The 61280-nt window shown below is 39.6% G+C and overlaps 7 protein-coding genes across 10 annotated transcripts in view; 3 read left to right on the plus strand and 4 right to left on the minus strand.

The window, feature by feature from the left end:
* smarcal1 (SWI/SNF related, matrix associated, actin dependent regulator of chromatin, subfamily a-like 1) overlaps positions 1–1728 on the minus strand; it is a 12582-nt gene extending 10854 nt beyond the window's left edge. Inside the window, exons 1-2 of the mRNA XM_023401196.2 lie at positions 965–1728; positions 526–880 (exon numbers count right to left, since the gene is read on the minus strand). Of these exons, the coding sequence (XP_023256964.1) occupies positions 526–880; positions 965–1327 (718 nt within the window). The 5' untranslated portion in view covers positions 1328–1728. The remainder of the gene's footprint in view (positions 1–525; positions 881–964) is intronic.
* Positions 1729–2749: 1021 nt separating this feature from the next.
* marchf4b (membrane associated ring-CH-type finger 4b) lies at positions 2750–17694 on the plus strand. The gene is made up of 6 exons (XM_023401210.2): positions 2750–3491; positions 5616–5974; positions 6363–7090; positions 13702–13857; positions 15164–15356; positions 17097–17694. Exons 3-6 carry the CDS (start codon positions 6659–6661, stop codon positions 17516–17518), a joined length of 1203 nt encoding a protein of 400 aa, XP_023256978.1. The 5' UTR covers positions 2750–3491; positions 5616–5974; positions 6363–6658; the 3' UTR covers positions 17519–17694.
* Positions 17695–25428: 7734 nt separating this feature from the next.
* Positions 25429–37288, plus strand: LOC111651243 (collagen alpha-2(VI) chain-like). The gene is made up of 28 exons (XM_023401213.2): positions 25429–25588; positions 26767–26946; positions 28163–28773; positions 28885–28905; positions 29029–29094; positions 29200–29253; positions 29385–29429; positions 29524–29550; positions 29645–29671; positions 29787–29831; positions 29926–29979; positions 30275–30337; positions 32469–32531; positions 32626–32679; positions 32774–32809; positions 32893–32955; positions 33386–33448; positions 33749–33811; positions 33957–34019; positions 34106–34156; positions 34236–34334; positions 34866–34928; positions 35039–35074; positions 35162–35207; positions 35318–35470; positions 35803–36252; positions 36346–36384; positions 36466–37288. Exons 2-28 carry the CDS (start codon positions 26781–26783, stop codon positions 37065–37067), a joined length of 3123 nt encoding a protein of 1040 aa, XP_023256981.1. The 5' UTR covers positions 25429–25588; positions 26767–26780; the 3' UTR covers positions 37068–37288.
* LOC111651244 (X-ray repair complementing 5) lies at positions 37098–46172 on the minus strand. Its single transcript, XM_023401214.2, has 21 exons — positions 46012–46172; positions 45616–45729; positions 45319–45502; positions 44211–44259; positions 43999–44121; positions 43447–43626; positions 43185–43299; positions 42767–42905; positions 42554–42666; positions 42397–42459; positions 42180–42317; positions 41991–42081; positions 41036–41166; positions 40640–40836; positions 39295–39388; positions 39109–39178; positions 38845–38954; positions 38484–38580; positions 38200–38267; positions 38013–38087; positions 37098–37731 (listed from the first exon to the last, which is right to left on the minus strand). Exons 1-21 carry the CDS (start codon positions 46024–46026, stop codon positions 37717–37719), a joined length of 2181 nt encoding a protein of 726 aa, XP_023256982.1. The 5' UTR covers positions 46027–46172; the 3' UTR covers positions 37098–37716.
* Positions 46173–48488: 2316 nt separating this feature from the next.
* Positions 48489–52966, minus strand: tmem169b (transmembrane protein 169b). Of its 2 annotated transcripts, none has more exons than XM_023401191.2 (3): positions 52839–52966; positions 51808–52211; positions 48489–51360 (listed from the first exon to the last, which is right to left on the minus strand). In XM_023401191.2, exons 2-3 carry the CDS (start codon positions 52073–52075, stop codon positions 50726–50728), a joined length of 903 nt encoding a protein of 300 aa, XP_023256959.1. In that variant the 5' UTR covers positions 52076–52211; positions 52839–52966; the 3' UTR covers positions 48489–50725. The 2 variants fall into 2 exon arrangements, with proteins under 2 accessions (XP_023256959.1, XP_023256958.1); XM_023401190.2 differs by having other exon boundaries at positions 51802–52211.
* Positions 52967–53833: 867 nt separating this feature from the next.
* Positions 53834–57187, plus strand: LOC147819429 (uncharacterized). 3 transcript variants are annotated; one of them, XM_087172644.1, is made up of 14 exons: positions 53834–53885; positions 54093–54149; positions 54346–54472; positions 54599–54688; positions 54786–54973; positions 55051–55090; positions 55187–55292; positions 55448–55580; positions 55702–55772; positions 56323–56522; positions 56606–56741; positions 56814–56867; positions 56956–56983; positions 57060–57187. In XM_087172644.1, exons 1-14 carry the CDS (start codon positions 53834–53836, stop codon positions 57185–57187), a joined length of 1410 nt encoding a protein of 469 aa, XP_087028770.1. The 3 variants fall into 3 exon arrangements, with proteins under 3 accessions (XP_087028770.1, XP_087028771.1, XP_087028772.1); XM_087172645.1 differs by having other exon boundaries at positions 55187–55290; positions 55437–55580; positions 56826–56867; XM_087172646.1 differs by having other exon boundaries at positions 55187–55286; positions 56826–56867.
* Positions 57188–57473: 286 nt separating this feature from the next.
* Positions 57474–60665, minus strand: LOC111651233 (ATP-dependent 6-phosphofructokinase, liver type-like). Its single transcript, XM_023401197.2, has 8 exons — positions 60548–60665; positions 60311–60463; positions 59622–59786; positions 59472–59533; positions 58774–58885; positions 58530–58629; positions 58324–58429; positions 57474–58232 (listed from the first exon to the last, which is right to left on the minus strand). The coding sequence occupies exons 1-8, from the start codon at positions 60647–60649 to the stop codon at positions 58085–58087; spliced, it is 948 nt and encodes a 315-aa protein (XP_023256965.1). The 5' UTR covers positions 60650–60665; the 3' UTR covers positions 57474–58084.
* Between the last annotated feature and the right edge of the window lie 615 nt (positions 60666–61280).

Raw genomic sequence — 61280 nt, forward strand, 5'->3', positions numbered from 1 at the left:
GAGTCTGGTATTCAGGCTTAGAAAACTAACACTGCCAAGGCCAAAGATTTGTGTACCTATCATATTCAACAAAGGATCATTCTGAAGCTTTAGTCAGTAGATAGGAGTTTATATTGCTTTTACAGTATCTATTTAGCCTTGCAGGTTATCCTGATTATCTGCATAGATGCACTGTGGCAGTAAGGCTTGGTATTATTTGAAAATTACAATACCAGGTGCTTCAGAACACAATACAGTAAGTTAATATTCAATGATTGAGGTTTGATACTATTTTACACATTCGCAGAAGAACCTACTTAAGCCACTGAGCTTTTTGTTCATGTGGTTTGAGTTGGAATTGTGAATGCAAAAGAGCTATTTTTTGTATTTATGATTATGCTTTCATATAATATGTTGTCACATTAATATGTCATATATATATCAGTTTCCCACAGGTTGAAAATGTAGAGCAATCTGATACTGCAAAAAGCACTGAGCATCAAGAGTTTGATGCAAAACAACATAGTTACAATGGCAGATACTTACCATAGTTCTTGGAGGGGATGGATTTGAAAACAGCAATAAGCTCTGCATGGTAGCCCACCTCTACTCTGAAGCGGTCCTCTGCATGAGGCACACATTTTCCTCTCACAGAGATGGCAGGCTTTTTTGCAGGTACAGCATTCAAAGTCGAGGAGTTTGAGGGAAGCTGTGCGACAGAACTTTGGGCAGGTTTACTAGTTGCTTGCTTGTAGAATGAGCCAACTGCACCACCAGAGCTGCTGGAGGTCAGGTTAGGTTTGGGCTGAGCTGGTTTCACACCTGTGCTTCCTCCACTATACAAGATAGGGCTGCTCACATGTTGACTTCTTGACTGGGGAAGTGGGTCAATAACTTGTATCTATGAAGAAGAACAGTAAATGGCATTAGTAAAAACAATGAGCTGTATTTCATCCAAATAATGAATAAGAAAACTAAAGCCCACCTGTCTAGAAGAAGCAGAGTTACACAGGGTACTCTTGTTGATTTGGGTGCCACTACCAGATAAGTGCTGGTGCTTTGATCCTTGCCTTTGATTGTCAAAGCTCTGTGAATGTTTTTGGGGCGGTGAAACAAACCGTTTAGGTGCAGAAACTGAGCTAGATGCGTCTCTGTGATGGGCGCAGGCAGCAGGATGCGGAGCAACACTCTGTTTAGGGGGAGGTATTTGTAATGAAGTAGTGTTGAATCCTGCCGAGGTCTGATTGGTGCTGACAGCCTGTCCAAGTCTTTGAGCTCGTCTCTCTAAAGCCCTCTGCCTGTTCTCCTCAATCTTTCGCTGCTGCTCTGCAGTCAGCTGATTAGACATGCTGCTGTGTAACAGCTAAAGATAACTAGTTGAAATTCAGATGACTGCCAGTCACAGCTAGCCAATACGTCTAGTTACCTGCAAACAAGTGATCCATGGTGACCCACGTCAAAACAACTACGACGCTGAAACTTTGGAAACGCAGCAACTTACTGCACTGCTGCCTCCACTGCTAATGGCATCAGCTAACTAGGCTAGCCTGGGCGTCAACAGTCAAACTTATCAACTAAATATATCGGTAGCGTCGCAGTGGTGGTAAACACGTGAGTATTCATTCGTGGACGGACTGAAAACCGACGCTGTGTTCTACAGACGGCAAAATGTAAAGCCCGTACGAAGTGTAGATTTAGTTATACGTTGGTTGTAAGCTTACTGGCGGATTCGGTTTCTACCGCGCAGGAAGTGACGTAGGAAAACAAGCAGGCACATGGAGGTGGCGGTCGTTTGGTGATGTCGACAGACAGTTGAAAAAGATAACCGTCAATATTAACAATAAACAACATTTAATGACATTTAATTTAAAACTTTAAATTCTACTTTGTTGTATAAGGGAAACCTTTGGCAGGTATATTTGATTTGTCGGCTTGAAAAAAAAGAAGGCAAGTTAAATGAAGGTAAGGTAAACATGTAGTTAGCTGGATTTAACCTAATTTCAAACCTTTCTGTTTAAAGTTTAGCCCACTGTAAAGTCTGTTTATTTTTATTCAATGAGATACACCAGTGGTGGGATGTAATGAATCTACATATAACCCTTCCCAGGTAGGTAAAGTACATTGTTAAGTTAATGTTTTAGGAAACCTAATTGTACTCTTCGTGTCTCTCTCTTCCTCAATTCATAAGCAAATTACTCCACTACATTATTGAACAAACTATAGCCTGCAGCTGTATGCATGATTTACATGAGTTGTATGATATTTGAATTGAAAAAAGGTAAATAAAACCCCTGCAGCAAACAGACATAAATATATATATATATATATATATATATGTACAGTAAAAAAAAAAAAAGAAAAGAAGCAGTCATTGTGTCAGTCGGTACATTTTTTATTTCTTTACCCCTGCAGGGATTGTATTTACTAGAAAAAACAACAACAAACACAAAGAATTTAACAAAATATGTAATTTACCCATATCTTTGCATACAAAAGTTACTAGTTACCTTGAAGATTTGCAAAATTTGACATACTAACTAAAGTTAATGATTAACAAATAGAAAATGTTGTGTGGTTATTATAAACTATCTAGCTTAAAGTAGAAAGTGAGCTCCATGTCAACCAAAAAAATGCAAGGAAAATGTGAGGGAGACATTTTTCTGCTGAACAAGTGCTTCACTTTGATACCTTTAGTACATTCTGCTTATAATACTTACTTTCACTTAGAGAGTAAGGTTTGAATCAAGGATTGGAATACTTCTGCCACCACTGCTATCAGCCTACAATTCTAGTTTGTGTGAATGTTTTTATGTGAACTAATGATCAGCTGTCTTGGTTGGCTTATTAGGGTCCAAACCCCAAAAGGGTAGAACAAAAAACCTTGCCATGGGCAGGGCTTAACAGGAAATTGGCCATAACTTATTAAGGATTTGTTCAATCATCATCATAAATCAGGGTTTATGTTTTCAGGCTGTGCTTGGGAATAGGCCTCCCAAAACATGTTGAGCCCAACCCATAGGGGGTGCCAAAAATACCAAAAAAGTGTGCCATCTAGTCTTACTCACTGCATGTAGACTGTAGGTATAGGCCTGCCATTGGACACCCATTCTAGGCAGCATTCTCCTCTCTTTCTGTTTACCGTGACTGTTGCCATTTTAAAATCCCCTTCACTACAGAAAACAACAACAACCTCCATGCTAGCAACCTACATGCTGAAAATGGCAAATTGTGATGAAGATTTGGATTTATGCAATCACACAGTCGTCATATGTCTTTGTTGTTTTGTGAGGCATGTTCTTTGTGTGGAATTAGCCAATGTTCCCCAGAAACAAGTTCCCCTCCAACACTATTTTGCAGGTGCACTGTCGCTGCATCCTGGGTTCAGTGCCATCCAAGATGATTGTGATAATGGTCACAGCCAGACTATCTGCTATGCAAGACTATCTGCCATCATATGCCATTGCTCAATTTGCCATGAGCTTGAATGAGATACACAATTCTATTATAAATGGGTAAGGTCAGTCATGACATATTGGTTCATAACTCAAGTTGTGCTTATTGTACTTACTTATTGATGAAAATAGGCCCAAAAAGTTTTGTAATGTTGCACCATTTTATCACGAGTTTAATCAGTGCCATTGAGGTATATTTCAGGTCAAATCTGTCAAGGTTTTAATGACTTCATACCTCAGAGTTCCAGTTGACCTTCTGTTTCATTACAACTTATTGGTTAACATTTGTCAACTCCACATTTCTCAGCCCATCTCATAGCAGCCACTTCAAAGCGAGCTCATATTGTACACAATTTACACCATTTTCAAAGGCTAACTAGATCCATGTTGCTATACCAAACAATTGAAGCATGAGTCTCATAAAGGTGAACTGCTGCCTACAATAGCTTAGCTTCAAAATAGCACCTTCCATTACATTACACCTTTTCTCTTTTCATAAGCCATTAAGCCATAAGTCATATACTCCAGTCAAGGTATTTACATGCTTGCTTTTCTTGCTAATTATTTTTGGAGGAAAATATTAATGAACAGCACTGAAATATATTTTTATATCGATGAGCTCTCCGATGCATTTACGATTGGTAAGATAAGATGTTATTTAGTCCATGGACACTGTTGAATTTAACATTTTTTGAATACTCTGGTTTCACTCCTTTTGTCAAACAGAATTAAACTATGTGAATTTGCTCAGCTTTGTCGAGCCTGAAACCCGTTTGTTTCTGCTTCCAGCTTTAATTTTGGGCGATTGAGGTGCCTTGTTCTGTTGAACCCGCAAATTGCCACTTAAGGCTAGCTGTTTACTCAGGCACTACTTTACACCTGAGATGGCATAAGCAATCACTGGTAATTGCCTGCCAGAAAAGAAAACCAGCAGGAGTGAAAGATACAAGTTTAATCTCTCAGTTCACTGTTGGCAATCCATTAAATGCACATCCTGTGGCCACTAGACTGACCACAGTCTTATATAAATTCTGACAAAAAAACAAACATGTTTCTGCCGGCAGAGTGAGTCCAGCCACAGGTGTGTTCATTTCAATTATTCAATCAAGCTACACAGAGCTGCCCTGACTAGCCAGTAAATTGCTCTCCCCTGTATCTGTGTTTTCTTTCCAGCTTTGCCAAATTGTTCATCCTTACCCTTTTCTATTTATGAAATGTCTCCAAAGCCAGCATCATTCATCAGTGGTGGAAATGAACTACTACTCAATAACTTTACTTAAGTACTGATACTTTACTGGAGAATGTGCTACTACATTTCAGAGGGAAATATTATAATTTTTGCTTCATTGCATTCATCTGACAACTATAGTCACTAATTACTTTTCTCCAGATTCAAATGAATGAATAATTGAAACATATTATCATGTTATATAATATGATACATTGTTATCAGATATTTGATATAGTCTATAATAGTTAGAATTGGGTCTATACCGATACTAAAACACTGCTCACATGTTAATGCATTAATAATAAAGATAATACAACAAATTATATAGTACTAAGAAAATTTCAAGTACATTTTAGATGATAATCACTTTTACTGAAGTAAAATTTTGATTGCATGGCTTTTACTTTTACATTTTGGCATTGCTCGATTTTTGGTGCCGAAATTGACTAAGATTAGAAAAATAATAAAAACAACAATGTAATTTATCCATTTGTTGTTTGTCATGTTTTATGCAAAGCTGTCAGAAAATCTCTGCATGCTTTCTGTTGCTCAAATGTATTTCTGGATTTCATAGTCTTTTATGTTAGTAAACTGAGTATCAAAAAAAGCAATCTGAATAAGCCAATATGGGCTTTGAGAAGTTCTGATAGTGACCGCTACTTTTACTTCTCTCATTGGGTTTGAACACTGCTTAATTTCATGTTCTTTTTTTATGTTGACAAAAATTTTTGGTGGCTATCTAAATTGAATCTAGCCTGCGTTTTACTCCTTTAGACATGAATATTTTCAAGCTTTCAGCCACTTTAATGGTGAAAGGCTAACATCTCATCCTTTGGAAAAAAAGAGCGGGGAAAAAAACATTAATGACACCTTAAACTAAACGTGTCCCTCTATAATGATGGACGTCTGACCTACAACAGGCAATCAACCAATTCTTTGTGTATTTGTCTCAGTCCACAGTTGTAGTAATGAGTTGGCTGCTTGCATCACTGTGCGGTGGTGACGTGTGGCGTCTGGGAGCTGTCCCAGGAATCATGGTGCTGAAGCTGCAGCACCGATTCAGCAGCCAATGATCGCAGGAGGATCCGGGGCTACGGATGCTTTCACCCAGAGCAGGACAGTCCGACAATCGTGTTGGATTTTTAACCGAGGGATGTAAACCCATCGGCTTTGTTCCTCGGACATGGGAATTCCATAATTGGGGGATGTAAGCTTCGCTCAGACTTGCCAGGGACCTGCAGTCTGTCTGGAATTCTGCGAAGAAAAAAAATCCTGAAACTGTGAGTCGTTAGAAAACGGTGTAGTTCGCCAGGTAAGACAGATTTCGCTTCCTAACATGGCACGCCATCGACTGACTTGATTTGCCTTGAAAGCCTTACAAGACGTCGACAGTAATCTGAGCTCTGCTAATTTAAAAATTTGGCTTTGATTGTTGTTGGAATATTTGAATTTTAAGATTGAACGCTGACATTTCGTTATATAGTCTATTTCAGTCAATTGTACCAAAAGGCAGATTTGATTCTTGGTTTCTGCACTCGTCGTGAATCTGGAGGGAGAAGCTTGTCTAGATAGTTTATATTGTACAGAGCAGGCAGACTATTAAGGCCATGAAATGACAGTGGACACTGAGTGAACGGGCCATAGCCTTATTACTTGGATGCATATTCCTATCAATCTAACATTTGACTTTCCTCTTTTAGCTGTTCCATTTATTGAACTTAATGGCTTCAGACACTTGTTTGCATCGATGGGATTTATTTGCCTTTTGGATTTACATCCTCGTGGGAAGACAATAAAAGACATTCAGTTAAAACATAAGAAAACTAAAAGGGTTCTTTAAACCCCAACACACGCTGGAAAACGCACCCCTGCACACGCTATCCCATCCCACCACATATGTAGAAGTGTTTGCTTATGACGGGGACACATACTGTAAAAGCTGTTTTCTTCCAGCACCTTTGCATGGTGCTGTGAGTTTCTGGCCGGAGACAGCTTGATGCTGCGCAGCCAGGGCATGCTGAAGAGCCGCTGTTGCGTCTTGCTCGGTGACCTGAGGGTGCTCCTTCTCGGGCCACCGGCACCGCCGACACCGCTGCCTCCGCTGACCCCCATGAGCGGCCAAACTACGGAAAGCCATGAGACAGGCGTCACCGTCCCCGACAACAACAACACGTTAACGCGGAGCCACCAGCAAGCAGAGGACCGGACTGCCTTACCTGCGGCAGGAGCCACCGGGCCACCGGGCGGAGAGCGACCGGTGGCGGGCTGGGTTGATGCTGCAGAGCTGTCGGCGGCCCTGCGCGGCTGCAGCAGCTCCTCTGATGATTGCTCAAAGGGCAAACTGGAGGAGAGGTTCTCCCTCACCAGCTACACGGAAAGTGGCTTCAGGACGCCCGTGTGCAGGATCTGCTTCCAGGGACCAGAACATGTAAGTCAATGAAAAATGGTCCTCAAAATGTTACAATAAAATATTTATGTCATAGGAAGTATTCATCCAACCCATTAATCATTTAGTCTACTCTCCCATGCATTTCTCTAGGTTAATCTGAAAATCTGTTGGTGTTGAGTTTGGTTTGAATGAACTCTCCAACTACCCTCACCCCCACCCCACCCCCCTCAAAAAAGACCATAGGGTAACTAATTACCAGCTGATGGTAATGTTGTACATTTAGATCTAGGACCCCCCCCCCCCCCCCCCCCCCCCTTTATATGCAGGCTTTACTGGTCAAGCTTCTTTCCAGTGAGAGCATCCACTCCATGTTTCTTGTTAAGGCGGCCACACAGCTGGAGAACCCTCTGAGCAAGGATCCCACTGCATCCTGCTCTCATCCCCTTGCGTGGCTTGAAAAGACAGCCATAGCTAGCAGTGGGAGGATAATGAAAGACCTTGTCTCCGTGGTTGACAAGTGTGGAGGATACACAGCGATGTAGTAACAACTCATTATATCCAAACACTGTGAATTCATATTGATTCATTACATGCATGAAAAAATCAAATAATACCTCTCACTCTGCTGCACTACCTGGAAAAAGCAAAAAATAATAATTATGTGCACAGAACAGAAGGGAAGCACCTTAAAGTTAATCACACTGCATGCCTTCGCTTTTTGGGCCATATTGATGATAATGTCACACTACATCAATCAGGAGAGGAGAAATGTGAACAAAGATGACTAGGGTGTGCAGCAATAAATAACATTAAATTATAACACAGAAGCAGGCACTTAACGATTTGCAGACATTAGTTACACTGACAGAGCCTTTGAGACCACATTGACAAATATGTCACACCTCGCCAATTGCAATGGAGGAAGGGAGGTTATAAAAGAAAATGTGAGGCAAGACAACTGAGGTGTAGAACATAACTTTATATCCGGCACTCTGCACTCACAGTTGCCTTTGCTTTACCCAAGCAGCAGATTCAGTGTATCATTTCATGGTCATTGCACTGTGTATGGCCTATAATCTCTCTATGTTTCATCAACTAATTACTCCAAAAGCAATTCTGTGCATCTTTCCACCTCTGCTCTCAGACTTTGTAATTATTACTGACATGGGGTCTAGTTATGAGATTGGAAGACAAGGCTTCATCCTTGTTTTTTTTTTGTTTTTTTTTTTAAAACTCCACAGATAGTCAGCACACTCTGCAGTGCATACAAAGTACCGCTCTCAGAATTCACAGTATTTCCCATGGTCTCCTCCAGCTCATCTCATCAATGCTTCCTGGAGACATTGCAGCTAGTCAATAGCATTTGATTTCATGCCATCCTATCATTATGCAAGTTCTTATCTATCACCGGCCTTCCTTTCCCTGTCGTCTCTTGCTGTTGGTTTGGGTGAAGTCCAGATATGGATCTGCTGAGGTGTAAATGGGTACAAGGAGAATGAGGCTCCATTTGAAAAGAGCGATGAGTGGACTGTGTCACTGTGTGATACAGGCAGTGGGGACATTAGTTATCCTCTATTCTCCCTTAGCCTCCAGCATGTCACATAGACCAAGGTAGCCAGTATCTGATCTGACAATCTACCCTCAAAACACTTCCATCCCCAAGGCTGAGATACTCAAGACAGAGTAAAGAAGGGAGAGAGAGACATAGCTCTCCTCAAGCATACTACTAGAAAAGGGCCTTGTGTCTGACAAAGTCAACAATTTCAAAAAATGATTGTATTTTGATGTAATATGACACCAGACAATGTAATAAGTCTGTGTAATCAAATTCATGTCAGTGTTTTTGGTGCCATTTTCTTTGACGTTCATGATTCATAAACAAAGTCCCACTCTTTTTAAGGATAGGTTCCCATCTTTATTTCCAAATCTGTCTCAATGTGATACTCATATTCCCAAATGTACATTTAAAGAATTATTGGTTGTCTTAACTATTCCTCTTCTCTTTCCTTGCCATGACACAATCCCTTCAGCGGTCTCTAAGCCAAATCAGGTGCATATTTTCTATACTATTTATACTCATGTATATATACAGTAGGCATATGGCTTTTTTTTTTGATTAAGATAGACTTGAAAAATAAAATCATAACCAACTCTTTAACCCAGACTACTGTTGGAGTTAATTTACATCTCCAGACAGACACAAACAATGTGTAGTAAAATGAACAGCTAAGCCAATGTCAGATGAAATAACATAAATTCATGTCTTTTACCTCAATACCTCAGGTTATTCATCAGATTTTTTATATATATAGCTAACTTGAGACATATTTCAATCAAGTTACCAGTTCTGTTTCGGTAAAGGTCAGTGATAAGCTTTACAGGGAACTGCAGCTTGCGTGCATGGAGCTTTATTATACAAGCTTGAATCGAGACTTTATTTCAACCTCTGCGCTCAAAGAATAAGCAATTTCTCTATATTTTTTATCTTCAGATCATTTTCAGGATGTAGTCATGTAGTGCACAAACGGGATAAAGGGGATATTTAAAAAGTAATATACAAAAAAAGTCACAGAATATTTCTGTGAGTGAGTGATCTTTTCCTGAAGTGTCATGCACTATTACATTGAAGTGGCCTTTGGGGCTAATGCTGCTACTGCCCTATCCTCACTCAACAGCTGCATGTTGAGAATATGGGAGTCCCTGCTGCTTAGAAAAAATGTCAGCTTTCCCTCCTAAATCATAACACAGATAATGCACTTGCAGAGTGTGTTTGTCTGTGGCACAATGAGAAGCCTTGAGGGGTCAAGTTAGCATCATTCCTTCTATATGGCCCCACAGTGGCGAGGCACTGTGCTTTCTGTACTCCATCACATGTAGGATGGCTCCTCTGCCATTTGTTGGGAATGAGATATAAACAAGTTATATAAGCCCATGAATTTTTTTTGTCTTTTCCTAAGTCTATAGAAAGGAGCAGTGAATTCATAAACTTAAATTATAAACCCTGGTTGGTCTTTTATGCAGTTACTTTATAAGGTCCATTAACTGTCACTGGAGGCCTAATGGTTCCTGTAAAATAAGCAATGTGGAACGTCCCCCAGTATATGTTTTATGATCAGTCATTATAGGTAAATAAATTTGAAATTATATGACCTTCAAATTGATATTTCAGCAATTGATCTTTTTTTCCCTCTAACTTGTTGAATATAGTTAAAATGCGCATATGAAGCTGTTTTTCAGATGACTGCAGTATTGCAGGTACTTATTAAAGAAAGGCTTGTGGCCTGAATGTCATTGGCTATTGTAAAAATAGCTTTCATTCAGTTTCTGTGGGAGCTAGTTTATTATACCACAATTTCCCTTTGCCTAGAGTTAATAGAGTTCACTTGCATTGATTTCAGACCCTTAAGAAATGTGAATAGCCATCTCTAATGTAGCTTCATGTCATTATATACATTGGGAGTGGATCCAATTTTATAAGGAGAAAATTGGGTGCCCTGAGGTGGTTTTGGGATAATTTAACACAGAAAAATGGATTAACATGACCAAAGCTATCACATTTATCATCTTTTTAATACATCGTGTGCTGTTTTTTCTCAATAATTATAGCTGTTTTATCAACAAAAGGATATATTTCTTTATCACTTTCTGAATGCGTGGGCTGTAATGCCACATTGGTTATCAGTTTCTCTTGCTCCCTCTCCAGCCTCAGTTGTACTGGAGTGATCTAGGTTTCAGCTCTTGGCTGTGATCAGGCCACTCACAGTGAGCGGTCTGAGTCCCACTGGACACGGCAGAAGTGTTCTGGTGCTCCTGCCAATACACTCCCACCCTGGCCATCTGTAGATGGGCCTTTTCTCCTCTATCTCCCTGCTCTTCCCTCCCTTTTCCTCAACCAGGGTACTGCTCCGTCTGTCAGAGATGTCAGCACAATGACACCGTGGAGAAATAATTTGGAAACTCACTGCACTTTGCGTTTCTTGCTACAATCTCTGTGCCATTTTCATGGTAGACAGGGAATACTAAATACTAAATGCCTAAGCTTAGAGAGTTTGAGAGCTGTCTTGCAGCAGAAGGGGTTGGCTAATTTAATTTTCTGTTCACGAAATGTTTTTTGTTTAGTCCCATTAAGATAAAAACATCTATACATGAAGGTCCTGTTTTGAATTTTATAGATCCAAGTAAGTAAACTGCAGGTCACGATCTAAAAAGGATGTAAAGCCTACACCTTTTGGGTCATCATCTATATTCAGTATGACAAGACTTATAATGTATTTTAATGAGCTTGGAGCCCAGGGTGAGAGATTATAAATCTCTCATTTGTTCTTCAGGCAGAATGCAGTTTAAGAATAATGGCCGGTTAAGAAAATGAGCACATATCACTGTTTTGTATTTGCACTGTAGCTGATTTCAGAGTCCTCTGAAGGCTGAAAAAATGCATTGATAAGTTGAAAACACATGTTGGTCAAGTTATACATAAGGATGCCTAATCTCAGCTGGTTCACGACATAGCAGTGATAAGCTTCTTTTCATTAATGCTATGCTACATAGTCACATGGTTCAAGATTCCACAAGTCTATTACTGTTGTTGACCACTGAGCGTACTGAGCAAATTGATGTTATGTCCTTTTCAAATGCTTCTCAAAAATAGACTCTTACTCCAATAACCTTGAGGTGCTGAAGCTAAGGTCTGGTTTTCTTTCAGCTACTTCAACTACCTCTTCAAGTCCCCTTCAAATGACTTTTATTCTGAGGAAGGTTCCTAACTGAGTGAAATGACCTGGAAGTATCTAAGTGTCAGCCATGATAAGAGCGAATTCTCTAAAATCTGAGCTTGCCTCAATGCTTCCTATCTGATCTCCTTTACAATGGGGTACAGGGGAAGTAGTGCTGTCCCACAACACTTAAAGCGACGCACCATTGTAGTTTCACCATAGCAGACCCACATAAATGTAAAGACAACAAAGCATCTATTTTATACTGACATGATCCAAAACTTATAGAAATCCTTGTATGACTGGCTGAGCTGAAGAACAGGCATATTGAAATTCTAGTCAACAATATCATCGTTATAAGAAAATTACATATTCTATTTCTATATATCTATTTTGTTGTTACCACCTATGAGTAATTGATGGATAAATGAACCATATGTATAAACTGAAAACATCCTTTCTTAGGAGGTGTGATTGTGTTTTGGGCAGGAAACCTTACTTGAATTGTAGGCCTACACCATTGAGTTTGTCACTGTATTTATTTTGGATGTGTTATAAAAAAAGAAAAAGCCTAGTGTAGGCTAAATGCAGTTGCATACAACATTGTGTTTTTTTTTCCCTAAGCCCTTATGAATTTCCTTCACATCTTTCTTTGACATTTTCCATTGAGGTCAAGGAAAAGTGATTACAAAAGGAGATTTTTTTTTTTTTTTTCAACCGCAGCCTTGAGCTACTGCCTCCTAGAGATTAAACACACAATAAAACCAACACTATTTTTTTTTTCAGTGAAATCAACCATTCATAGCTCTTCACCAGGGAGAAAGAAGGGTTTTGAAATGCCCTCAGTTATTCTAACACCCTGACTGACTGACTGACTGACTGACTGACTGACTGACTGACTGACTGACTGACTGACTGACTGATAGTTAGTGTCTTTATAAGATAACAAGTCATGTCAACCAACCATATCTTCTACAATAACTGTATCAAATGTTGGCTCTTGTTTGAAATTGACTGATGAATGCTAGAAAACACCCAGACACAAGATTTTAAGTTTTATATATCAGGCGCAAGTGGAGAAGGAAGGGTTTCTTTGACATTTGAAATTGGTCTGAAGTTGACACAATCTGTATGCAGCTACAAAAGAATATGTATATGATATTCGTGACATTCAGTGTAAAGGCTGCAGTAACAGTGTTCTTATAGTGCAGTACCTTCTCAGCTTTGGTGGGGTTTGCTCTTTGACAGAAGATTCAGTGAATAATCCTCAACTTTTCAATAGTTCTAGTAATCAAGAATTTTGTCTGTTAACAAGGTGTAAGGCAAAGCTTTCATTTCACTGTGTGTACGTGCATGAATGTGCATGCAAAGCTCAGAAAATCAAGAATCAATAAGCCAGCACAAAGAACTGCAAAGAAATATGAGTGTGTGTATAGTGTAACCTGTAGTATATTGCATGTGAAAAGTTTATCTGCAGGGGGTAAATAAAATGAGAAAACCAAGGATTGTCAGATGGTCAATGATTGCTGTAGGCAGATATTTCCTCTGAATAACAAATCACTACTCACAGTATCCTGCTCTTAGGCTACAGTCCAGTATTATGAAGCATAACATTCTAGCAGTTTTATTTATTTTTTTGTAGTCTGCAGTATTTCATTGAATTTTCTGTGCTTATACTGAAAATCTAACCCAGATTTCATCAACACTAGACATTTTTTTTTCTTTATATTGACATCAAAGCTCAGCTCAGGTAGCGAGGTACATTCCTGTTTCACCAGCAGCAGCAGCAGCAGCAGCAGCACACACTGTCCAAGCAACATTTCCACTGACAGTAAAAATGTGAAACATATAACATATCCATACATTTAAATGAACTAAATTGTTTCAAATGCTTGTCCTGGTGTGCTAGTACTGATTGGCTCTGCTTCTTTCCTGCAGGGGGAGCTGCTGAGCCCATGTCGGTGCAGCGGGTCAGTACGCTGCACTCACCAGCCCTGCCTCATCAAGTGGATCAGTGAGAGAGGGTCCTGGGCCTGTGAGCTATGCTACTACAAATATCAGGTCATTGCCATCAGCACCAAGAACCCACTGCAGGTGAGCCTTGGGCGTAATGGATAGCGCTGTAGAAATTTAAAAGGGAAAGAGTTAAATGAGAAGCAAAGATTTTATTCAGTTCAATTCAATTCTATTCAATTTTATTTGAATAGCGCCAAATCATAACATACATTATCTCAAGGAACTTTACACGATAATATCAAGACTGTAATAGAAAGAAACCCAACAGTTCCCACAATGAGCAATGTGAAAATATAAGTTATTGTACCTTCTTGAAACTATGAGACAGTGGCAAGTAAACAGTCAGATGAAAAACTCAAAACACTGAGAACTGAAATGTGTGTTTTGCCTTCTCATTAGGAGAATTTGTTGGTGTATACGGGGGAAAGAGGGAGACAGCCCCTTGCCCCTTCTCCTGTGGGACTCATTCATTCATGCATTTTTGATTTACATATTAAGATCTGGATAGAATGAAACTGCAAAAACACCATTGTAGGAATCACACTGTCTTTGCTGCGGCTGTAGTTCTGCTTTGATCATAAACTGAAGAATTCAAATAAAAATGAATATAAGAATAAGAATGAATGTTTTTGAATTAAACAGAGCTGCTTAGAACAGAATGATTGCAGCAGGAACTCTCTCTCTCAGTTTTAGACTGGTGATATGATAGGACACAGAGTGGACAACCCATGCAGAGGTCAATGCACTGCAGTTTAAGAAAACACATGTAAATAGACAAAATACAGAAAAAAAAAATTAAGAAAACATCTTCAAGTTGATAGCACATCTGCTGCAAATATACACAACACAACCAAATATGGAAATGCGCTGCAAGTAGCACAAATGACAACGGAAGTGTTTCCAGGGGACACTAAAAAGTGACACGCTTGTTGTTCAATGCTTTCTGATTTTCTTTTTTTTTACGTCGGCTACTTGGCAGTGATGTTATGTGTTGTTATTTATTTTAAAAATCCCAGCCGGGCTCATCACCTTTGTGTATTGTGTGTATTTTTTGTGATGTTTTCTTTAGTTGCTCTGCGTTGAGCTCTCTCTGCCACCGTACTTTGCCAATAGTCAGCTGTAGAATGCCCTGAAATTTGATGCTTATGTTTTGGTGGCATAGTTTGGAAATCCAGCCATCAGCCTGATTAACTTATAATGAGCATGTTTTAATCTTTTTAATTGATGATTGTGTTCAATAATGGTGTCTTTATTTTGTTGATACATATCTTTGTGTGTTCTTCTACCCCCTGTCCATAAAGTGTGTCCCAATTCAGTATTCAGTAAAGTTAAAAGTGAAATAAGAACTAAGAACTAAGCGTCACTGAGGACTGTCTTCTTGCAGTGGCAGGCCATCTCCCTGACAGTGATAGAGAAAGTGCAGATAGCAGCAGCCATCTTGGGCTCCCTGTTCCTGATGGCCAGTATTTCCTGGCTGGTGTGGTCATCTTTCAGCCCATCGGCCCGCTGGCAGCGCCAAGATCTGCTTTTCCAGATCTGCTATGGCATGTACGGCTTCATGGATGTCGTCTGCATCGGTGAGATGTTACATTTGACACTGGTTTATTTATTTATCTACTTAAATTAAGGTTCATGCTTCTTCTTCGAATGAGTTTGTGCTTTTTACCACTGAGAATAGTATTGAGTGTGTCATGTCTGGTCACAGAGGTACATTATGCGTTCAACTGGGAAAAGCAAACATAATGTCATAGCTCTCAGCAGAGTCAATAATTATACCTGCCGGCTGTGCACAAATTATTGTGAATGCTATGAACAGTTTGCACTATTGACATTTAATGGAATTAATCTATACCACAGTCAACAACTTCAAATCGTTATTGAGTGCGTGGACACTTGTATTTTGGTTCATTACTAATCATCATTCGATCTTTATTAACAGTTTTATAATATTACAGCCACTATATTAAACGTGATGAGATGCTGTGTGAAAGCTTACGTTAATTAACTCTAATTAAATACGAATGCTGAATGTTCAAAACTCAGTTTTGGCAGCTTCACTGTATACATTATAATGCCTGTCACTCTATAATAAAAGCTGCTGCGCCAAAGTCGGACAAACTTCAAGCTTTCTGAACTGATATAACACAAAAGAAAAAAATTAGCATTGCAGCGTACTTAACCATCTTCTGAATTTTTGTGGGTGTCCAAATTGAAACTTGTAGCATCCACTTTAAGCCTGCTGTCCTCTAGAGCCCGAGGGCCCTCATCGATGACTGTGTGATGGCATCTCACATTAAGAAAACTCTTAACTGCCTCTGCTGCAGACAGCACAATGAGAGGAAGAGGAGATCGATTGTCTCCGGTTTGGTGGCGAGGATTGACTGTGGAGTCATTAACTCTACACTTTACACAGATTAACTTGTCACCTGGCAGATTTTAAGGCCTGACTTTCAGTTGTCCACAAAGTTAGAGTGGAAGAGAAACAGGATTTTATCAATATACTCTGTGTGCTGTATATAGAGGAGGTTAGGATTTATTCATGTCCATGTTTGGCAGACTGCTCTCACTTTAGTTGCTGCAATACGTAAGCCTTATGAAACTCTCATGTCAGAGGAGAATATAACTGAAATAAAATAATTGAAATCTGTTCTCTATAATGAATACAGCTTCAAGATACAGTGGTAACACTTATTTCAACCACACCTATTTAGCATTGCAGTATAATTGTTGCTGTATTAAAACAAATAGATAATATTACTTATAAAATAGTTGTAAGCAGATATAAGGACATTAAGTGTTAAATGAGTATAACTTTTCCTATGAAGATATATTGATAGATATACTGATTATATAATACAATAAAAACCACACATTCTGTATTTCCCTCTACACGACTTTAATATGAAATAAATACTGAATACTCAAAAAAAGTTGTTACAGATTGATTTCAATTTTTCATATACGCAGTTCAGTGACCACGAATCAATAAGTAATTTTAAACTGTGATAAGTTGTTATCGAACAACCTCAGAGAACAGAAAAATCACTTTTGCTAACTTAAATCCAAAAATGGTGAGTATCACTGTGTCACAAGTTGTGCCGTGTCTACAGTTTTTCTAAGAAATAAAGATCTTATCTGTGGGTTATGGTGCAGTACTTTAAAGATGAGTTGTTTTGTTCCGGTACTCCCTCAGCTAATACTCTCTGCAGGCTTTAACACAGTGAATCTACCACTGCAGAGATATATATCACTTTGTGGCGTCATTAAGACTGCTGCCAGACACTGACATTGTCTGTTTGATGCTCTGATCTCCACAGCACTAATTGTCCACGAGGGACCTTCTGTGTTCCGTATCTTCCACCGCTGGCAGGCCGTGAACCAGCAGTGGAAGGTCCTGAACTATGATAAGTCTATGGACAGCGATGACCTGAAGGATGCCACTGTGGACAGGACTCTGTCTCAGCCCAGCCAGGGCTATCAGACTGGGGTAGGAGTGTCCACTTCCACCTCCTCACTGATGGTGGTAGCCTCCACAGCCGCCGGCTCCACTTCCACAACTGTGGTGACGGCCGCAGGAGGACTGGGAACACATGTGGACCCCAACAGCGGCAGCGCAGTGCCAGACCAACACTGTCCCTACAACATCCTCCACCTCCTCAGCCACCTGAGGCAGCCGGAGGCTCGCAGCCAACCCAGCAACAGCACACGAGAGCTGGTCATGCGAGTCACTACAGTCTGAGGAGTAAGTTGAGGCCTTATCTCACATGGAGATGAAAGATTTATGAACCAGCTGACAGTTGAAAAAAAAGTCTTATCTTAACTGCACTGGATTAAGACAATGTTCTTGTTTGTTTCAAAATGCATCTCTGATGTCCTTACATGGATTGAATAAAAGTCAAAGTTGTTTGATTTTCAGATTTGGTTCGAAAATAATTATTTATGGCATGAGCATGGATCATTCTTGATCTGTGGGACAGTATGATCAAGTGATAATAAACTCAAGGGTCAATTTACTTATGATTAAAAGCTTTTAACTGCATCGTTAGAAAGTTGATCTTTGAGCTGCAAAATCCTCTAAGTTTGACTTTACAATAGAAAATATTTGAAATCTGCATCAAACCTGGATCTCATAGTAGTGATGAACAAATATGTGATACATGTATGGGATTTTGTACATTTAAGTAAGAGCAGTAGTTGATCACAAAACTGTGAAAAAAATGCCCTATCTCTTAATATTAAGGTGATGTACTGCATGTTTTTCTCCACTGTTCAGATGCATGATACAGTGATAACTTCAAATGCATTCACCTAAGTTTTAGGGATTTGTGGTTCTTTTCACACAGTTCTTTTTTACTTGTTGCCCAAATATCACACTGGAATCACAGTTTACTTATGAAGAGAAACCCACTTCTGTGTGAAAACATGCTAATGTACAAAACTTTTGACTCAATAATCAGTTTAAAGTCACGTGTAAAGTGACAGACCAGGTTTGAAACCTACCGTATATCAAAATATAGAAGCAGAGATAGTAGGAAATGTGACTGTTGTATGTAAAGCAGCGGGGCAACAAGTAGGTTGTTTTCCTATGTACTGTCTTTGATGACCGTGGTTTTTTCTTGCAGCGTTTTCTTTCCAGACACCATTATGTGATTTTGTTGATTGTATGATGAGTTTTGAGCAATTATGAGAATGCATTTGCTCTTTTTGAAACACCTTTTCTCTAAATGAGGCCTTTTACAATGCATCTGAACAATGGAGAAAAACTGTCATTAGGACAGTCATCAGCCAGTTTCCTTAATTGCTTCTGCCAGTATCTCCCCGCATGAAAACACGCCTCTGCTCCAAAGCATTGGGGTGTCACTTGCAGTCCATTAGGCACATATTCATGTTCACATTTGGCTCACAAAGCCAATGATTTCCCCATCTCTTGGCTCTCAGATTCAGATATGCTCTTTGATATTTCTTCCCAGCTCTTGTTTCATGTCCATGAAAGATCAGTTTTATCCCAGGGGACACCAGATCTCTAAAGCATGTTATGGGAGGGAAGAAACAGTGGTAAAATCATTCCCATGGCCGGGTGGGGATGATAATGTATGTGTGTGTGTATGCGTGCGTGCGTGTGTGTGTGTGTGTGTGTGTGTGTGTGTGGGGGGGGGGGTTATTGATGTTACCCATTTTTTCCATAAACTCAAGAAACAAATACTGTGATGCCGTGTTAGGACACTGTGCATTCTTCTACAGTTTCTTATTTGTTTGCAGTCTCCTAAAAAACATTTTGATGCTAATATTATCTTACTGCTAATATTACTACAAGCCAAAGCTGATCATGGTGTGAAACATTTTTCTGAAGCTCTGCCTCAGATGCCTTTGAGCCTTTTCCAACATGCATTACATTAAAACACATCATTAGCTTCAAAATATATCTGATATGACTGATTTGCATTAATATATGTGATGCCGGTGCGATGTCTTTTTCATTACTGTAGGTTTTTGCAGCGCAGCCTGTCTTATCAATATAATACCGTCAATTTCGTCGCAGTATTTAGGGGAGATAATGTATTCCAGATGTATTAATTCAGCTGTCAAAAAGCATACTCATGAAGTACAATTACCTGCTTTCTGATAAGCCTTTAGTATTCTTTCTAATTAATCATCACCTTAACTGGTGGATGCGCTGTTTTGCAACCCTGCTATTCCTCATCATAATCAAATGCCATGAGTACAGTATCTGCAGAGAATCAGGTAGCGCCGTGATTTTCTGCTGAATTATTTAAGCAGTGGAGTGCTGATATCAATGGGTAAGAGCTGCCGTATAGAACCAACTTGCAAAGAGCTGGGAGGTTGCAGAGAGTTCACCGTGAATCTGCTCTCCTCAATTCTCTTCACACCTTGTCTCTTTCATTATACAGGCACACACACACCTCACTTTGATACAACTCAACTCAAAATATAAACACCAAACAGATAGGAATTTATTACCTGGATGTCCTCTTTCAGGATTGATGTGGGTCACGTGTCTCCAGTAGTTTAAATATTTATTTTCACTCTGTTGCACATGTTCATCTCACATGTATTTCATGCTTAGGAAACATTCTGGATGTTCTCAGTCACCTCCTGTATATGTTGCTGGTGTAGGGAACATGAGGTCTAACACTACTTTTGATGCGGAGTTATGTTGTCAGAACAATACACCAACTCCTACAGGGTGGGTTTTGGTGCTGTTTTTATTCATTTTTCAAATTTCCAAGGTTTAATTTAGTCAGGTAGTCAAGTTAGATAACCTCAACACTATACTCCCTTCAGAAATAATTATATCTTTAGTATAAAGTGAGTCAACGTTTAAACCAAAGCAGCAACTGCTGTGCCAGATTTTGCAATTTTTAGCTTGAAGGAATCATGACAAAAACAAAGCCTTTCATAAAACTCATGAATATGATTTTCTATCCAATTTTAAAGCTTTTAATATTTCTAACATTTCTGCTAAAGCAAATAATTGAGGCACTTTGCAAAGCATGAATGTGTGAAATTCATATGAACCGGTGATTTCCGAAGGGTTGTCTTTCTCCTGCTTGGTGCTCAGTGTAATAAAACCATTGTACACATTGCTTTCATCTGCAGAAAATTGACCCAAAAAGGATTTTTGCAGACTATATAGAACGCTGAACCTTTGAAACTGAGTGAATTGCATATAGTTAATATGCTTTTCAAGCAGGTCATCTGAAGTCTGAATAACATGGGCAGAACACGCCGCATTCACTCCCTGCAAGTTCTGCGACCCCTGAAAATGAAAAGGAGCATTTTGAAGAGCTGCTCTTTTTTTGTTGAAGTGACATGAAATGAGGTATTATAGGTAAAGGTATTATAGAGAAGCTAGCAGCATCAACGGTCTGTCACAATGCTGGGAGAAATTGCAGGAGAGGCAGCCTTAACACTGATGGTCAGATTCTTCTTCTAAGTGAATGCAAAGACGTACATCCATCCTTTCTCTCCTGTTCAAGGTCAGGGGCTGCTGAAGCCTGATGCTGCTTTCATTGGGTAAATCAACACAGAAAAAACTCACATATGAGCAATTTAGAGGTTCCAGTTTAACTGATCTGCATGTTTTTGGGCTGTGGGAGGAACCTTACACACACACACACACGCACACACAGGAAGACACATTAAACAGGAAAATCTAGAGCTGAGATTCACATCCAGGACCTTCTTGCTGTGAACTGACAGGACCAACTGAGCTACCACCATGCCTCCAAGTAGGGACTTTAATTAATAAAAGAAACTCAGATAATTAATTTATCTGGGAATTTTTTTTATGTTTAAATAGACATTTACAAGAGTGGAACCAGATGAAAAGATGAAAGGCTTTCTGTTCCTCGCTTATCAAAAATGACCATTAGTAACAGACATGAACCCCACTGACGTGTTTTGTACAGCTTGTGTTCTCCCCCTGGTGGCTCATTCATGTACTGCTCTGGGCTACACTGAGAACACTGTACTTTCAGTTTAAAAGTGTGAAACCAGGCTGCTCTCTGTATGCACTTTCAAAAGATGTTTTGAGGCAGTTACAACTGTACACCTACTTTCATGTCTTTCTCAAGGTTATTTTCACATGACATATGAGAGTATCACCGGTGGACAGGGGAATGACTGAACAGTTAAGATGACTGCCAGCTGTAATGGAATTAGTCTGTCAAACCATAAAGGTGGAAAGTAACTCATTCACGCAAGCACATTTCATTTAAGTATCATTTGAAGGCACACAAAAGAACAACTTCATACACACAGTATTTCAGAGGAGAAAATTGCACTTATTGCAACCATCCATAGTAATATAATATAATAATAGTTGTTTAGGGCAGTACCAGGATCAGGTCACAAATCAAAACCAACACACCTCTCAAAGGTATCTTTTTTTTTTTTTACCATTTGGATTTGGATATAGAGAAGTTCCACCTCCACCAGCTGCAACATGTTGCCTACATATCATAATAGATATGTTAACAATGTTAATATGTTAATAATAGAGTATGTTAACACTGTGGTTTGGTTTTGATTCATTTACAATATTGTAATGCATTGTAATAATCCAGAGACAGACAACTGTCAGGGATAGAACGATAAAGTCCTAGTCTAAAGTCTCCCTTTGTATTTAACAATGGACTGGATGTTATCAAATATACCGGTGATGATATCTGTTATCAGCATACATTTTCAAACACTCATCAGTTTCATAAATGACAGTTCATTTCACCTAATCTGGTAAACTTGTTCCTCACTTCATGATGCGCAGCTCCTCTACCTGTGAATGTTCATTTGGATGCAGCAGACGTTTAAAAAGATGTTGCCCAGGGGTAAGACTCTCAGATTGCCTGCCTCTCTCTTAATCGCTCAGTTGCTCACTCAGCATCTCTTCAGAAATGCACCCCCACCCCCCTTCACACACACACACACACACACACTTAGGTGCTCTATAAACAGCAGCAGCGCTCTGTGACAGGCCAAATGATGTATCACTGCATTTCTTTAATTGAGCCCCTGATGAGGGACATCCTGGGCCTGCTGCCTTTAAACGTTGATAAACAGTGAATAACAAACACTAATGCATTCCTGCTGATAGTCACACAGTACCATACTCTCAAACTAGTAACAAATGCCTCTAAATGTCCAGTCCCAAAATACTGTCACATCTCCCCCTGTTGAACATGACTACCGTGTTATGTTTGAATTGTTAATGACTGTGAGCAGTTCAAAACACTGCAGCTTTACAGTGTCTGGAGAATTTCATTGAGTAAAATCTGGCTCTGGTAAATCATTATATCCTCTCCAGATTTGATGGGATTCTAGCCATTAATCCTGCTTGCTGAAAAATGTCTGTTTTCACACCTTGTTTGTCAGCATAGTTTTTTTGTTGTTGATTGTTTTGACAGTGGACAGTTTGCCCTGCACTTGAGGAAGAAAGGATAAGATTTTGGGGGTGATGAAGAGCTGGTGTTTCCAATAGCTGCATCCCAAAAGTAATGTGCACAATCAAAGGACTAGATAACCAACAGATGGTTTATGTGAGGGTCAGGTCTTTTCATCTATTCTTTACTATCCTTACATGCCCTTGTCTGCAGACTTGCAGTGACCCCTCTCCTGATTTCCATTGTATAGATCTGCAGGGGTTTTTTTCTTTTGTTTTTTTGCCTTAATTATATAAATCACTGAGAATAAACTTAAAATATGTTTTTGCTTTATGTAATTCCTCTACGGCATAGACAAGATGAGCATACAACATTTATGGTAGGTGGTGATTACACAAATTATTATTGTAAACCTCTTTAGCAAACTATTATGTAACTAAAGGGAATGGATAATTACAGTAAAAAGCTGCAGTGCAGTGTGAAAACACATTCATCTTAATAGTGAGAGACCTTGATCAGTGTAGCTATACACTCCTCAGCCTGTAAGTGCCCCTCACAGTGTTTTCGCCAAAGCATATATCTGCACGTGCTTATAATGCTAAAGTTAAATGAAGCATAAATCCCAGTCATCAGGTCCACTGAGTGACCTCGCCCCAGCTACTGCAGAGAGGACACATCTCTGCCCTTGATTCATTAAAAAATGAATAAAACCATAGAGGCATGAAAAGACAGACAGGTCATCTGTAATAATCTACAGAGTCTGAGAGCAAAGAAGTCCTTCAAGAGACAATGAAAAATTGATTGGCTGTGAAATCTAAGATCGTGCTGCAGCATCCATAGTGCCATCAGATGCAGAGGGCCTGCATGTGCTTTTTTTCTGCAAATATGCAAAGTTAGTAAGAAAGAAAATGAAATTACATTGAGTTAAAATTGGGTGATCTTAACAAGTTAAACACAAAAATGTAAAGATTTAAGTGGTGTCTGAAAATGATAGAGCATTCCGCATCAGTTATAGGTTGAAAAGAGCTGGTCTTCTATCTTGAGCTATCCCATAGAGTTTTTGACCACTTTTAGTACTACACAGCAGTTGCTTTGAGACTGTGCCCCTTGGGAAGGCATGGGGAGGGGGGTATGGGCATGTCACGCTTCATCCCAAAAATAAAATTAATGGGATTTTCAGCATTTTACAATTATCGGTAACAACTGATAAAATAAATGAATTTAAAAATGCCACTTTGGCTCTGATGCAGCATCCTGTCTCTGGTCCGGTCTGTTGTCTGGAGCAATGTCCCGCCCACAGCGCCATCTGATTGGTTACAAGTCACGAGTAATAACCTATCAAAGCTGAAGGCTACTGTGTACAGATCAGGTAAATGTTAGCTCCATGTTGAAGGTAAGACGGCAGACATCACTGAAGTTATAATAAACACTACAATCCTCTACAATGAAGTTAAAACAACACCACACTCTGAAAAACAAGTTCATCTGTCCGTTCCAGACACACCGAGCAAAAGACAGAGAGAGAGAGAGAGAGAGAGAAGCTAGCGCTAACTGCTAAGCTAAGGTAACTAGCATCTGAATAGCATGTAAACAACTGCTGAATTGGTGAAAGTCGCGAAAAGGTGCACAGAGCTCTGCGTGGTGGAGCAGAACTAGTTTAAATGTACAGCAGACAGTTAGACACTGTGATGAAGAAAACAACAAAATTTACTGTTCAGAGATGAGCAATAAACTACCAGTAACAGATACTCCATGAGACTGGAGATGAAACACTACGCTGTCTGCAGCATAGTGTCTCATCTCCATTACTCCACCAAACACAGTGAATGAGAAGACTGCGAGCATGTAAACATGAATATAAACAATGTAGGTTTCAAACTTTTAAGGAAAAAACAACAACTTTGCAGTTGTTTAATGAGCAAGGAAATACCTTTAACACAATTGTTAGACCTCAAAGATGAATGTAAACAATTAATGTAAACTGACTCTTTGTTTACAAGAAAATCCACTGGCAGAATATTCAACTTTAGTAAAAGTACTGCATTCAACATCCTTGTCAGTAAAGTATAGAAGCAATAAGAGCAAAATGTACCTAAAGTATCAAAAGTACAAGTGCTCCAAATGAAAGGAAATGGTCCTGGTGTGTTTTATTATATCTTATTCATGTGGATTAAATATTGATGCACTGATGTGTTGTAGCCTATCTTACAGTTTTAGTAGGTCAAAGTTGACCTATTTAATTCACTGTAAATCTTGACCTATGAAAAAAAGTACTCAAGATTCAATGTTTGTTTAATTTGACCTGTGGTCAATAAAATGGTTGCAGACTCATTTTCTGTCAATCAGCTAATGGACTAATCGAATAGTGGCTTCGAACTATAAACTTTGGAGAGTTACAGCAGCTAAATTCCAATATGACATCTCTCTTGCTGTATAGTCTTGAAACATAAACAGAGAGTGAGTGCGTGCAACTTTCTCCATGTAAGGATATGGAACAGTGGAGTTGATGTGTTTGTAAAGCTGCTGTTTGGACAGACTCAGTGACATTTATTCTGTCAGATCAGGCAGATAAATAGATTTTTGTATTTATTTAAAGCCACTTTATTTTCCAGAATTGTTCTTCTTGGTTATGGAGACTGTGCTGTCGCTGTTCTAAGTATCCAGCTGCTTTTTCACGCTCATCTAAACATCAAGCGGTGAAACTCCCTGCACGCGGACGCGCTCGTGCGTCATTTGAGAATAAAAACGGACGGCCCCTCGCGCCGAGCTGACCCTGACTGAGCCTGCTGATACGGAAACTCTGTGATTGAGATGATTATCCGAAGTTTACAGACTGTGGAAATTGCCTGAATTTCCTGACAAGTCTCAAGTCTGAGCTTGGATTTTACCTCCTCAGTCCTTTCGTCGCGGTGAGTAGGCTGCGACTTCATTTGAACTTAAAAGTTAAGTTTGGTGTAGCCTCATGTTTTGCGCACCTACTGATCCGCAGCGTTTAATATCAGATCTTTAGTCGTCTGTTTGTCTTCTCTTGATTTTAAAGCTGTACTTTAGTATGAAGAGTGAAATTATTCAGAGCACATATTGTGTAATAAGGCCAGGCCAGTGGATGTTAATGTAGACTTCTAATGGATGTAGGCTTTACTCCCATGTAACTTATTAGCAGCAAAATGTACTTAAAACGTCCTCATCATCCAGAATGGCCATGTTTAGGGCGTTATATTATTATATATCATAGTACATTGGACCATAGTTATTGATGCACTGTCCATAACCAGTATTTTAAAATTGTGGCTGGTTGAGGTGCGGCTAAATCAGATTATTTTATATTCTGTGTAACAGTGCATCAATTTTTTAAGAGGAGCTAATACTTTGGATGTAAAACTGCAAGTAACCTGTTATCAGTTAAATAAATATAGTGGAGTAAAAGGTTCTATATTTCTCTGTGAAATGCAGTAGAGTAGAAGTATAAACTAACATAAAATGGAAATACTCAAGTAAAGTACTTCAGTCCACCACTGTTTTCTTTGTGTTTTGATGTTCTTGACAGGAAATGGTTTGGAAAGCCCCGCTGTGGATTGCGGTTTCACTAAACCATCAGTTCATCAGATCATTTTTATTTGTTGATGTTGGTTAAAGGGAATTTTATGCATTTCCAGATCAAGTCTTCCTCACCTATACAGCAGACACCACTGTCTTAACAGCTCAAACAAAACAACTCTACTCTTATGGGAGGTTATTTCCCTACACAAAATCTCATCCAGGTCCTAGTTAGTCTTACTTGTGTTTTGGGGTTCTTGAGATTAAATAGATTGGAAACCCACCGCCCTGGATCTCAGCTTCACTAAACAGGTGGGAAGCAACAACCAGAAATTTCATTTCAGCCACAATTCAAATATTTTTTCCACACAGTGTGGTTATTCACTGTCATTGTTTAAAACAACGATAAACATTCCTTAGCTCTGTCGAGCCGCCTTCTGTGAAGTCTCACTTGTCTGACAGCTATTTCCTGCATTTAAAGGGAGCTTTGGAGTTAAAAGTAAGCCTTCAACAACTGTCCTGTCCACTCTTCTCTGTATTTATTTTTTAGGGGTTGCAGGAAAAATGGAGATGATTTCAGGGTTCATTTTTCTGTGTATGCTCCAAGCTGCAATCCCTCAACGTCTGACCCCTCGTGGGCCAAGGCCAATACCTGGGCAAGGTGACATTGGACCACCAACTCCACCTCCAATCCTACCTGAGCCCACACCAGAACCTGGAAGTTGTGAGAGTGAGTTCTACTGACTACTTTTCAGCTCAATAAAACATGATTATAATGTGCAAATTTTTGGGGATTTGCCCCACAAGAATATAGGCTTTTGTGTATTCAGTAGTGGAAGAAGTGGTGGTTGGAGTATTCAGATATTACTCCATTAAAAGTCTTGTATGCAAGATATTAATTAAGTTAAAGTAAACAAGTATTGGCAACAATATTAAGTATCAAAAATAAAAGTACTCATTATATAGAATGGTCCCTGTTAGTGCTACACTATCATATCATTGGATTATTATTACTGATACATTGACATGGTCAGCACCTAGAGTTTATTTTGATTGATTTATATACATTTTAGTTGTTAAATCTACAAGAATACATCAAAATGTATCAGCTTATCATCTGAAAAGTAGCTATTAACAAAAGCTTTTGAAAAAAATATAAATATAGTAAAAAGTACAATATTTCCCTATTAAATGTAGGGAACTTTACTGACTCAAGTAAAGTAAAAGTACCTCAAAGCCATACTTAAGTACCAGTGGTGGAAAAAGTGTTTAGATCCGCTGCTAAGTACACAAAGAATGCTACACAGTAAAAATACTCCATTAACAATAAAGGGCTGGCATTGAAAAGTATAATCAGGAAAGTGTACTTAAAGTATCAAATACTCAATGCAGGAAAATTTCCCCTGTGAGTGTGAATTATTATATATTATATCATTAGATCATTATAACTCATTAATGCATTAATGTTTAAGCAGTTTTTTTCTGTTGTGGTAGGTTGAGGTGGAGCTAATTTCTAACTACTTTATGTAGAGCTGTGACATCTTCACATTACTTGTTTTGTCCAACCATTAGTACAAAGCTCAAATTTATTAAAAGTAAAATTGAATTAAACATTATAATTTTTATGAAAATTATTAAATAAGCATTAGATCTTCATAACTGAAAAACTAGTATCATATTTGATAAGCTCTTCTTATGTTTTGTATGCAAAAATCTTATATTTATAAAGTAACTAAAGCTGAATGAAAAGTATAATGTTTCCCTATGAAATGTAGTGGAGTGGAAGTATATAGTGGCATGAAAAGATTATACTCAAGTAAAGTACAAGTACCTCAAATTTGTACTTAATTACGTTCCACCACTGCATATAATACATTGTAATATGTGTCAAAGGCAACAAACTGTGCAGTAAAGGTACTTAAACTTGAGTCACTCTTCTCCTGCAGCTGGGATAATCGATTGTCCCATCAAGCTGTTTTTCACCATCGACACCTCAGAGTCCATCGCCTTACAGGAGTCCCCGATCAGTGTCCTGGTGGACAACATCATAGAGTTCACCAAGATCTTTGTCCAGAGGCTGGCCGATGAGGAGTACAGAGGCCAGATCCAGATCAGCTGGTCTATAGGAGGCCTGTATTTCTCCCAGAAGCAGGTTGTCTTCAGCCAGTTTACGACCAAAGAGAACTTCATCAGGAATCTCGGTGGGATCGTATACCTGGGCAAAGGCACCTATATCGACTGTGCTGTGAAAAACATGACCCACCATCTGACCCAGCACTACACAGGGAAGAGGGCTGCCCTCTTCTCTGTCGTCATTACTGATGGCCATGTGACAGGAAACCCATGTGGAGGGATGAAGGTGATGGCAGAGAGGGCCCGGGAGAAAGGGATCCATATTTTCTCAGTGGCATCGTCCAGACGAGTCGATGAATTAGCGATGAGCGAGATAGCCAGCTCCCCCCAGGGAGTTTACCGTGACGACTACATAGCTGTGGATATTGTTGACGGGCGACCAAAAATAAAGACTGAATCCATCGATCGTATAATTCAGGCCATGGTGAGCCGAAATGTTTTTCCCTTGTTGCCTTGAATGATTGTGTTTTGATTCAGCTTTCATTACAGTATCACTATCAGGCACTTTTCACTTACTGCTGTCTTTTCTTTGCAGAAATATCAAGCGTATTTACAGGTAAGAATGATTAGATGTATACTATTAACAAGACTAGTATTTAAAAAAGGGGGTTTTGGATACATTGCTGCTTTTACGTATTACCACATTTAATATTGTTTTATTTTCCTCCTTGCTCTTTAGTGTTACAAACCAAAATGCTTCGAGTCTCCTGGGATGCCTGGACCAAAAGGGTTTCCAGGTCAGAAAGTGAGTAAGGGGAAACAAAATCAATACAATATATGAATGATGTGTGTATATTTCTGCTTGTACCATATATTTTGTTAAAATGTCAATATTTCTTCTTATGTATAGGGTGCAAAAGGAAACACAGGTCAACCTGGGCCAAAAGGTTACAAAGGTAGACAGGTAGGAAGTAGTAGAGAGAACATATGTCTACAGGAATTTAATAAAAAGCAAGTCATTGTTAAACTTTAAAAAATCTATTTAAACAGACTGTATCATCATTTTAATGCTAAATATAATTTACTATATTTCAGGGTGATCCTGGCATTGAAGGTCCAATCGGACAACCTGGTCCAAAGGTTTGTTCAGGCTGATAATTATTTTTGCTTTGTAGTTATCTAAGGTCCCTTTTGTTTAATCTCAGTAACATGTCCTTCTGTGCCTTTTTTACAGGGAGAGGTTGGTTTCAAAGGTGACAAGGTGAGAGCTAAACTTTATATTCCTGCTCTTCTGTTCCATTTGTCAAATTGAGAGAAGTTTTATTTGGATTAATACATCTGCTTTACCTCATCAGGGTGAAATCGGAACAAGTGGAGCCAAGGTAAATAATGTTTTTAATGTTATGCTTCCATACACATTTTCTTTTTATATCCTACTACACCCAACACTGTCAACTGTAGTCAAGTTTCTGTCTTCACTGACGTCCAAATTCTCAGGGTGCGGAAGGACAACCTGGCAGGAATGGAACCGATGGCCAAAAGGTGAGTTTTCATACAACACAGCAAAATGTACAGTTGACCATGACTTGTATATGCTCAGTATATTAATATATGATTGTTTCTCTGAAATCGTCAGGGTAAAATTGGCCGAATTGGAGCTCCTGGTTGCAAAGGTGATCCAGGTGATAACGTGAGTTTACTATTTATACAAGTTTATTTTTCGCATGTTAATGTCAAGGTCCTAGTATTTACTTTCATGTAAAACAGCTGTAGAACAGCTGCTACACATGTTAAATGTGATATATTGTGATTAAGGTGAGAACGTGGTGGTAAGATTATTAATAGGCCCGGTTCTATTCTAATCATCTTATTTAATCGTACTGATTAAAAGATGCATGTGGTTAGTTAAATTTTTAATCCATCAGCCACAGAGCTGTTTACTAGTTTACTTAACTACTGAATCATTTTGTTCTTGTCTCTTAAAGGGACCAAATGGTTACATTGGAGAAGTTGGTGACACTGGACCACCTGGTGACAAAGGAGTAAAGGTCTGTATTAAATCAAAACTAGGATCTTTTCTCTCCCATTAAATGAAGCAATTGAAAAAACAACATTTGGCCAACTTGTATCAGCCATGCAAGGGCTTTAGAATTGGTACACTGCTGATTGCTGTGTTTTGTGTTGTTTGTCAGTCCACCACTCTGTCCAAGTGAAAGCAAAATATTTACAGTAACTGGAATTGATTCCCATGAAATTCAGTGGAGACCGTGGTAGGGCTTTAGTTTTTCCAGTGCATCCAAACTATGAGTGGACAGCAACTAGAAAAGGTAAAATATTTGGAGGGAAATTTAAGCTTGTTTTAACTGAAAAAATAGCATATCACAGAGCCTTGAACTTGACTCTCATCTGTTAGAGCAGCTGAGCAACATGCTATGCCAGGAAAACTGTTTTTCTGAGGACGGACAGCCTTGTTCGAGACCTCTGAAGTTCTGTCCATCTCTAGTGTTTTTAGCAATTCAAAAAATCTAGTGTTGTGCTCATTCATTTTTGTTTTCATGGTTGGAAAACAACTGACCTATCAAACCTTTTCAAGGCAAATGAGGCAATCATCTCCATGAGTGTGGCTATCAATGCATCTATTCAATGCATTTATTCACAGTCGACTTACAAAAGTAACAATCTGCACAAAAATGTTAATTGCTTATAGCAACCACTAATGTGGCGTCTGCATCAACCAAAAATGATATTGATGAAGCAGATGTGTTACTCAGTGAAGATTGGTTAGGGCAAAATAAAACTACTCCCAAACAGATATCACCTAACGCGAACACTACGTCAGACTGAATGATAAAGTAAAAATAAAATCACAATTCAGTCTCATTAACAAGCTAAATCAAACAAGGGACCTATTCATTGTGAGGCAACAGTGAAAATCATTGACCCAACATGCCTCCAATGCAGAGTGATCTGCAGAAGCACACACCTTCCTGAAGAGAAGTCGAGCTAGCCAACACCACACACCTGTGTGAGCTGGATAGTCAAGGGAAAGCACAAGGTTGTGAGGGAGACACGACAGTTCTCATTCAGACAGTAACTGCCCAAAATTACAGCTCACAGCTGTTAGATTTCAACATTTGTGTGTGGCAGCAGGTTGATGAACATGGATGTTAACACAGAGTTTAAATACTTTTAAGTTAAAAAGGGGGAAAAGTGAAAGATTCTGTTTCAGTGGCAGTGAATGAGAGGTCTCTCCAAGTAACATATATCAATTACAAACAAATGAACAAAGTTTTCTATGTGGAACTAGTTAGTGAGATTAAGTGAGACTACCATGTTAACGTTAACATTAGTTCAACTGCTGAATTCATGTATTAATAAACAGGAAACCTCCTATTTCAAAATGTTAATGATTGCTAGCTAGGTTTTAAGTGTAACTTTTTATAGTTTTTAAATATAAACAGCATATAATGTACATACTTTTTATTCAACTACATTGTCTATTAGAGTTAATATTGGAGTTTATTAGGATTAATACTGTGAGCAAAATGGGCTTTTTGGCTATTTATTCACTTTGGTTGACCTTTCTGTAGTTCTTTTGACAGAGTTCCCATATCTCTGACAAACAGGAGGCTGAATGGTTTTGCACATGATTACAACCTGAATGGGGTTACATGAATGTGGCCAAAGCAGCGGAGGCTTTGAAATACAGCTTGGTCGAATCTTGACTCAAGACTGACAAGCTTAGGCTGAGATATTTTAAAGTGGCCATTGCATTGAGGATAAACCGTGGATGTATTATTGATGCAGTGCTCCACAATAGTACCCTCTTCATGTCAATCAAAGTTTTTCATCCAAGGATTTCAGGCTTTCAAATGCGTGGCCTACACCCACATGTGCATTGAAGCCTGGCTGACTGCCCAAACAGAATAACACAAAGTGTATATTTTGAGATGACGCATCCTGGCTTTTAAGTGTATATTCATCCTTATGGTTCAAATTCAGTTTCTAAAGAGATTATTTTGAAGAGAACCATTTGATGTTTAATTGTTTTTGTCCACTAATGGCAAAGATACCAGAATAGCAAAGTTTTCTGTCCATCCACTGGGGCTGTAGACTTTAAGACATGTTAAATGTACATTAGCTAATGTCTTCAGTAATGTATTTTTATTTGTTGCTTAGGGTAATGATGGCCACCCTGGGAAGTCTGGGCGCACTGGTCCTCGGGGTGCACAAGGACCAAAGGTAACCTTCAAATTAAAATACCACTGAAATATCATTCAGAAATGAAGGTTTTTATTTAAAGGGAGAATAACTGGCCTGAATTTTTAATCCATAGGGTGAAAAAGGAAACCCTGGAAATCCAGGGCCAGCGGGAAAAAAGGGTACTCCGGTACAGAGGACATTTATTTCTTCATATAATCACTTCTGTTCTACTGTAAGTTGTTACAAAGCTGACTCTGAAATAAAACTATTAACTCTCGCAGGGGTCTATAGGCTTACCAGGACCTAAAGGCGTAGAGGTATGTCAAAGACTCATTTTTCTACTTTTAATCAAACTTTTTTTGTGAGAATGTAGCAATGATTTTTAAATAAATGTTAACAGGGAAGTAGAGGAGACTCTGGTAAAAAGGGAGCACCAGGACTTGATGGGCCAAAAGGAGAGAAGGTAAGTTCAGTGCTATATATATATATATATATATATATATATATATCACTCTAACTCTCAATTTCATCTAAAATAGGACTCAACTTACAGTAGTGTTTTGAAAAAAGAATTCTAAAGAGAACAAGAGGGAAAGAGAGCTAGTGATCTGAAAGCCAAGTAACAACTTACTCTGACAAATAAGTTTTGTTGACCTTACTTGAGATTTCAACATCATGACAAGTTACATGAGTTTCAAAACTCCCTGAAGTTTTATCCTTCCAGAGAAAGATCATAAACACATGCCTAGTCCGTACAGAACACTTCCTAATCAGATTCTCAGGAAATTTTCCTGAATTACCATTAATGTGTCTCAATGCCTGTTGTGTTTTGTATTCACTGGTTGATGATTAATGGTGTGGTGCAAATCCTGACACATTCATTTATTTTCGAGGGAGAACGTGGGCCACAAGGAGGCAGAGGTCGGACCGGGGAAGACGGATTCAAAGGCGCTAAGGTGAGGGAATTGTGCTGTGGGTGGATTTTGGCAGAGCGATGACTCAGCAGCTTCTGAAGAACTCAGCAAGTGTTCTGAGACCTCTGATATGGAAGTTAAGGCTTCATGTACTGGGTATCCTGCCAAAATAGCCTGAGTCTAAGTCTGTTATGATGAACAGTTTTCCAGGGAAATTGTTCTGCAGAAAATGTGTTCAGTGGCCTACTGTTCATTGCTAAATTCCCATCAGCATGAGTACTCTGTGTGGGCTGCAGTGAAGGTGATGTGCGGTAATGTTTTTTGTAACCCTTACTCTTCCAGGGAGACCAAGGACTACCAGGACCGAGGGGTCAGCCAGGAGAAGCAGGGGCAACAGGAGCAAATGTGTGTTGTTTATCATACATTATAGTGATCAACACCAACCGTTTCTGGTTGGAGTTTCTGCTTTAAGGGTATTCTTAACAAAATATGTGTAAAATAAACTGTAGACAGTGCATCTTTCATTGAAAGTGATCGTTTGTGGTTCCAGGGCACCAAGGGAAATCCAGGAGATTTGGGACCAAGGGGAGATTCTGGACCCCCTGGACCAAAGGTGGGGCAAAGAGTTCAACTTTTGTGATCATCAAATTCAGTAAAAAATTGCAGTGTTTGATGATCATTATTTTTTTTCCTCTAAAGGGAGACAAAGGAAGACAAGGATTCAGCTATCCTGGGCCTAGAGGACCCACTGTATGGTTCTATGTTTACCACATCAAACTTTTGCATGCCTTAAATGTTTTTATTTGACTCTAAAGTATTTCTGCCCCAGGGAGACAAAGGTGGTCCAGGCAGGAGAGGATTCGGGGGGGGCAGAGGTGACTGTGGTGCCAAAGGAGATCCTGGAGACAAAGGACCTCCAGGAAAACCTGTAAGATTGATCAATCAACCAAACAAGCAAGTAGATGAACAAAGCCAGGATAGAAATCCATTTAGCTCCGGTGCAACAGAACTACTCTGGACATGCAACCCTTAAAATATTTGCTGTGCATACTGCTCAGCCTCAAAGATTTTAAATGGCAGATTCACCCAAATTATGAAAAACATTATCACTTAACAGTAAAGGTATCTACCCATGCAGATAGGTTTCATTTTACTGCCCAAGTCTTAAGATACTGATTCTTTCTGAATTTTCTCCCACCCTCTAATACGATTGAGTGAAAGGAATTTGATGCTCACAGCACTGAATAAGTCCTTTTGAAAACTCAACAGCAATGTGTCTTTGCAAAAACAATGTCCCATGCAGTTGAACAATCCACAGACCTCACTGTGATCACTTTTCATTGGGACCTTTTCCCCAGTAGAAAGATGTTCCAGAAATCAATTCCAAAACAGAACTTCCAAAGAAACACAATACTATGCAGAAAAACAAGTCACTTGCAGTGAAAAATTTCTTTTTTAGGGGGAACCAGGTGAGCCAGGTGGGCCAGGAGAAAGAGGACCCAGAGGAAAACCTGGAACTGATGTAAGCAACTGAAGAATCACTTAAATAATGACTTGACCATGCATGCAAATTTTGAGATCCAATTGCATTGCTTTCTCTCTCTCTCCCTCTCTCTGCATGTGTGTGTGTAGGGTGGCCCAGGACCAGCGGGTGACCCTGGGCTTAGTGTGAGTAAACATTACAGTTTTGTTAATACTACATTATCTATATCTCTTTGGTTGTATTACATCTAACCCGCATACTTGTAACTGCAGGACTGTGATGTTATGACTTACATCAGGGAGACGTGTGGTTGTTGTGGTAAGCAGATATCCCCACCGTCATAAAGACATGCAGTGTGAGTGCGCTAAGTTAACGTTTTGTTGTCACTATCTTTCCATGCGATGAATAATGTTTGTCTTTTGTCTCAGACTGTGAGAAGCGTTGTGGACCTCTGGACATTGTATTTGTAATTGATAGCTCTGAGAGTGTTGGGCAAACAAACTTCACCCTGGAAAAGAACTTTGTTATCAACACCATCAACAGGCTGGGCAATATGGCCAGCGACCCTGCGTCACCAACCGGTACGGTCAAGCTAAAACACAGCACAGACATCACTGTAAATCCTTTTGCAGACAGAGTTTCAAGTGACAAGAGGTAGAGGTTGCCATAAAAGATTAACCATTTCCAAAGACTGAATCACTTAATCCACCACTGAATATACAGTTAGAGCCAATCATTTTTGGAAAGCCCCCAGCGCTCTTCACTAACTATACAATAGCAACAAAGTACAGATTGTCAGTGTTGCATATTTTTAGCCATCCAAAGTGTTAATAGTTAATATTTCAACTTCATGTTATAAACATTGTAAAACATACAAATTCTTTGTACTTCCATACATGTCTACGTCTTCTAGGCACGAGAGTCGGAGTTGTACAGTTCAGTCACACCTTTGAGGCAATTCATCTCAGTGACTCGAGCATAAACTCCATGTCTGCCTTTAAAACGGCAGTGAAGAACCTAAATTGGATTGCTGGGGGCACCTTCACACCATCAGCTCTAAAGTTTGCTTATGATAACGTCATCAGGAACAGCAAGAGGGCCCAAGCCAAAGTATCCGTGGTGGTGGTCACAGATGGCCGCTATGACCCGAACGACAACGAGACACTGCTTCCTTACCTTTGTGGTCGCAGCAATGTTGTGGTGACTGCCATTGGGGTAGGTGATATGTTTCAAAAGCAACACGATGATAATATCGTGGGGTCTATAGCATGTGGCAGGAGGGAACGTGTCAAAAAGATGAAGAATTTCGTGGACTTGGTGGCTGAGGACTTCATAGGATCAATAGAGACTGTGCTCTGCCCGGGTAAGCCTGTACCAATACACTCAACAGGATGACAAAACTGGTCCATCTTACCATTTGTCTGACCTAGAGTATGTCCATGTGATTCCCTTCCAGACCCAGTGATTGTGTGCCCTGATCTCCCCTGTATAAGTGGTAAGTGTTAGTCATGGCTAGAATCTATATTCAGTGTTTAAATGGAGTGCAGCTAAGTGAGTGATTTTTCTGTCCTTATAGAACCTGATGTAGCTCCATGTGTCGAGCGGCCGGTGGATTTGGTGTTTCTACTAGATGGCTCAGAGCGCCTTGGGACGGTGAACTTCCAGCAAGTCCGTGAATTTTTGAGGAAGGTGGCAGAAAGACTGGGACTGGCCCGGAGCAAGACTGATGGTATGCGTGCCCGCTTAGCACTCCTAGAGTTCGGCAAGGAGAACGAGAACCACTTAGCCTTCCCTCTCACACACGACCCTGCCATCATCGAAGACGGCATAGCACGCTTGCCTTATCTGGATTCTTCCTCTAGCGTGGGGCCTGCCATCTTTCACACCATCAACAACATCTTGGGTAGACAAAATGTTCGCAACACAAGACCCAATGCAGAGCTTTCATTTGTTTTCATCACAGACGGCATCACTGGCAACAGCAACCTGGACGAGGCAGTTAGTGCGATGCGTTCTGCACAGGTTGTCTCCACGGTGATAGCCACTGGAAGTGACGTTGACCAAGAAGTCCTAACAAAGCTGGCCATGGGTGACCAGAACGCAATCTTTAAAGGAAAATTTATGTCTGATCTAACCCGGTCCAGTTTATTTGACCGTTTCATCCAGTGGGTATGTTAAAGAGAGACCATGCTCATGTGGACATGCGTATCATGCTGGTGCTACTGCTCTTTATCTAGCATTTTAAACACAGGATTCTCGTATGCACTGTACAATTTTCAAATGTTACTGCAACTGTATTCATCAGTATTGTGTCATACAAATACATAGTACAACAAGTTGAGCATTCTTCTACCAACAAGCTTTACTGATCAAAGATAATAAACTTGCACTTTGTTGGACACTGAAATCCTGTCTTTTGTAAAGTCCCAAATGTTACTAGTGCACATAACTCCTGACATTAAAAGCAATCACTGTAGCCAACATTAATACTCATTACCATGGAATTATAACAGGACGTTCATAAAATTTACTTTGAGATTAGACATTTCAGACAAAACATATGTAAGCCGTCAACAGTTTTGGTAAATGCTAAACACAAGAGTCGTCTTCTTAAAACAGTACGGGTGTAAACAACAGTTAAGTAAACACTTCTCTGTGCAGTATTGCATGTAGTTACTCAATATCACCAGTTGCAAAGTATCAGGGGTCTCCAAGCTGGAGGCAGAACAATGGATGTCTGAATTGGTTTGGTTTGGTCGGGATGAATTATAGCATTCTTCTCATTTCTCTGCATGTTCACTGCAGACACTCCCATTGCCTCCCCTTCTTACATCATGTCCAGCTGCAAAGGAAGAGGAAAAAAAAGGAAGTAAGACTGGAGAGTTTATATTAGAAGTCTCAACCGCCCAGACTCATTATCAGACGCTCATTGAGTCATATCCTGCAGAAACAGAGGAAATAGTTTTGGTGATGTATCTCTTAACACAGATACAAAGATACTCATACCACAAAAAGCCCTGCAAATAAAATGATCAATTTATAAAAATATATTTGACTTAGGGGCACATCAATTAAATTTTCAAAACCTGAAAAGGGTCACAGAAAACTCACACCAACACTTACCAAGTCATCAACATCTCCTGTGTCTTCTGCTGGTGGAGCAGCCACCTCTTCCTTCTTCTCCTCGGCAATCAGAAACTGAGGAAAAAGTAGGCTTCAGTCAGTAATATGGACTGTCTCAAAATCACCTTAATTTAAAATATTCAGTGGCTCGTTTCTCAACAAAAATTGGAAATATCTTTTAAGTCACCTGATTAGCTTCGTTTTTGGACACGATGCTTCCTTCAACCTCGTCCTTGCTGATCAAAGTTATGGCATCTGTCGAACAGCAATAATTAACTCCACAAACACTGAACTCCTTTAGGAGACTTGTGATTCAGGCTGCGGGGCATTTTTAAGCATCCCTCAGCTCCCATTTTTGTGTTATTTACTACTATTACTATTTACTTTTGCACTAAAGAAACTATGCAAATGTCATCTCATTCCAAGGGAGGAATGATTTGAGAGAGCCCAAAGTAAAGAGTGTTATCATACCTTGAATAAGCAGGTCCCAGAAGACCTCCAGCCCTCTGTTTGGGATGCTCCTTTTCAGGGACTGGAGGTAGCTATTGTACAGATCAGCATTTCCCAGCTGAATTACGAAAGACATGAAACACTCAAAATCCATTTATAAGTCTCCTAAAAGCTCACATCTATATGCAGACATATAAGCGCACACTCTCACAAGAATTGGCCTCGGTTCAAGTCACAAGAAATGAAATAGACTCACTGTAATCTCCTCAAAATGACTCAATCTCCATGCAGTCTGATATTTTAATATAATTTCACACAAACTCTTATATGGAAACCCCCACATCATGCATTTCCCATTGGAAGACAGTGAGTGTTTATTTACCTTAACGGACTGCTCTCTAAAAGCCTGGATACAGGTGATGCTTTTCATGTAGTACTGTGTGTTCTTGTTGCTAAGCAACTGCTCTATCCTGTGAGTCAGTTGCTGACAGGCTGGGAAGGACATAGGGGTCACCACAACCAAACAAAGAGATAAACACAATTACAAGGGCTGAACATGAGTCAGAACAATTTATAAAAGAAGAACTAGAAAAATGTTTATCGGTCCAGCTTGCCAAGGAAAAAGGACAGAAAAAGTGGACCTCACCATCTCCAAATGGAATACTCTTCCTCTTGATCAGAGTGCGGAAGTCTCGGGCTGGATCCACGCTTCCCACCTGGTTAAGTGTTTAATATTAGTCACTATTAAAGTGAAAGGCAAATTTTAAAGAATGCCGTGTGACTTTATTTGAAATAGCTGATTTTTGGTGATAATCTCTCCCCTGATTCTCACCGAAGTAACAGAGCCTTCAGCAATGTCAGCCAGGTTATACTCCTCCTCCTCCTCTTCATCTCCTTTTACCTTCTTGGCATCCGGCTCCTCAGAGCTGTAAATCACAAAAGGGTCAGTTACAATACTGAAAATAGTTTTGTAAACTATTATTTTAGTAATCAGTAAAACTTCAGCCACACACCCCTTCAATGTTACAACAATGACAACCAGACACCTAGAGATGGGATCACACCAGCTGTGACACCCATCAACATGTTGATGTTCCAAACCACGAGTGCTGAGTTATCATTAGAACATTATTACATGAGTTCTCATGGGTCAGACCACACCCATCTTCATTTTGATCTCAACTACACATCAGTAAGGTTTAGTGACTGCACCTTGTACGGCTGTTATGTTATGTTATCACATTGACAATATCTGTCCACAGACAGACAGACATAAAATCCTGCCAAAAACCGCCTCCGACTACGACTAGCTGTGGAGAAGCCGGCCCAGTGACGTGGGGCTCTCTCAGTTGTCTGACTAATGCTCGTTGGGTTTTTTGATAATAGAGATTTTCAGAGTGAAGTGGCAATTTTTGGTGCGTTTCAATGAAAAATCTAATACATTACAAAAATGCCTTAGTGAGATGAGATGAGAAAAGTAGCATTGGTTGCTGGGTAACAGACATTAAAGTTGGTGACTTATGTTGGATGGAGTATTTAGGATTACCTAAAATAAGATAGGAGTTAAGGATTTTAACGTTAGTTAGGATTTGCCTCTGTAATACAAACTGGGAAAAATACTATCTTATACTCTTCCATTCTTAACTTAAGATAGGACATTTCTGTAACATGGCCACAGGACCACATTTGACATGATCTCTCACACACAGACAGACACACACACAGACACACACACACACACACACACACACACACACGAAAACTTGTATGCCTCCACCAACTAGTCAAGTTGCGGGAGATATGGTCATATAGATATTGAATAACGTCCAGTTTGTGTAAAACTTTATGATGTCACTGTGAAGTTTACCTTTGAACTTTTAGATATAAAGTGTTCTAACAGACATTTTATATCCAAACAGTTATGGCCAAACCATAATGGCTAACCTTGGCCATTGACCACCAAATTTTAATCAGGTCCCAGTCAAGGTTTGTGCCAATTTTGAGGAAATTCCCTGAAGGTGTTACCAAGATATCGCGCTCACAAGAATGTGACAGACGGACAGATGGACAAGCCAAAAACGCAATGCCTCTGTGCGGGCAATACCAGCCACGCTGTCACGACAAACAGCCTCGTCCATGACATTTAAAGACCCACCACCATACTCAATCAAACTTACTCTTTGCCAAAAATCTGAGCACTTGTCTTCAACTTCTTTTTCTTCTCCACTTCCGTTAGAGTAAACTTCCTTTTCATCTCCTCTAGTGGAGCTCGGCAACGTTCATTAATGACCTCAGGGCACTCTAGAGCAGCCTTCAGCCACGGCTCCATGGGGGGAAGGGGGGTACCGGGGTTTACTGCTCGATGATGCAGACACTGAAAGAAAGGTTGAGTAAAGAAGGCGAGACAGATGGTGACTGAGAGAGATGCAATTCTGGTTGGGTATCAACAGCCGCTAGCTGATGAAGCTCTATTCAGGCAGATGAAAGCTTTTTCCATCTGTCTCACTTTTGCCATCTGCCCCAACTCAGATTAGGAGTGTTGTATATCTGAAATACAAAATGTACTGCAGTACCTGGAAGTGTCTCTGGAAGGCAGGGTTTGGAATGTGGTGGACCTTGAACATGTCCTTTTGTTCTCCGTTCTCATCTTCCTCCACCAACATCATGGAGTCAATCAGAGAGTCCACAGCAGACAGCTGAGTGTCTGGGGAAATCACATGTTACTCAACACTACATTCAAGTCTATTCCCCCATCGATGCATACCACAAAAAAGCCCTGCAAATAAAATGATCAATTTATGATGAATTTATTATTAAACTACCCAACAGCATATAAAGTCAGTCAATCAGTGCAATTCCAATACATGTATAAATATACCACTCTGAATGAAGCCATTTTACATTTTAGTACTTTAAATTTTGATACTTAAAAGTACATGTTCCTGCCGATACTTCTGTACATTTATGTCAGGAAGACTTAGAATGCAGGGCTTTTATTTGTAATCGAATATTTTGGACTGGTACTGGTACTTTTACTTCAATAAAATATCACAATAACTTCTTCCACCAGTGGCAGTCAGTATCAGTCATGGAGGTCTGAATCTGTGCCATATGTATATGTAACAGCAGCTGTATGTAGGCATGCCGACGTGTGCCATCTACAGGCAGCAAAAGTGGAGGTGCAGTGCTAAAACTGCAGCAGCTTTTATTTTCTGCGCCTGTAGGAGGCAAAATGGACATGTTTACATCCGCAGGCCTAAGCAGGAGGATTAGTCCGACACAGAAAAGACTCCTGTGGCAAAGAATCTGCTGCATGTTAAACACGAATGTGCAAGCTTGTGCGTGAATTACGGGCCCCATTCCATGAGGTGCTTCAGATTTAGAAAGAACTTACATAACGTCAGCTGTGAGGATGAACCAGAGCTTGTGCCACACGAGTGAAATCTTTTAACCAAGTTCAATACTGTCAGTGCTTTTGAAGCAACAAGAGTTAATACTTTGAATAAACATGACATGCAGAAACCGTACCTGATGGAGTTAACTTTTTGTTGTTTTCAAGAGAAGGAAATGTGAACTGTCTGAGGTCTTCTGTGAAGGGCAGTTGGACGTACATTAGACACTATGGAGGGCGAGAGATGGGCCGTCACCTCTGTACTATTTCAAAAAGGTTGAGTGAATAAACTTGAAAACAGCATGTTTAGGACTCTATTATCTCACCTCATAGTCCTGCTTGATACAAGGGAAAGCTGCTCCGACTTGAGGGTTGCTGCGTCGGTCATACGCATAACGGACAATGGCCACCATTTTGAGCTCATCCAATGCCCGGATGACAGCGGACAGTGCTACTCCTGCATGCTGCTCAGACACAAGCATGTCAGTATCAATGTATGTATATGTAGACACAAGCAGTGTATCCGGTTCTCTCTATTCTCACCTCATCGTCCCTGGCAGCAAACAACTTGATGACCTGACTTCCCATGAACTGATGACGATGTACCTGTAAGCAGACAGTAAAAAGAAACGCAAAGTTGTTTTACTTGAATGCCTTTTAGATGTCACATTTAATCACACTGTCATAAAAACTACAATACCATGCTCTGTTTGGTAAAGCCCAGAACAGCAAAGCACTTCCCATCATGCTTGTATTTCATCTGCTCTTGATCCACTTTGGAGAAGGGAACAATGTCACTTCCATAACGAAAACCTGGAAAGGGAGAAAAAGTGGACTTAAATTACAAATGAAGTCAGTGTGTGATTTCACTGGGTGCTGAGGGGTAAACTCTGATTTCAAACCACTTCTTCACCTTGAATGGTATCATCCTTTTGCACCTCTGTCTCGTTGTCATCATCCAGACAGTAGACAGTCTCTCTCTTCACGTCCTCTTTCATGGTGGTTTGAGCCTCAACTGTAATCCACATCTTCTTCAGCTTCTCCTCTGTCACCTGTTGGACATCACGAGTAGTATTTGTGGCAGACGAAAGCTTCTGGTTTCCTTAGCAATGCTATGTGACTATTATTGATGATCTATGTTCTGTGTAAATTTGTCTAGTTGTTTGTAGTGATGGAGCAGCTTAAAAGCTTAAAAACTACAGTGTTATGACTACACATGGATATGCAGTCCACAATTAAGACAGGACAGGATTCAGCGCTTGTTCACCAGCCAATGACAACTGACTTTTCAATAAAGCTGTTGTGGTAAGTGCACTTCACAGTCAACTTACAGCTTTATACCCAACAACACGTATGGACAGAGAGCTGCCAATCGTCAGCTGACAGGGCCAGGCCATGGGTCTCCTCTCAATCCGCTTGAACATGCACAGCTGCTCAATTGCATTCCTACAGCAGGAGCGAAGTGCAAGGAAAGCAAAGTTTATGGCGTTAACTACTTTTGAATGTAGAAAGAAATCCAAAGACAAACAAGAAAAAAAAGTTGAAGTTAGACACACAAACTAATTATCCGGTGTTTAATAAGAGCTCTCCAACCTGAATGTATAAATTTGATCCAGACCGTCCTCCTCATCCAGACTTAGCAACATGTGTTTCATCATGTCCAGGCCCTGCCTCTGTTCCCCGGACAGACCTTTGCCTGTCCCTGGGTGACTGTGGCCCCTTCCGTTCGCATCCCCTCCATCCTCCTCATCCTCCTCCACAGGGAACGGCAAACTGGTCATGTAAACATTCAAGAAGTTGCATAAAGAATCCTAAAAGTGACCAAATGTCAGGAAACTAGCCAGATCAGTTTAACATCAAAAAAGCTTTGATAAGAACACATTTTATCCACAGTGACTTCTGACAAGTGCACAATAAGTGTTAAATGACTCAAGACAAAGGTGCCTGAGTTTGAAGATATGCAGAATAAAATAAAATAAAATGTACATTATTTTTTAAAGCAAAAAATGAATCAAATATTGTTAAAATGTCAGCTACCAGCAGAATAAACTATAGCTCTCAAATAGCCTGATTTTGTTGCTGTATCACATATAGCAATAAATATTAGTTTTTAAATTACACATTGTTAAAATGCTTGAACCTTACAAGAACTGCAAGGTGATGCCAGCACGTTTAAGGTTGTCAATAATAACATCCAGCTGGTCTGAACTGGCCTGGGTGCTGAGGTCAGTCAGGAGGGCAATGTTGAGACGATCATACTTCTTCCCACTGAAAAGAAATCCCAAACACAATCTCAGCCACACCAGTAATTTATTCAGCACAGTGAAGCTGATTATGAGATACAGACAACCTCTTACCTGGTTGCTGTCTGAAGGAGATCCATGCAGACAACAAGCGCATCCAGCCCTATTGAACAGTGGTTAGGGAGCTAACATTATATTACATATCATTCAGCTAGTAAATTTACAGGAATTAGATCACACGTATTAAGATTCACTGTCAAAAATAGGCACAAATGCACTTAAAATTTGCTGTCCAGTCAAATGTTTATAGGTTGTCCACTTTAGCTTGGAGCTTTTGACTGATGGGACCAAAGAGCTGTACTTAGGTCATGTAAAGCATTGACACTTGAGCAAGTTCTACTTGCTGAGTAAGGCCGTGGAATCGCTAGAAAAGTGGACTTTGCATTTAAATTATTTACCACCGATAAGAATAAATTTCCATTCTCATGTTGTTTTTGTTGGAAATATTCCACAGACATCAAAGCCCACACACATCCTTGATCTACCCACACTGGTATTTTCAATTACTGCGCCTATACAGACATCTACTCAGGCCTATTTGGATATGTACGGCTCATTTGGGCATATAAACGGAGATGAGCAATTAGTAAATTGTTAATCACACCTGTGCTTTTCCTGCTATGACAAGTTGCCTGCAGTGAAAAGGTTCAATGAGGGGCTTTCAGGAAGCCCTTTATTATTACAACGGGTTTGAAGAAAAAAGAAAAATCCCTGGAAGTTATGTAGCATAGCATGAAGTGAATGATATCTTTAAAAGCCTCTATCTTAGAACATGTAAATTAATATCACAATGTCAATATTTATTGTAATGTAATACATCTTCTGAAAAAACTAACCCAACTGAACTAACAACCCAACAGGTGTGTTTGTTTTGGCTGATTCAGAAAATTAAATATCTCACAAAATAAGATCACATTGGTGTAAAATCACAAAATCCCCCAAAAAATTCACAAACAATAAGCGACTCATGGTGAGTCTGGTTCAAGTCAGCTCCTAACACCAATCAATGCTACCTGAGAATGAAGATTGTTATTTGTATCTGCATATAACTAATTCTTCCACTGCGGCATTCAGTTTGTTAGATTAAATTCAATTTCAAGCCTATATACCTTAAAAAACTGATTTTTTTAAAACATATTCAACATTTCAAGCAAAAGGATACAATCCACCTGCTGACTCTCTGGCTGGATCTGATTCTCAATTTCCTCCAGTAGGTCAAAATCAGGCATCATGATGTTGCGGTGGACGGTGATGTTCTGGTACTGGCCGTCCCGGGCCAGAGGGTTTTTGGTGGAATCGGTGCCAAAAAGAACTAAAGCCAGTTCATCCTTAGTCTCAGCAAAAACCTGTCAGAAGACAAAATACATGTCCAGTGTGCATAAAAGATGACAGACACTTCTCATGATAGTAGTTTTGATGTGTTCATTGTTATGAAAAATGGATAAATGGATAAATGTACCTGACGCTGGATAAACTTCTGGATGACTTTTTTGGCGAGTTCAAAGGGAGGCTCTTCACCCGGGGCAGAGTTCGACATGGAGAACCCCACATCCATGCACAGCACCAGCGCTGACTACAGAGAGTAAACAACACAACACACACAAGTAGATGTTTTAATTTTTCATGTGTTATTTTAAGGCCAATTGTTCCCATGTTGTCACAACTACTAGAGACTGAGTTTGTATTCATTCAACACGGGGCTAGTCATTCAGTTTCAACGTGTCTCAACATGTCCACTCGTCTGAAATTTGTGACAACTACTTATTCATCAAAGAAACGTTACTGAACACTAACGCTGTTTGTGGTGATTACTTAATCAATTTCATTTCTAAAAATTTAAAACAAGGTAACTTACTTTAGCCCCTGCCATCTTTCTTTTTCCCTCCTGTGTCACTCTGTTATGGCTCCGGAGAGAAACTGTTATCGGTTCAAAAGAGGTTCGGTAATAATTGTTCCGCAGTTGTCTCAACGAGCTTCGCACAGATCTATAGGGTCAGCTGCCCACCGTAGTTTAGGATATACCTGCTCACAAAAACCATGGATGTGTTAGTGGAGCCGTGGCCAGCTGTGATAATGATATTGTTATTCGTGGTCTTTTTGAGCTTATGAGGTGCCATAAGATATAGTTCAAACGCCCCCTAGCGTTTCAGGGGGGCACAGAGTGAAATTATACATGGTGCAAATCGACTAGCGGCTAATTTCTGGCCTGTTGCCAGGATTTCAGGAATATTGAGGTCAAATAAAAATACTCATAATTAAGTTAATGAATAAAAACATAATATCCATAGAATAAAACTGTTTAATAAATTGGATTTTCCATTTCTATTTATTTATTTTATAAGTTGTCTTTCCCCACATAAAGATAAGAAAATAAGGTCGGTACATACAACCCCAATTCCAAAGAAGTTGGGACATTGTGTAAAATGTAAATAAAAACAGAATACAGTGATTTGCAAATCCTTTTTGACCTACATTCAATTGAATACACTACAAAGACAAGATATTTAAAGTTCAAACTGAAAAACTTTTGGTTTTTTTTGCAAATATTCACTCATTTTGAATTTGATGCCTGCAACACGTTCCAAAAAAGCTGGGACAGGGGCAACAAAAGATTGGGAAAGTTGAGGAATACTCAAAAATCACCTGTTTGGAACATTCCACAGGTGAACAGGTTAATTGGAAACAGGTGAGTGTCATGATTGGGTATAAAATGAGCAAAGGCTAAGTCATTCACAAGCAAGGATAGGCCGAGGTTCACCACTTTGTGAACAACTGCGTGAGCAAATAGTCCAACAGTTTAATAACAACGTTTCTCAACGTACAATTGCAAGGAGGTTAGGGATTTCATTATCTACAATCCATAATATCGTCAAAAGATTCAGAGAATCTGGACAAATCTCTGCGTGTAAGCGGCAAGGCCGAAAACCAACATTGAATGCCCGTGACCTTCGATCCCTCAGGCGGTACTGCATTAAAAACCGACATCATTTTGTAAAGGATATTACCACCTGGGCTCAGGAACACTTTGGAAAACCATTGTCAGTTAACACAGTTCGACGCTACATCTACAAGTGCAAGTTAAAACTTGCAAAGCGAAAGCCGTATATCAACAACACCCTGAAACGGCGCTGGCTTCTCTGGGCCTGAGCTCATCTGAGATGGACTGACGCAAAGTGGAAAAGTGTGCTGTGGTCTGACGAGTCCACATTTCAAATTGTTTTTGGAAACCATGGACGTCGTGTTCTCCGGGCTAAAGACGAAAAGGACCATCCAGATTGTTATCAGCGCAAAGTTCAAAAGCCAGCATCTGTGATGGTATGGGGTTGTGTTAGTGCCCATGGCATGGGTAACTTGCAGGCACCATTAATGCAGAAAGGTACATACAGGTTTTGGAGCAACATGCGCTGCCATCCAAGCGACGTCTTTTTCAGGGACATCCCTGCTTATTTCAGCAAGACAATGCCAAGCCACATTCTGCACATACAACAGCGTGGCTTCGTAGTAAAAGAGTGCAGGTACTAGACTGGCCTGTCTGCAGTCCAGACCTGTCTCCCATTGAAAATGTGTGGTGCATTATGAAGCGCAAAATACGGGAGCAGAGACCCCGGACTGTTGAGCAACTGAAGTCGTACATCAAGCAAGAATGGGAGGGAATTCCAGTCAATTCGATGCCCCTGTCCCAGCTTTTTTGGAACGTGTTGCAGGCATCAAATTCAAAATGAGTGAATATTTGCAAAAAAAAAATAGTTTTTCAGTTTGAACTTTAAATATCTTGTCTTTATAGTGTATTCAATTTTACACAATGTCCCAACTTCTTTGGAATTGGGGTTGTAAACATTCTCCATACAAGGAATAAAATTCTTGAGGGGAAATACTAAAACCTAAAATTTCCAGAAAAATTACAGAGGTCATGGACCACACCTCACCCTCTTCAGTTGTATTGTAGTCATGGTCTGGTCTCATTTGTGCAGATTTTACACATAGACTAAGTTGTGTGTTTTAACCTTGAATTGTTTTAACATTAGGGTAACAAAATCTGAGGGTAAAACGGGACAGTACAGGTTGGTAAGTATGTATTGGCCCTAACATTTTTAGTACACTACTGAGCTTGCACTGGGACATACTACAGATTTTCTTCAGTAGGCATATTCAGATCTCCAAGTACACATAACTATGGAGCATACAATGCAGGGATATATGCTGACTTTTCCCGTTAATTGTGAGTGTATGTAACCACCGGAAACAGTGACCTGCTGTGCATTGTTCTATGACATGAAACAAAATGTTTTTTTTCCACAATATAAATTTAAAAATTAGCACATAGTTGCAATGTAAATATACAACACTTTATTTAATTTGTCTTTAGTTTGCATACTGTGGATTCACAACATGTAATGTGGAATACAGATTCAACTCATGTCTTTACCTGTGAGAAAGTAAAATGAAGTTACTTTACCCAATCAGGTCTAATCATAAACATTAGAATCAATAAATAACCCCGATCTGCTATGTATTTCAATCAGTTAATGACTGCTGTTTGCAATACATTTATTTCAAAGTGTACTCTACTTAAATATTTAAAATAAATTAAAGCAACATTCAAAATATGACTGTATGGAAATGTAACAGGAATTCTCCAGTACAAAATTACGGAGAACTTCACTCGTGCATGGACCAAAATTGATAAGACAAGATCACAGACTTGTTTTTATGGTGGTGTCTAAAACATACAAAAAAACATGGCAAAACAAACATAAACTGACCAAAGAAATGTCTGTTTCGTCAGCTTGTCCTGACTATGGCTTCTAATCATGGCTAAACTAACTTCCTAGCGGCCCTGTGGAAACATGAGTTGTTGTCCTACCTCCTTTCTTCCCACACTCTTTGCACATTGTTTATGCACTCTGTCAACTCCAAGTACCCATCAAGTACAGAGCACACAACCCACTACAAATGGAATCTTAATTATAATGAGCCAAGAGGTCCAGAAACCAACAAGCACTCACTCACTAGGACACTTCCTGCCCCCATGTTTGATGTGTTTCAGTTTGTTTGGGAAAATTTGATGAAACACAAATCCATAAAGGAATATGCACCGTGTAAGTATAATATGATATTTTATAGGATCACATTCTAGATTTTTTCTTGTTGTCAACAAATCCTATGAAAAGTCAAAAATTAACAATGGAGTGATTGGTTCCTTCATTGCCATGACCCCACACACACACACACACACACACACACACACACACACACACACACACACACACACACACACACACACTGCAGATTATTTTGAGGACTATATTCACAGTTCTGCTGCTAAAAAAGAAAACCTCACAAGAGGTCCAAACAAGTATAAATCCGCAACTGAACAAATATACAATTTACTCCTGTTTGAGTAACATTTGCTAAAAATGACAGCAATGTGCCCCTTTTAAAAATAACATTACATATAACTACGTGTCAGCAACCCATTTAGAAGATTTTACATCTTAAGTGGAAACCAATGGACTTGAGGTTGAATGCAACAATAAAGAAGAGGGAAATCATGATTTTATGAAAAACAGACAAACACATTGTTGGTTTCAGTCTTTTCATGGATTTGCTGAACAAAAATTAGAGTGACACCAGCCTTGCCCTTTAAAAACTAGAATCTGAGTCCTTTACCAAGACATTGCCCATCTTCAGATGCTAGTGTTGTGCTCAGTGGTGCATATTCCGAATCAAATTAGTAATTAGTCAAATTTCCAAAGTAACTGACACACATTAAACCTGGATTTGTTGCCCCTGAGGCAGTTGCCCAGTTTTCCTAGTTATTCCATGTTTGCTTCAACTATAACTTGATTGATTATGATAACTTCATATACAAGACGGTGTTGCCTTTGAAATGCATGCTGTTTTTGATGTCAGTGCACAGCACCATGACCACATACATTTAATTACAGATATTTACAGATGAAGTGAAACTTGATTGAACTTACAGGACTAATGTTTGTATCAGTGTCCACAGCCACTTAATGAAAACTGTAGGAATCAAGGTCTATATGTATAAAAAGGTCTTTGAGTCGCAGTGCTGTTCCGTAATTATTGGAGGCCATTTAGTGATCTGAGGGGAGCTGTGATGACCACAACCTGTAAGTAAAAAATGACCCAAAATAACCACTTCCCTGCTCAGAGTTCAATGTTTTACAACTTTGTAAAAACGGTTCCTCCCCTTAGGCCAGTTCAGGCAGCGTTTCATATGCTGTCATTTACAGAAGAGCATAGTGGAGTTGCTTAAAAATACTTTCCTATTATTTTGACAAGAAATTCCTATCAAAAGTTCCTTAGAATTTATTTCTTCCAGAGCTTTCAGCAAAATCTCAAGGCCTTCATCAGCAGATGAAGTTTGCTCAATAAGTCAAGTAAGTGGACCTTGAGATAGAGTTTTCATCACACTATACACAAGGTCAGAAATGAACCTTTAAGCTGAATTTTCTGTGAGGAATCTCAATGAAATGATTAAAAACACTTGCAACTTTGACCCCATTATCAATGTGTGCCTTGGAACTCAGCATCACCCTGTTTCACACCGATGATGTCTGTGCAAGTTCACTGGGGGCCTTGCTCTGCAGAGTTCCAGAAACAGTGTCAGAGTCCAGAAGCTCCACTATGCTATAGGGAGAACAATCCTCCAGCCCCAGCTTCCCACAGGCCCAGCCACAGAAGCCTTTCTCCAGGTCTCGCACCGCCTGCCACCACTCGCTGAAAGCCCAGGACACCTGCACCACAGCAGAGTACAGAGCCAGAGACAGCGCCATGGGCATGATGAGCATGGGGTAGAAGATGATGAGGAAGGGGCATATTGTAATCTTGTGCCAGAACGTCCGCTCTTCATTGTACACCAGGAAGACATTGTACCAGGTGAGAGTGCCATAGTAGAAGGAGGTGATGAAAGAGAGGAGGAAAATCACAGGCGCGCAGGAGATGCTCCACAGGACAACATGGGGTCCCTGGCACACACCTAAGCTGCAGGTGCGTTTAGAACCTTCCCGTCCCTCGCACTCGGCATCAAGACGTTCCTTTGACTTGGCCAGATCCCTGAGTTCCTTCTCTGTCAAAGTGACATGTATGTCCACCACCTGACCCTTCTTCTTGCCACGGGTGATGGTGCCTGTCAGGGTCACATAACGGCTGTCTGGAGGAAGGCTCCATCCTCCACCTGTTAAGAGATAACATGATATAAGAATTTACCCATGTGACACATAACAAAGACAAGCTTCCCTTCATTTGTGCATCCTATTTATTGGGAGCTAAACCACAGTAGGACCATAGAGACTATGTGATATTGAGCCTGCAGCACTCCAAAAAGTCTATTTGGCGTACCTTAGTGTAGACATGTGGCTAAGTGAGATTAATTTGTGTGTTATTTTTATTCAAAAGTATTTTATGTCATACCGTCCCATCATTGGCATGGCCCCATTTAAGTCCAAAACATCACATTAATCCTTAGTTTTGCTCACATAAACTTGATTTGCATGGTAAAAATTGCTTGTCATATGTCGAACACATGACTGAGCTGTTAAACTAAGACACCCTTTCCTTCAGGAATAATAGCTGTAATCTGGCCTTGTGATTTTAACAGATATGCCACCCCACTCACCTTCACCTGTGGGCGTGCAGAGGAATTTAGCTCCCTCCTCAGTGTTCCTCTCCGCTCCCTCCTCACTGCCTTGGTCCTCTCCAGGCGCCCTCTCCATTTCAGAGCGGTAGATAATAATGGACTCTGGACGCATGTCTTTCTTCTTCCTCCTCTTCCTCCTTATGGAGGGCCCCACTTCTCCATCGTCCACATGATTCCCTGATGTGTCCGATCGTAAGGAAATCATCTGGGGGCTGCCCTCTCCTTCTGTCTGAGGCTCCTCTACCTGTGCCATGCTCTCACCTGATGCAGTAAACCCTTTGACTCTTAGACGTTTTGATGGGTTATATATGGACACTAGTGAAGTCTGGAGCAGCACAAACTATGTCCACCCATTGTGTTCAAGTTTTCAATCTAATAAAGATTTCCAGCTGAATGCACAGTGATAAGAGCACACACACAAACAAAGAGAGAGAGAGAGAGAGAGAGAGAGAGAGAGAGAGAGAGAGAGAGAGAGAGAGAGAGAGGATGCCATTAAAAGCAGGTCTGTTTTTTACAGTCACAATAATCCTGTATGTACAGTGGTGCTGGCCTAGATTCTGCACAGTCGCCTAGTCTGTGATGATGACCAATAACATCTACCAAATGTCAAAATTATTGATGTAATGGCATTTAAGTACCTGAAAAGACCAAATCACAAAGCATGATATATTTGCTCATAACAGGAGGGGGGAGGGTGTCTCTCTTTTGCATGACAGCGCACCGATACTCTCAGTAGAAACGCTCCGACCTCAGTCCGTGCACATCATCCCATCTCCCTCTTTACAGAAATGACAGAATGACTACACCATTCATAAACGGATTGTGGAGCATTTACCCAAAGAATGTATTATATGATAAGATCAGAGACGAGGGGGTAAAATCGACAAAGCAACCCATTCTTCGCACAGCTGATCCCCTCCCATTTAAATCCCACCCATGTCCGCTCTTTGTTTGCAGACGCCAGCCGGCGAACAACATGTACTGAAACTAGAGCTGAAAATAAAATTAAATCTTACCTTCAACAGACTGGACGAGCCGCGGATAGATAAACGATGCCGTGTGAGGACAGATCACTGAATTAGTATGACACATTGCAGCAGCCCATGCATCACAGCGCTGCTTTTGCTGATACAGATGCGCTACGCAAAATGATTTCCAGAATAGCACTAAACCCGCCCCTCTAACCTCTGTCACACCAGTGCTATGACCAATCCCCACCATCCTTGATCCCACTGCTGTCATGTGAACATGGAAATATGATGGGGGGTGAAAACCCACCATGTCTACTAATGGCACGTTATCATTCCTAGAGAATGGCGACCTATCTAAGCAACACATTTTAACTTAAAAAGAAATCACATAATCATAGACGAAGTTTACATTTTTCTAAATTGAATAGGCTAAAGCATGAGCATCTATTGCCTCAGTTGAATAAATCTTTATAGCCATGATTTTTAATTTAAATGAATTATGTTAAACATTGCACTATTTATATGGGCTAATAGCACCATATGATTTCTATACACTTAATTAAAAATAAAATACATAAGCATTGTATACAAAAATCATTGTAAGCAAGGTTATAAATGTTCAAGTATAAGTGTTCACTAGCTTTCATGTAAGACAAAATAAACAATAAATTGTTAATCATTCAGTTGTTTGTACAGACAGGGTTGTGTTTGACCATCAATTATTTTGAACAGCTGACAGACGTTTGCCAAATTTAATATACAAGTTAAGACAGTAATACTACTAGCTGATGTCAGAATTACCAAACTGTGGACAGTGCAACTAAATTACATTTAAAAGATCATGGTAACTTACATCTCTTAATTAAAATAACTTACAAATGAATACCGTGTCCTTCCACGCATAACTGAGAAGACTAAAATTCATTAAGTCCTTCTCTGTTGAACGGGCGTTGAACTGTTGCTACCAACGTCTGGACGGTTGACAGCAACAGTAGCTTATTTTACAGTTGAGAGAGGAGTCAGCTAACGTTGGTGTAAAAATGAACGACGAATATGCACTTAATAATATCGACAGCCTCCTCTTTAAGTTAGGTATGTTGTGTTTTTGAGCTTATTTTAGGCTAATAGTTGTATTTTTCTTGAAATTCCATATTTGTAATGATTTACCGTTTGCTAACTTGGCTGCTTGGCTAAGTGTTGTCAGTAGCAAGCTAGCTACTGACAACCTAAGTCAATTCAAGTGAGCAACTCCATAAGATAGCACTTTTAAGATATAGGTAACTGTTTTGTTTTTTATAGCTCTTCAAACTCGGGAACTTTCCCAAAAGAAGAATGATATCAGCCAACGAATTAAAGGTATGCCAAAATAAAAATTAGCCATTTGTATGAAAGACTGGCTTTAATATTGAAACAACATACTAGCCTAAAGGGAGACATTGAACAAGTTAGCTATATGATGGAGACCTTTTCTTTTCTTTTTTTTATTAATGTAATGTAATTAATGGTGTCATGTAAAATCGTGTCCCATAAGTGTTTATATGTTTGTCAACAGTTTATAGTGCTGACATTGCTGAGAAGAGGTCTTGCACTGAAACACTCCACAGAAATATCAAGAAACTTGAGGAAGAAATCAGGGTGAAGCAGAGCACTGTGGCACATAGTAAAGCAAATGCAAAAAGGTATGATGACTAGGCCAAGCCATCATTTACCAAGGTGACACATAATCTAATTGTACACATTAACATAAATAGTGCTGTATAGTATGGATATTCATATATTGCCACTTGTCATCCATGTAACTTCAGCATGAAGGCCACTAACAGCCTGCTCCTTCAGTATGAACAAACACTGAAAGCTGAACTTGAGAGCAGAAAAGCCAACTACAACCATGACATGTGGGTCCGCTTACCTATTGTGTGTAACTATGTTTAATACATATTTTGTGTGTTCTAATAAACAAAATTCAATTGTTCTTAATATTAACCCAACAAGGGGAGTCTACGAAGAGAGGATCGCAAGCTACAAAAAGATATTCCAGTCTCATAAAGAATATTATTGCCAAAATCCTCTGGCTCAAAAGCTCATCAGGCTGCAGGCTGAAAAAGAGGAGATTGAGTGCAGGATCAAGGCCTGTGATGGTCAAATTATAATGAAACAGACGGAGCTGGACCATCTCATTGGTAATAAAATTTTTATGCATAACAAGTTGTGATTAAATATTTACAGCTCTTTATGCAGTTGATTTCTGTCTGACTAGGTCCAGCAGTCAATTCTTCTACCAAGAAACTACCAGATAGGTATCTTTCTGTAAATCTTATAGATAACAAAGAATAATGACACATATCCTCTGGCAAAACATAGTTTTTCTCTGATTGATTCTGATTTCTTTCTAGTGTTTCCGGGCCCATCAATGAATCAGAGAAACAATTCGATCCACAGACAGAGGACGACAGTGATTCTGCTGTCGACATCTCCTCTCTTCATCTCAACCAAGCAAAGGTACTTGGCTGTCCAAATTCTAGATATATAAAATTCAGTTCTATACCAATTGTAAACACCGTTTATGCAAAATGAAAACTAAGTCGAAGCTGTTCGTTCTTAAAGAGCATCATATTATAAGTAGCCAAACAATTAAATGTGAACAAATGTTGCAGAATGGTCAAAAAGTATCTGTAGAGGCAAATGCTAGAGATATTGATGAGGAACAAAAAGTTCAGGAGGCTACCGCCTGTGGTCCTGACCCCGAAGAAGCAAGCAATGAGTTGTGGTCATATGAACAGTTGGATGGTAAGTGGAGAAAAGTCTCATATGCATTTCAGTGAATGCCAACACCTTTACACACAATGTTCCTTATGTTTTGGTGCTTATGTTACATAAAACCTAATCAGTGAAATATTTATTTCTTCAGAGCAAAGTTGGCCAGATGGGATGCATGCAAATGAGCAGGAAAAGGAAACAGAACTACAGGACCAAGCCATGGTAATGCTCATCTACTGTACAAGATAACCTAAAAATGGCTTCTTACTGCTGGTATCTTGCCAGAGTATATCTTTCAGATACTCTCCACTACTGAACCATACAGTATCCACCCTGAAAAAATGGAGATGAAAGTACTTTTATTTAGGGACACTCCACTTATACAAGTTCATAAGATCACTTTACTTATCAAAATGAGTACAACCCAGCTTGTATTTTGTATTGTCTTATGTGGCTCTGGAGGGAGATTTCTATAGTCTATGAAAGTAACCTTGATGACATCTTCAGAGTTACTTTGGCTCAAGTGTCAATGTTATCAGTTTTCATTGACATCTATTTTCCTTCAAATTATGACTCCCACTGTATCCCTGGAATCCTGAGTAACCAATTACATTGTGTATTATGTATTTTTTTCATTCAATTATGTAACTAAAATGTGTTTTATCAGATTGTATCAAATACTGGCATTATACTGTATATACATACTGCAAATGCCATTTTATAGGTTTCTGTCTTCCTGTAGGAAACGCTTTTTCACTCATTTTCTGCATAGGAACAACAACCAACTGTGTCACAGGTGGAGGATGCAGTGGAGGACAAGGTGGAGGAAGAAGTAGGTACAAATGAAGATCAAACACCAGGTGAAGAGGACAATGAAGGACTCACTGCTTTTCTTCAGTCATCTCAAGAAACTAATCAGCCCTCCCCAGCAAAAATGACAGCTGCACCTTCAACTCCATCATTCCCATTTAAGTAAGGTTTTGTCTAAGTTGTCCAACACGTTATATCCCTGCAAAGACAGCTACTGAGAGCTATGTTTCATGTGTTCACTTCAGCTTCAGCCCTACCAGCTCCCCACATCAAAGGACCTCTGATACCAAATCTCCAGCTTTCCTGTTCTCTCTGAACTCTGATCCTAGCACCCCAGGCTTTTCTGGATTTGGATTTGACGAGGGCACATCACGGGATGAAGTGAGTGGCTAGCAAAAAGAATAAACGATTTGACAGAAATCAATGTTTCTTAGTTTTTTGAATTACCTCCAGGTTTCTTTGCAGGACACATCTTTTGCTTTCACCAGCCCTTTTTTCAGCCAGAAGGTACTGCCTTTTTTACTGGAAACTCTCCTTTTTTCATACAGTACTTGAACTAGAACAAAAATACAAAACTCTGTTCTACTCTTTTCAGAAAACCACAGAATCAAAGTCTTCCCACTGTAAGTACCAAATCAAATCTATATTTGTGATGTGTGTTACTTGCTTTGAACTACATTTGTGTAAATGATTTTGCAGGTGCTGAGTTTCTGTTTGACCAATCAGAGCAAAGTGAAGACTTTCAGTTTGCCTTCACCACCAAAAGCCCTCAGGCAACTAACAAAGATAAGACCATGGGAGAATTTCCATTTTCATTCAACTTTTGAGAGTTATAAGAAAACATCCAGTTCAGACGAGTTCCTAGCTTATTAACTTCAGTAATGTTCTCATTTAGTGGGCAATGAAAAATTCTCAGGGTAAAAGTTCATTATTTAACACCATTATAAAATTTATAAGACTTAATCAGTTAAGTGAAATTTGCCAGATGTGTGATGTGAATAACATTTTTAATTTTTATTCTGTTCAGTGGTTGCTATTTATTTATCTGTTTAACCTAACTTGGTTTATTTAAAAAGCTATTCACATTACAATGAACATATTTTTCACAGTGTCTTAGTTGGATAACATTTTATTTAAGACAGAGATATGGCATCAGTATCAAAAATAATACACAAGTCCATATTTCTTTACAGTGTAATAAACTGCTTATTCTGTGATTTGCTGTTCAGTTTGCATCAATGAATGACAGGCAGTGATTCAGTTCTACATGGTGTATAAATAAAATGAAATTAATACCTCACTGGTCCCATGAGTCATTTAGTATTTTGTCTGTGAAGTTGGGATTTCTTTTGTATGTGATTTTAATAGCAAACCACAACACATACAATTTGCTTTATATAATACATTTAGTCGTAAATTAATAAAATTTTAGCTTCGTGGCACACCTGGCTGTGATTTGACAATACAAAGACTTGCTTGGAACAAGGGATAGCAAAATGTTCTGTATTTTAAAGCCTCATTCAATAAATGAATACTTGCAGTACACTTTTACATTATTTACAATACTGTAGCTACTATGACACTGACAACGGATTGAAATCAATGCTGGCTTTCTAAAGCTGATTGAAAATGATTCTTAAAATCTGAAGTCTGTTAAGAAACAAAGGATGGACAGATCAGGGTTTTAAAAAAAGTGCAGAGAGTATTCTGTAGTTTCAGAGAGTCTAGAACCCAGAATCGATGCTGATGGAGCGTCGAGTCACATGTTCAATCTCTCCTGGGACATATTCACAGAAGCTGGTTTGATACTTGGCCAACATTTTTAGCATCGGCCGCAGATCAGACCACCACTGGACCTTGGGCATCCGGTGCCTGAAAATCAGTGGCATACAGTAGTTAATTTATTAGTAAGACTAATTAATACTGAACATTTGTTATTTCACAAAACGCTGAATTTGCTTACTCAAAATCAGTCACAGCCTTCAGTTCAGTGACGGGGTTGAATGAGATGACCTTTCTGTTGAGGCCAAGCACACATGCTGTATCCGGTGAGTTGGCGAACACACGGCCTGGTGGGGAAAATGGTGAAACCATTAGATCACTCAGGTTTGACTCTGGGTTTCTGAGTAATTAATTTATATAAGCTATGACTTTATACAGTAACTCTACCTTGTCTGAAGTTTTCTGTCAATCTCTCGGAAATCCACTGGATAGCCCTCACACCCAACTTTGTGCCAAAATTTCTATCAAAGGGAGAAGGTGCCCCTCCCTAAAGCACAAATACATAAACTGAGAATTAATATGTTGCAAGACTCTTGTCACTTCACAGTATATGGGTGTCACATATATTGTCATTTGTAATGCGCTAAACTGTTTTTCCAGACTGGATGAATCTCATACGGAGGCTTCACACCTGCTGAAGGTGTCCCAACACATTGACTCTGCAGTCAAAGATGCCCTTCCCCTCTGATGAATACAGCCTATGGATGAAATCCGTAGTGTAGTTTTCATGGCATTTTTCATTCCTGTTATGACAGAGAATAGGATCAGCAAAGGAAAAACTACATCCGACAATGTTTCATATACAGTGTGATTTTTTTTTTTTTTTATTCCTAATGTCGTTCCATCACTTTGGTCCAGACTGAAATATCCCAACATTTTCATGTATTGCCATGAAAGGATCAGACTCAGGCTTAGACTAAACATAAACTAGCCAAAATGTTGAGTTTGTCCAAAAACTTTGATTTATGACCTGTATGACCTGTATACTTTGTTAAGCAAATGTTAACATGTTAACACGCTAAGATAAGGCGATGACTCTGATAAACATTACCCGATAAGCATCAGCATGTTAGCATGGTCACTGCAAACATATTAACATGCTGATGTTAGCATTTAACTTAAAACCCTGTATCTTGAGTACAGCCTAACAGAGCTTGTCTCTTGTTTTAAAAAAAAAAGTACATACACACTAACACCATTTAGTATGCCTACAATAGATAACTTGAAGGCTGCAAAAAATAAAAGATGGAACATATACAATAAAAGATTTACAGACACTTTTTTCATTAGCTTCATGAGAATCTGTACAGCTGAATTACTGTTGTGTACCTCAGTACTAGACCCCGCTGGATGTCCTTCTTCATCTTTTCAGCCAAATGCTCCACATTGGTCTGTCAAAAAGCCAGATCATTAAAAAGACAGAACGCTGTGAACATTTGTAGATAAAAGAAACAACACAGGTTTTTCTGTTGGTCTTACCTTTAAGTCATGGATGTTGAAGGGGTCTTCAAAGATGTAGGCTGCGTCAGCCCCCACAGCTATACCAGTGGAGGTTGCCAAATAGCCACAGAATCCACCCATTGTCTCCACCACAAACACTCTTCTCTTGGTCCCAGTGGCAGACTGCTTGATCTTGTCACAACCCTGATGAGGAAATTGAAACGGCAGTGTGAAAAGGAGATAATTGATGGCAGGGTCAAAGTATTAGTGTGGAAATCAAGGAAGAGTTAACTACCCATCCCCTATACTGTATGTCAGTTTTGGAGCTCACTGTGCAACTTCTAGAAAAAGTAAAAGACAGACCAAAAAGGAGCAGCTTGAAAAGAAATAAGCTGCTCCTCTAGGGAAAGACTTTTTTTTTTTGGAGAAAGCACTGCTGGTGTCTTATTTATGAGCTTTTACCTGATGTGGTGCTTAATATAGATTTACAGGAGTTAACCAGAGGACTGCCTGTCTCAACCTCCTTCCTCACAAAGTTTAAAATTAAAAACAAAATCTCTTAATACTCGCTGTCTTCTCAGTTTTTATTATGTATGAGGTGTTCAAAGTCTAGCTAAGTAACACAGCAGCTTTTTGATGTGATGTTTTCTGGCGTGGTTCAGTCCCCATTCATCTTAATCCTGAAACATCAAAGTCACACAGTTAATGTGCCATCTGCTCAGCGTTACCTCCATGGCAGCATTGACAGCAGTGTCTGCTCCCAGGCTGAAGTCAGTTCCAGGGACGTTGTTGCTGATGGTGGCAGGGATTAAACACATGGGGATGCATAACTGATCGTAGTGTACCCGGGCTTCAAACAGCTGCAGCACACCTCGGTACCCCTTTGAACATCATCAAGAGGTAGATTCAAAACCACTCTGATGTTAACACTGACACTATGAAGTTATACAGGACCAATACGCTACCTCAAACCCTCCAATTACAAGCAGAGCCGAAATGTTGAACTTGGAAATGGTTTGCGCAATCTTCTCCATGTGTGGGTTTGGAAGAGTCCTGAAGATGCGCATTAAACAGACATTAAAAATCACGTAAAGGGGCACTCCAGCAATTTTACATGCCCATGGCAATTTGCTAGTCAGAGAGAGTATTACACAACCTATGAAAACTTTTGTATAATTTCTCCAGTAGCTCTGGAGGACACTTTGACAAGCCTGAGAAAATAAGTCACTCTGGTCACCTATATTTGGCTTGGTGAGAAAATATGTTTACTACAGAATCTGCGATACAAACTGGAGTTGTTGAATTGAAAGACGTGATTGGTAGGGTCTAACATGACATGATATTGAGTTGCCTTATAGAAAGTGTGGGATCCAGTGATTTTGGAGAATGACAGTACAGAAAGTACAAGGGAATAGAAGTCAGGATATTTCAGGCTCTGCTAGGTCTAGGCAATGTGGACGAAATCTCCTATTATAGTATAAGTTGTTGTAGTATTTTAGACTATTAAAGTTAAAACTGTTTAATGATTTATACTAGTGGATATTTAGGTGCTAAGGGTGAGTGGTCATTTAAACATCTGCCTCAGGGAAACTATTTACAACCACTGATAAAGATCACCCTATGGCCATGTGTAGGGGGGCAGCCGGAGGTAACAGAGGTAGATTAGTGGTAATTTATATGTATGCATTAACTGTCTTC

Source organism: Seriola lalandi, unplaced genomic scaffold (genome assembly GCF_002814215.2).
Source record: "Seriola lalandi dorsalis isolate HSWRI2012SDOR001 ecotype SW California unplaced genomic scaffold, Sedor1 jcf7180002053538, whole genome shotgun sequence".
Taxonomy (NCBI): Eukaryota; Metazoa; Chordata; class Actinopteri; order Carangiformes; family Carangidae; genus Seriola; species Seriola lalandi.

Excerpts from the sequence above, each read along its gene's own strand:
- tmem169b (XM_023401190.2), bottom strand. The coding sequence starts at position 52,075 with ATGGCACAGGTAGAGGAGCCTCAGACAGAAGGAGAGGGCAGCCCCCAG. Across the intron at positions 51,361-51,801 it reads CTGCACGCCCACAGGTGAAG|GTGGAGGATGGAGCCTTCCT; the intron begins GTGAGTGGGGTG and ends ATCTCTTAACAG.
- LOC111651233 (XM_023401197.2), bottom strand. The coding sequence starts at position 60,649 with ATGCGCATCTTCAGGACTCTTCCAAACCCACACATGGAGAAGATTGCG. Across the intron at positions 59,534-59,621 it reads TCAACATCCATGACTTAAAG|ACCAATGTGGAGCATTTGGC; the intron begins GTAAGACCAACA and ends GCTTTTTGACAG. Across the intron at positions 58,630-58,773 it reads TGTTGGGACACCTTCAGCAG|GGAGGGGCACCTTCTCCCTT; the intron begins GTGTGAAGCCTC and ends TTTGTGCTTTAG.
- marchf4b (XM_023401210.2), top strand. The coding sequence starts at position 6,659 with ATGCTGCGCAGCCAGGGCATGCTGAAGAGCCGCTGTTGCGTCTTGCTC. Across the intron at positions 7,091-13,701 it reads GCTTCCAGGGACCAGAACAT|GGGGAGCTGCTGAGCCCATG; the intron begins GTAAGTCAATGA and ends TCTTTCCTGCAG. Across the intron at positions 15,357-17,096 it reads CATGGATGTCGTCTGCATCG|CACTAATTGTCCACGAGGGA; the intron begins GTGAGATGTTAC and ends TGATCTCCACAG.
- LOC111651244 (XM_023401214.2), bottom strand. Across the intron at positions 44,122-44,210 it reads CTCCTTCAGACAGCAACCAG|TGGGAAGAAGTATGATCGTC; the intron begins GTAAGAGGTTGT and ends ATTTCTTTTCAG. Across the intron at positions 42,460-42,553 it reads GCTTTACCAAACAGAGCATG|GTACATCGTCATCAGTTCAT; the intron begins GTATTGTAGTTT and ends GTCTGCTTACAG.
- LOC147819429 (XM_087172644.1), top strand. The coding sequence starts at position 53,834 with ATGAACGACGAATATGCACTTAATAATATCGACAGCCTCCTCTTTAAG. Across the intron at positions 55,581-55,701 it reads GTCATATGAACAGTTGGATG|AGCAAAGTTGGCCAGATGGG; the intron begins GTAAGTGGAGAA and ends TTATTTCTTCAG. Across the intron at positions 55,773-56,322 it reads AACTACAGGACCAAGCCATG|GAACAACAACCAACTGTGTC; the intron begins GTAATGCTCATC and ends TTTTCTGCATAG.
- LOC111651243 (XM_023401213.2), top strand. The coding sequence starts at position 26,781 with ATGGAGATGATTTCAGGGTTCATTTTTCTGTGTATGCTCCAAGCTGCA. Across the intron at positions 29,672-29,786 it reads TCGGAACAAGTGGAGCCAAG|GGTGCGGAAGGACAACCTGG; the intron begins GTAAATAATGTT and ends CCAAATTCTCAG. Across the intron at positions 33,449-33,748 it reads ACGGATTCAAAGGCGCTAAG|GGAGACCAAGGACTACCAGG; the intron begins GTGAGGGAATTG and ends TTACTCTTCCAG.